The 71,353-nt window shown below is 40.1% G+C and overlaps 2 protein-coding genes across 3 annotated transcripts; one reads left to right on the top strand and one right to left on the bottom strand.

Moving 5' to 3' along the window:
- Window positions 1-14,965: 14,965 nt before the first annotated feature.
- LOC131502472 (coiled-coil domain-containing protein 169-like) lies at window positions 14,966-15,849 on the bottom strand. Its single transcript, XM_058713249.1, has one exon. The coding sequence runs from the start codon at window positions 15,750-15,752 to the stop codon at window positions 15,108-15,110; it is 645 nt and encodes a 214-aa protein (XP_058569232.1). The 5' UTR covers window positions 15,753-15,849; the 3' UTR covers window positions 14,966-15,107.
- Window positions 15,850-36,908: 21,059 nt separating this feature from the next.
- On the top strand, window positions 36,909-69,062 carry ZDHHC9 (zinc finger DHHC-type palmitoyltransferase 9). 2 transcript variants are annotated; one of them, XM_058712372.1, is made up of 11 exons: window positions 36,909-37,108; window positions 37,454-37,521; window positions 38,703-39,004; window positions 48,863-49,023; window positions 53,696-53,854; window positions 59,784-59,921; window positions 60,879-60,917; window positions 61,673-61,785; window positions 63,024-63,127; window positions 63,531-63,627; window positions 67,497-69,062. In XM_058712372.1, the coding sequence occupies exons 3-11, from the start codon at window positions 38,838-38,840 to the stop codon at window positions 67,611-67,613; spliced, it is 1,095 nt and encodes a 364-aa protein (XP_058568355.1). In that variant the 5' UTR covers window positions 36,909-37,108; window positions 37,454-37,521; window positions 38,703-38,837; the 3' UTR covers window positions 67,614-69,062. The 2 variants fall into 2 exon arrangements, with proteins under 2 accessions (XP_058568355.1, XP_058568356.1); XM_058712373.1 differs by lacking the exon at window positions 37,454-37,521.
- The last annotated feature ends 2,291 nt before the right edge of the window (window positions 69,063-71,353 follow it).

Below are 71,353 nucleotides of genomic sequence, written 5' to 3'. Positions count from 1 at the left end.
AGGAAGTGGGCTCTGTCATTCAGCCAGTCTGGCATCTCGATCTTGGACTCAGCCTCCAGAACTGTGAGAAATAAAATTTCTGTTGTTTATAAGCCATCCAGTCTATGGTATTTTGTTACAGCGGCCTGAATGGACTAAGAGCTTTGACATCCACTGTGCATTTTATTTAAACATTTTATTAAACTTTTTATTTTGAGATAATTGTAGATACACATACAGACTGTAAGAAAAAATACAGTGATGATGTAGATCTTTTACCTAGTTTATCCGAATGGTAACAACTTGCAAAACTCTAATCCAATATTACAACCAGGATATTGATTTTTTTATTAAAAAATTTATTTGATGTTTATTTATTTTTGAGAAGGGGGGAAGAGAGAGGGAGACAGCAGAAAGCCTGATTTGGGGCTTGAACTCAGGAACCACGAGGTCATGACCTGAGCTGAAGTTGGATGCCCAACCGACTGAGCCATCCAGTCGCCCCCAGGATATTGATATTGAGATACAGTCAAGATACAGAAAAATTCCAACAGGGTATCAGGGTGACAGGGTATCAGTCATGTTGCCCTTTTATAGTGCACCCACTCCCCACCAGTGTGCCCTTAACTCCTGGAAACAACAAATCTCTCTATTTCTGTAATTCTGTCATTTCAAGAATGTTCTATAAATAGAATAATACAGAATGCAACTTCTTGGGATTGGATTTTCTCACTGGAGATTCATTCAGACTATTGTGTATATCAATAGTTTCTTCTTTTTTGTTTTTTAAGTGTATAATTGATTTCAGTATATTCACACAGTTGTGCCACCACCACAATAAATTTTAGAAGGTCATCACCCCAAGAACAAACCGTGTACCCTCTTTAGTCATCATCCCCTGTGATATAATAGGAAGTATATTTAGTCTTTGTCCCTGGGTCCCAGCAAAAAGTTCCCAATACCCTTGGAATTTTCTGAGTGATTGGAGTGTCTTTCATCATTCTTAAGGAGCCCTTTTCATCACACCTGAGTTTATATTAATGAGGTGACTTCTTGAAAGCCTCTAACTACCCTAACGGTGGGGGCTAGTTGCCAGGGAACCAACCATGATTAATGGGTTGGAAGTCTCAGGCCCCTGGCCCCACCTCTAGGGAGGAGAGAGGGGCTGGAGATCTGAATTCATTGATTGGAAATCTTCTTTTCTAATAGGGACATTTAGTGCTATAAATCCCCTTCAAGTGCTGCTTTCTCAACATCTCACAAATTTTCATATACTGTTTTAAAATTTTCTTTCAGTTAAAACATTTTTAATAATTTTCCATTTGATTTCTTCTTTGATTTCATGGGTTATTTAGCAATGTGTTATTTGGTTTCCAAATAGTCTTTCTGTTATTGACTTCTAATTTAATTGTGATTAGAGAACATACTTTTTATAATGTAAATCCTTTACAGTACATTGATTTTGTTTTATGGCTCAAAATATGGTATATACAGGTAAATGTTCTATGTGTGTTTGAAATATATGTATATTCTGCCATTGTTGGTTGGAGTGTTCTATAAACGTCAATTTAGTTTAGTTGGTTGATAGGTCAAATTGGTATGGCCCTCAGTCATACAGCAACAAGGAAATAATCCCAAAGTCATAAAGACTTTTTTCTGTGTTTACTTCTGAAAATTTTTATAATTTTGGCTTTTACTTCAGCTCTGATCCATTTTGAGTTCATGTTTTAAAATTATTTATTTATTTGTTTGCTTGTTTATTTATTTGAGAGAGAGAGCTTGAGCAGGGGAGAGGGACAGAGGGAGAGAGAGACAGAGACAGAGACAGAGAGACAGAGAGAGACAGAGAGGGAGAGAGAGAAAATCTTAAGCAGGCTCCATGCTCAGCGTGGAGCTTGACATGGGGCTCTATCCCACAACCCTGGGATCATGACCTGAGCCCAAATCAAGAGTCAGACACTCAACTGACTGAGCCATGTGCCCCTCAAGTTCATTTTTTGTGTATGGTGTGAGATAAAGGTCTAAATTTATTTATTTTTTTCGCTTATGGATATCCAATTGCCCTAGCACTACTTACTGAAAGAACTGTCATCTCTACATTGAGTTGCCTTGGAACCTTGTCAGAAATCCATTGACCCTAATATAAGGTTTCATTTTGGACTCTCCATTCTGTTCCATTGATCTATATTTCTATCTTCATGTTAATATCACACTGTCTCAATAATTGACTTTATAGTAAGCTTTGAAATATGGAGGCAAAAACTCTATCGTCTCTCTTTCAAAATCATGTTTGTTATTCTGGGTCCTTTGCATTTCCGTATATATTTAGGATCAGTTTGTTAATTTCTGCAAAAAAAAAAAACCTGCTGGAATTTTTATAAGGATTTCATTTAGTTTATAGATCAATTTGGTGAGAATTGCCATCTTAACAATACCGAGTCTTTCAATTCATGATATGGACTTTCTCTCATTTATGTAGATCTTTAATTTCCCTCACAATGTTTTTATAGTTTTTGTGTGTATTTTACACTTTTTTGCTAAATTTGTTTTTAAGTATTTTATTCTTTGATGCTATTGTGAATAGAATTATCTTCATTTCATTTTCACATTTTTTCATTGCTAGTATATAGAAATACAACTTATTTTCCTATTTATCTTTTATCTCACATTCTTGCTAAACTCATTTATTAGTCTAGTAGCTTTTTTTGTGGGTTTCATTTGACTCTTTATATTGACAATTGTCATCTGTCACAAAAACCCCTTTTTCTTCCTCCTTTCCAATCTGGATGCTTTTTATTTCTTTTCCTTTCCTGATTGCACTGGCTTAGTAATCTCCAGTACAGTGTTTAGTTCAAGTGATAAGAGTGGACATCGTTGACCTGTTCCCAGTCAAAGTGGGAGAGCTTCACTCTTTCACCACTGATACTATGATGATGTGAGCTAGAGACTTTTCTCATGTCTGTTATCAGTTTGAGAAATTTACCTTTTATTCTGACTTTGCTTAGAATTTTTTTAATTGTAGTAAAATATACGTAACATATAATTTACCATTTTAAACTTTTAAGTTTACATTTCAGTGGTGTAAACTACATTTAAATTGTTGTTCGGGGTGCCTGGAAGCTTCCTTTCAGTTGAGCGTCCGACTTCGGCTCAGGTCATGATCTTGCAGTCAGTGAGTTCGGGTTCTGTATTGGGCTCTGTGCTGACAGCTCAGAGCCTGGAGCCTGCTTCAGATTCTGTGTCTCCCTCTCTTTCTGCTCCTCCCCCACTCATGCTCTCTCTCTCTCTCTCTGTCTCTCAAAGATGAATAAATGTTAAAAAAAATTAAAAACAATAAATTGTTGTTCAATCATTACCACCATCTATCTCCAGAGCCTTTTCATCTTCCCAAACTGAGACTCTGTACCCATTAAGCAGTAATCCCTGATTTCTTTCCTCCCAAGCACTGACAAACACTATTGTAGTTGCTGTCTCTATGATTTTTACTCCTCTAGGTACCTCATATAAGTGGAGCCATATATTTGTCCTTTCATGACTAGCTTGTTTCCACTTAGCATAATGTCTTCAAGGTTATTCCATATTGTGCATGTGTCAGAATTTTCTTCTTTATAAGACTGAATAATGTTCATATTGTGGCATGTGTCAGAATTTCCTTCTTTATAAGACTGAATAATGTTCATATTGTGGCATGTGTCAGAATTTCCTTCTTTATAAGACTGAATAATGTTCCATTGTGTGTGTGTGTGTGTGTGTGTGTGTATTATATATATATATATATAATACACACACACACACATATATATATATATATATATATATATATATATATATAATATTTTGTTTATCCACTCATCTGTCATTGGACTCTTGGGTTGCCTGCCACTTGTCTTAGTCCATTTGGGCTACCACAGACTAGGTAGCCTATAAACAGCAGAAATTTATTTTTTACATTTCTACAGGTTAGAAATCGAAAGTCAAGATGCCAGTATGGTCAAATGAAAGCCTTCTTCCTGGTTCATAATGAGTGCCTTTTCTCTGTTCTCACAGGGTGGAAGGGGTTAGGGAGCACTATGGGATCTCTTTTATAAAAACACTGATCCCATTCATGAGGGCTCCACCTTCATAAACTAATCATCTCCCAAAGACCCCACCTACTAACAGATAGATGGGGCGTATCACCTTTGGGAATTTGGATTTCCACATATGGATTTTGAGAGCATAAACATTCAGACCATGGCACCACCTTTTGGTTATTGTGAATAATGGTGCCGCAAAAAAAAAAAAAAAAAAAAAAATTGCTGCCGTGAACATGGCTGTACAAGTAAATATCTGTTGAAGTCTCTGCTTTCAATTCTTTTTGGCCTATACACAGAAGTGGAATTACTGGCTTATACGGTAATTCTGTGTTTAATTTTTAATATTGTCAGGAATTGTCATATAATTTTCTTTTTTAAAATGTTTGTTTTTTTGAGAGAGGGCGAGAGCACGCGAGCAAGGGAGGGACAGAGAGAGAGGGAGACAGAGGATCCTAAGTGGACTCTGTGCTGACAGCAGAGAGCCTGATGCAGGGCTCGAACTCATGAACCATGAGATCATGACCTGAGTCAAAGTTGAATGCTCATCCAACTGAGCCACCCAGGTGCCCCAGTATCATTTTCTACAGTAGCTGCACCAGCTTACATTCTCAGCAGAATGCATTCCAATTTCTTCACATCTTTTCTAATACTCCTTGTTCTTTCTTTCTTTCTTTCTTTCTTTCTTTCTTTCTTTCTTTCTTTCTTTCTTTCTTTCTTTCTTTCTATCTTACAATAGCCATCCTAATGGGTATGAAATTTTTCTGTCCCTGGGTCTTAATTTATAAAGGTGACCGAGTGGCAATATGGAGAGATCAATGCCATTGAAAGAAAAGTTTAATATTATTTACAGCTTCTCCAGAAACAAGAGGCAATATTCCTGTGCCTTAATCATCCCAGGGCCAGGTACCAGGCAACTAGAGAACGCCCTTGTAGTTTAGAGCCTGCCAAAAGTTTTCAAACTAGCTAATCCTAAACTGTTTACCCTGTCCTGTCTCACCTTTCTGACAGAAATCCCAATTAAGGCAATGGCCTAAACCTATCCTTCCTTTATCACACAGATACTTTTATAAATTAACACCTGGGCATACAATAATTGGCACAGTGACCCTGGTGACTCAGTGTTTAGTGGAGGGGGCTTGCTTCTAGACTGCTCTTGGCTTACTGATTGGCTTTACCAAACAGCGAGTGTTACCGGGGAAGGGTTGGCTGGCTGTTGGCATGCTGGCTTTCTGGTTGCCACTGCTTCATGATGTCTCTGCTGAATACTACCATGGTTTTCCAACTAAATCAAGGAGAACCTCAAAGGCATGAGCCTCCATGGCACTCCTCACTTAGTCTCAGATGCTAAAGTCTTGCTTGGAGGTTGCCACAATTCACTAGTTATCAACTTACCTTGGACAGCTTGGTCCACTGAGCCAAACTTGACTTCCCTGGTTTGACGCACCTAGGTTCTTAAAAAAAAGGGGGGGGGAGAGAGGTTAGTTACCTAGAAATACAGGCCATTTTAAAAGAAAAAAAAAAGCTTAATGGGGACAGGGATGAGAGGTTGCTTAGAGGCATGCAGTCCCTTTTCTCTCCCCTCTTTCCTTCTTAGCTGGAGACAAAAACTAAAGATTGTGGCTTCAGGTAGCTACAAGCCTAAAACAAAGGGAAAAAAAGAAAAAAAAAAGACTGCTGTTTTAGGCAGATACAAGCCCAATGGGAAAAAAAGGGATTTTTAAACTTTATGTACTGAGCAAATGCCAGGTGTAACAAAAATAATCCTAGCCCTAAATTACTTACTGATTTTAAAACAAATTTCTAGATACAGGGAGAGAAAATAAAACATAATTAAGTAATTATGCATACATATATAATATTTTAATGTAAATATATAATACATGAATTGTATATATATGCATATATGTGTGATATATATAAATTAAAACAAAACCACAAATTTGATACAGTTAGAAATCCAAAATTTATATACTAAAGAATTATATAATTAAATGACAAAAATACTACTGATTGGCTATTATGCCTCTACAACCTTTGTCCTAAATTAACTTTAACATTTGCTGAAATACATTAATTAATAACACCTTTATGGGCTTAATCAAGATGGGGTTCAAATTATAGTTGTTTGTGGGAATCCTAGTAAACTTAAGCATTGTGTCCCCTATAATTTTAAGAAGGTAACTAAATATAAAATGAAGAAAAAAAACTTGGCTTGCCTCACTCTAATTATAGCCTTGCCTAAATTTCCAGAATTATAATACTCATTGACCTAAAATATTCCGTTTGGACATACATGCTGTGACACAATAAGTGATAAATTAAAATTAAAGTAGGTCTTTGACACTTACAAATTGGCTTAATGAAATCGGACCCCATAGACCCCCAGATAAAATAGTTAATCTGGCCCAATATAAGTTAAAACAGGGTGATCAAGGATTAAAACTCACTCTATAGAACCTAATGAACAAATGGGTGATTATCTTCACTGCTTCACCATTTGACAGTCCAATTTTGCCTGCTCTTAAATCTAAAGAAAAGAAAAAAGTTGTGTGTGGGAAGGTATTCCTCATGGTAGATTACTACAATCTTTATGCTGTGGTCCCATCCATCAAGGCCCCCACAGCAGACATCCAATGTTATTAAAATTACTGATTCTATTCATGAAAAACTGGTAAATATTTTGCCTTTATAGATATGGCTATCATTTTCTGTTCAGAATCTATTTCAACAGCCTCTCAGCTGCAGTTTCCTTTTACCTCTGAAGGGACACAATACCTCCATCCTACCCATGGTGCACCTCAACAGATGTGATATTACACTGATAACCCTCCCCCAAGTAGATTCATTAGACACACTCATTAAGGACATATGAATCCAACATCTTTTAGTCCATCTTGGGTTCTGATGGCAACATATTCCTCATTTACAAAATAAAATTTTTTTTAATGTTTATTTATTTTTGAGAGAGAGAAACACAGAGTGCGAGTAGGGGACAGTCAGAGAGAGAGGGAGACACAGAATCTGAAGCAGGCTCCAGGCTCCAAGCTATCAGCAGAGAGCCTGATGCAGGGCTCGAACTCACAGTGAGATCAGACCTGAGTCGAAGTCAGACACTTAACTGACTGAGCCACTCAGGGGCCCCTCATTTACAAATTTTATTCCCCAATTAAAATTAACAGGCACTCTTGTTAGTGCCCCCCTGCCCCCACTGACACCAAGCTCCTTCACCAAAGACATTTTGGCAACCTCTTCTTATAAGTGCTGGAGTCTGACATGCTTCTGATGGCTATAAGTTGACCAAGGGCTTCAGGTGCAAAAAACTGCCCCCCTCATCTTATGCTATACACCATTAAAACAAACAAACAAACAAACAAACAAACAAACAAACAAACAAAACGACTGGCTACCTACTGGGCTTTCCTAGACTCTGAGCCTGTGACCCTCCATACTTTGCTGCCCAGTATGCTTTGAGTCATGGAAACAGCATCCCACAAACTTGACACAGCTATAGAGGCCTTTTTTTTTTAAGTTTATTTATTTATTTTGAGAGAGAGAGAGAGAGAGGCAGAGAGAGAGGGAGAGAGAGAATCCCAGGCAGAATCTGCTGTCAGCATGGAGCCGGACGCCGGGGTCGAACCCACAAACCGTGAGATCATGACATGAGCCGAGATGGAGAGCCAGATGCTCAACTGACTGAGCCACCCAGGCACCTCAAGGAAGCTTTCTTAAAGCAGGAAGCAACCATACCCAGGCTCTCTGACATATATTCTACTCGCAGGAGGGGTGGCTTTCCTTGTCCTCAGTCCCTTGCCAGATGCAAGGGTCCTAGAAGTCACCCCTCCCCCATACAGATACGTGGGAAACCCTCTGGGATTGAGTGAACACCAGAGTTCATAGACCACATGAATGACACTGCTAACCATTATACACGATGGAGCTCAGTGAAATGTTGGTGCTTTCCATCCTTTAGCAAGGGTATCCCTAATAAAGGATGGAACCCAAAAAACAACACACTTAGCCAAACTTCAGGCAGTCATCTTAACACTGGATGCCCTAGCCAACAAGTGGTACCATCTTTACATTAATTCAAAACTGATGGGCATTGTCTAAAATGGCTTCTTTCAGGTTAAAGAACTCTGGGAATCTCTTGCCTGGTAGATACCCAATATGTAAAAGGACATATGTCTCTCTCTGTATTAAGTTCACAATATAAATCCTTGCCAAGACTCTCATTACCTTCGGAGTTAGAAGTATTAATATTAACCACAGTACACATTTCATTTCTCAAAATTTACAATTCTGGGCTCTAGGAAGAGACACTCAATAGAACTTCTATGTCCCTAGAAGGTCCCAAATAACCTGTTTAAGAGACATAATGGTCTTCTCAAACAATTCCTTTTCAAATTCCAGTTTAAATAAACTCTTAAATGAGTATCTTACCTCAGGCCTTAACCAATCTCTACATTTTTTATCTTTCTCCATCCCATAAGGGCTGGAGGCCAGATCAAGGGTTCATATTCTCCTAGGATCTCTTAACCATAGATTGTCCCATGGGCAGGGGAGCTGCTCATCTGATATATGACCCATTTGAATTTAAACTTCCACCCAAAAAAAAAAAAACTTGTAAGTGCAGCTGCACGCCATGCTGGTGATTGTAGTCTTATTAACCACTGGTCTAGATACTTTCATTGGTTTATAATCGGGAGGCCCAATTTAGCAAATGCTAAGACCCACATCAACCTGAGTGGGTATCCCCCTAAAAAGGATACCTGAAGTCGCTAGACGATATTGCCCTGGCCCAGGATGTTACTGCTAGAGATGACATCACCTCAGACAACATCACCTCAACCCAAGACCTCGCCATTGCAGATGACTTTACTCCCTGTGCTGGAGACAACTTCACCCTAGATGCTAAGATCTCCACTCAAACAGTGTGCATGAACTGCCTTTCCTAAAGTACAAACGGGACACAGGACATTTTTGTTTTACTTCTTTTGATATTAGGGATCCTATTATGTTCCTGAGCTCACTGTCTGCAGAGGCCATGATCCTGCTATACTCCTTGCTCTTGACTAAAAAGTACATGCCTGTACTCCTATGCCTAAAGGGAAATCTGGTAGGGGTTACTACTATCTGTGTCATTCTAAAAAGTAATGGAGGGGCGCCTCGGTGGCTCAGTCAGTTAAGTGTCCAACTCTTGATTTTGGCTCAGGTCATGATCTCATGGTTCATGAGTTTGAGCCCCATGTCAGGCTCTGCCCTGGCAGTGTGCAGCCTGCTTGGGATTCTCTCTCTCCCTCTCTCTCTCTTTCCCTCCCCCACTCGCTCTCACTCTCTCCCTAAAACAAATAAATAAACTTAAAATATGAAAATTAAAAGTAATGGAGATTATTGCTTTCCCCAGGAGACATCTGCTTCATATCAGTCAATCCCTTGACCTCCTGGGGAGAGGACCACCCACTCCCTGGTGCCTTCTACTACACTCCTCCAGCTATCTACCACTATCTCCTGCCTTGCATCTCTGACCATGATAACCACAACCTCTCTTTTCACTTTAATTACTCACAAATACAACTAATCTTTACAGAGATTTATCAGTTCATACCCTCCAACAACATAACTGCCAGACCTGCCACCTTAACATGAGGCATATTTCTAACACACTTGACAATTCCACCAAGATATTGTTAGAGTCCCCCAAAGTTTAAAATGTACTTTGTTAGCTAATACCATATAAATAAGAAACCTATTTATGGGCTGACCTACAGGGATTCATACCTTCACTTGTGTTCCTCCTTTCTCACTCCCATAATAAAATGTCTATGCTGTTTGGGGCAACTTAAGCCCTACTACTGAAAACCTCTATTATCAGCCTTCTAAAATTTTCTTAATATGATTTCAAAACATCAAAGGACCAACTGTATTAGTCATGTTTAAAAATTTTTTTGATAATATAAAAACAGGGAAGGGAACAAAACATAAGAGACTCATAAATATGGAGAACAAACAGAGGGTTACTGGAGGGGGTGTGGGAGGGGGGTTGGGCTAAATGGATGAGGGGCACTAAGGAATCTACTGAAATCATTGTTGCACTATACGCTAACTAATTTGGATGTAAATTTAAAAAAATAAAATTAAAAAAACATTAAAATTTGTTTTTGTATATTATGATGTTTTGACACCTTAAAAAATTCTCCTGGCTGTGGAGAGACTGCCCCTCCCAGGGCTAGCTAATTCTTAGAGATAGCAAAGAACTCAGCCTTTGGTCTGCAAACCAACCAATCCAGAGCTGTGCCTCCTCCATCTGGCCAGTGCATCCCAAGAGGCAATATTCCTCTGCCTTAGTCCCATGGCCACTAAAGACCACCCCTTAAGATATTTGGATGTTAAACCAACTGTGCATTCCGTGGCGGGGGGGGGGGGAATCCTATTTAGCCATGGTGTATAATATTCTTTATATGTTGCTGGATTCAGTTGTTAATTTTTTTATTGCTTATTTATTTAAAAAGTTGTTACTATTGAAGTACAATTAACATTCTGTCTCTCTTTCTCTCTGCCCCTCCCCTGCTTGTGTATGCACCTGAACTCGGTTTCTCTCTCTCTCTCAAAATAAATAAATAAACTTAAAAAAAATTTAAAGTGTGCCTGGGGGTGCCTGGGCACACCTGGGTGGCTCAGTCGATTGGGCATTTGACTCTTGATTTTGGCTCAGATCATGGTCTCATGGTTCATGGGATCGAACGCTGCATTGGGCTCCAGCTGACACCATGGGGCTTGCTTGGAATTCTCTCTTTCCTCTCTCTCTACCCCTTCCCCCCTCAAAAATAAATAAATATTAAACAAAATTAAAGTGTGCCTGTTCTAGACAGAATACAGTTAGATCCCATTTTTTAAATGTTTATTTATTTTTGAGAGAAAGAGAGAGTGCATGAGCAGGGGAGGGGCAGAGAGAGAGAGGGAGACACAGAATCTGAAGCAGACTCCAGGGTCTGAGCTGTCAACACAGAGCCCGACGTGGGTCTTGAACCCACGAACCATGAGATCACGACCTGAGCCGAAGTTGGACGCCCAATCAACTAAGCCACCAAGGCGCCCCAAGTTAGATTTCATTTTTAAATCTAATCTGATAATCTGTTTTTATTTTAATGCTGATTTCATTTACATTTAATGTAATTATTGATTATAATATAAATTTAATTATTTATAACTGCCTTTTTGCTATTTTCTATGTCTTATGTATTTTTTGTCCTCTATGTCTTCTTTATTGCCTACTTTTGCACTAAATAGATATTTTCTAGTGTGCCATTTTAATTACCTTTATTTACTCTATTTGTTGAATTATTTTCTTAGTGGCAGATCTGGGGATTACAATGTACATCTTAACTGAAAACAATATACTTCACATTTATCCTAACTTCTTTCTGGTAGTGTTCAAAAACTGCTTTCATATAACTCCCTTTCCTCTTCCTTCCTTTGTGCTATTACCATATGCATCACAACTTTATATGTTCTAAATCTACCAATATTTTAATAATTATTGTTTTATGTAGATGTCTTTTAAATCAGTAGTGGGAAGGAAAGAAAAATATGTTTACATTGTATTTTATGTTTTCCTATATAATTACCTTTACTGGTGCTCTATTTCTCTGTGTGGATTCGAGTTACAATTTCTCTTCAGCCTGACAAACTTCCTTTTTCTATTTCTTATAAGGCAGGTGTGATAGCAATTAGTTCTCCTAAGCTTTTTTCCCCCCTGAGAATGTCTTTTTTTTTGTGGGACCTTCATTTTTTAAGAGTTATTTTTCTAGGTGTAAGATTATTTTTTAATAACAGCATTATTGAGATATAAATCATATAACATATGATTAACTCATTTAAAGTGTTCAGTGTTTTTTTTTTTGGTATATTCACAGAGTTATGCAACAATCACCACCATCAATTTTAGAACATTTTCATCATGCCCAAAATAAACCCTATACCTTTTGTAGTCACTCCCCATCACCCACCCTCCCCTCTGGCCCCACAAGCCCCAGGCAACTACTAATCTATGTCTCTTTGGATTTGCCTGTTCTGGACATTTTATATAAATGAAGTTATGCCATAGGTACTGTTTAGTGACTGCCTTCTTTCACTTATTATTTTCAAGATTCATCCATGTTGTAGCATGTATCAGTACTTCATTTCTTTTCATTGCTGAATATTATTCCTTGTTTGGATATACTATTCTTTGTTTATCCATTTATCAGCTGATGGGCATTTGGGTTGTTTCTACTTTTAAGCTATTATGAATAATGGTGTTACAACGAGTCACGCACAAGTTTTTATGTGGACATAGACTTTCATTTCTGTTGGGTGTATATGTAGGAGTGGAATTGCTGAGTCATATGATAACTATATGTATAACCTTTTGAGGAACTGCCAAACTGTTTTCCAAAGTGGCTGCACCATTGTGCATCCCCATAGGCAGTGTATGAGGGTTCCTATTTCTCCACATCCTTGCCAATACTTATTATATGTCCTTTTTATTATAGCAACATCCGAGTTTATAAATGGTATTTCTTGATATTTTGTAATAGATTTAGACATTAAAAAATTTGAAATATACTATTGTTTTACTGATTTTTTTGCTTTATGAATTTTGAACTTAAAAATACTGATAGTAATATATATTCCAGTATTAAACAAAGAAGGATCCCAAATTCTAATTTTTGCTCTGATTATTGCAATAAATAATTGCAGTTTCTTATAAGACCTCACATGACAAATTATCTTCAGAGCTTAGAACTAAGGAACTAGGTAAAAGTGGTTTACTACTTACATATTCTGTCTACAAAAATAATGAGAGTCGCATAACTCATTCCTTCTTTGTACTGGCTGTTGGAAAGCTTAAAGCTAGAGTTTTTCTTAGTCATGAACTCTTGCAAAACTGTTTAACTTTTATTTTCATCTTGTATGTTGTGGATGTTGCTTTTATACCTGTAAATTTAGTTGCACCCTTTCAGAAGGAAATAAGGTCTAAAAACAGTATATAGGTAAATATTTAGTTAAGTACCTTGATCTGCCCAGCAATCCCAAGGCAGTAGTTAGGGTGAATATTTCCAACCCTATACATAATGAAAGTGAGGCAATGAAAAGTGATTTACCTATAGTCAGAAGCTTAGAAGTGGCAGAGCTGATGTCAGAACACAGATCTTCGAAAGTCTCCCATTTAAGTTCTTCACACTACCCTGTCAACATTCTACCACTGTGGGGTTTTTTAATGTTTATTTATTTTTGAGAGAGAAAAAGAGTGTGAGAGGGGCAGGCAGAGAGGGGAACAAAGAATCTGAAGCGGCTCTGGGCTGACAGCCTGATGCAGGGCTGGAACTCATGAACTGAACTGTGAGATCATGACCTGAGCTGAAGTTATACGCCCAACCGACTGAGCCACCAAGGTGCCCCTCCTTCACTGTGTTTAAGACAGACATTTTCAGACATTTGGAAAGTATTCCAAAGACACTCCTGCAGAACTAACAACTAAATGTGATAGATCCCCGAGGTAAGATGTTCAACTAATATACCATCACAATGATTGAGATAATTTTAAATGTTCCTTAATTCAATCCCTACAATGGCCTTCCTCTGTATGATAGAAAAAACTTTTTTTTATCCTGCAGTGATGATCTGTGATTATATTTATTACTAAATTTAGATTATTAATTTGTTGCTAATGCTAAGTAAGATATTGTAAAACATAAAAATCTAGTATTTGTTTGATAATATGGGTCATGGTATCTGATATCTGTAGTTAGCTTTATTAAGAACAGGGGAAAATATTTCCAAACAGCTCCAATGTAGAGTAATTTATAGGAAGTTACTTTATATTTCATTGCATTATATTTTACAGTCATATAAAATAATTATTTGACTCTATGAAATTTATGCATTCTCAAGGAAAGAAAGTGAATAACTACAGAGTTATAGAAATGCATTTGGTATTCATTACTTGGTGATGCCGACTGGAATTTAGGTTTTAGCAACAGATTCAAGGTGAGAACACCATTAGCTAAAAACTATACTGATCATTGGGTGATTTCTGGGAATTTAAATTCACTTATTAAGTTGAGCAAATAAATTATATGTGTATTCCAGACCTATGTGACAGTTACAAAAACAGTCTAATCATGAATAGGAGAATATAATAAATTTTATAAATGCTTTAAAAGAATGCTCTCCTATCCTATCCTCATTCTATGTCCACTTCTAGGCTTGAATATTGTGGACACTTGCCATGTTTGGTCCAAAAAATAAGGTCATCACTATGAATTAATAAACATCACAAAAATGACTGAATTTGCCATGTGCTATATGGCGGGATCCTGTAGTTGAGTAAGTGTTGGTTTTCTAGAATGGTAAGAAAGCTTAGAAGTTGCAGAGTTTGCCTCAGTCATTTTACAGGTACAAGAAATAAAGATGAGGTAAAGGGATTTTCCCCAAATCTCATAAATTCATGCCAGAGTGGGGCTACAACAAGCTGATATTTGATTGAAGGCTATTTCCGCAATACCATGATACTTCAAGTCAAAGTTTAAAATGCATCTGATTTGCAGCTTTGTTTAAACTTTGGGCTAAAAAAATGAGCATTATATAACCTAAAATAGCAAAAAGTTTTGGGGAACTCATATTATCAGATTACAGCCGACTAGAAACCAAATACAATAGCAATGTTACCATCAAAGCATATCATGGATAGATTATTAAAAGCAAGTGTAATGATGACAATCTTCAGGTTCCCTAGGATTTTTTTTTAAGAATCACAAGTGCTGCTGTTAGATATATTAGGGTCACTAAAATTACTTTCCAGAGGAATTTTCAAAACTAAACTAAATTACTAAGAAAATTACTGTCATGCAGAGAAAGGAACGGACATCTGGAAGAGGAGCCAAAGAAGTTTAATGGCTCTTTTAAAAAAAAATTATTTCATTACCCCCAAAATGTGCTGAACATTAACTTCATGAGTTGAATATTACAGATGAAGAAAGGGAAGAGGTAGAAATCCACCCAGTTTTGAAATCACAGATTGAGTTTTGGAAAATGGTTTGATCTTGTAATCTTTTTTGCTTGTCCTTTCTTGGCATTTACTATCTTCTGATTAGTTGGATTACATCTTCCTGTTTTCACATGATTCTGTTTCATTCTATGAAGTTGATCCATCTGTTGCCTTTTAGAAACTTCGTGTGAGCTAGAGATCTGAGACATTTCAGCTAGGTACGTACGGCATTCATCACTGGTTTTGTGGTAAGCCTTTGACTCTTGTTCCAATCTAAGTGCACAGTTTTTCACTTGATTTTCAAGACTCCTTTTTTCTTTTTCTAACTGTTTAAGTAATGTATTTAAGGATTCCACTGACATTCGCTCATAGACACGAATAGAAGATAGTCTATCTGAAGGATCTCCACGGAGTTTTTCCATTTTCTCTTTGAGAGTAGCAATTTGCTTTACTAGATGATCATTCAGTCCAAGTTGGACTTCATAACGTGTTTTCCATTCACCACCTTTATTTTCAATATTGAGTTTGGCTTCCAGTTTCACTATCTCCTGTCTTAACTCAAGTATCGAAAGCTGTACTAAGTCTCTCATGTGGATTTCTTCCATTAACTCCAATTTAAGGCAGTCAATGTCCCTACTTTCAAAGTTATCACCTCTTCCATCCCCCATGGTGTGAGGTCAGAGACCTCCCACACCCTTCCCCTCAGCACAGCTTACAGCAGAAGACCTGAAGGGACACCCAGAAGCTGGGAAGAAGAAAGTGTTGTCATAAGCTGTTGCCGTGGTGAACTGACTCCTAGAATTCTTAGTTGGTAGTTTTCTCCCCCAGCACTTTGAATATGTCATAACACCACCTTCTTATCTCCATTGTTTCCGATGAGAAATCAGCTGTTAATGTCATTGTGGTTCCTTTGTATATCATATGTAATTTTCCTCTTGCTGTTTTCATATTTTTCTCTTTGGCTTTGACTTTCAACAGTTTGACAATGATCTTTCTAGCTATAAATATCTTTGGATTTGTACGACTCAGAATTCATTGAATGTGGATGTAGATTGGATGTAGGGAGTTAATTTGGGTGTGTAGATTGTTTTTCATCAAATTTGTGAACTTTTCACTCATGATTTCCTTATATACTTATGCCCCTTTTTTTTCTTTTTCTCTTCTGGAACTCCCATTATACATATGCGGTGTGTTTGATGGTGTCTCACAGGCCTTCAAGTTTCTTCAGTTTTCTTCATGCTTTTTACATTTTGTTCTTTTGACTGGATAGTGTCTATTGATCTACCTTTGAGTTTGCTGATTCCTTCTTCTATTGCTCAAATCTGCTGTTGAGCTCCTTGAGTGAATTTTTCATTTCAGTTGTTATGCTTTTTAACTCTAGAATTTTTATTCATTTCTTTTTTATAATTCATATCTCATTATTTAAAAAAAAGTTTATTTGTTGAGGGGAGCAGAGTGAGAGGGAGAGAGACAATCTCAAGCAGCTGACAGCGCAGAGCCCAATGCAGGGCTTGATCTCACAAACCGTGAGACCTGAGCTGAAATCAAGAGCTGGATGCTGAACTGACTGAGTCACCCAGACATCCCTCATATCTCCTTATTAATGTTCCGATGTGATGAGTTGTTGTCATCACACATTCCTTTAATTCTTTTTTTTTTTTTTTCAACGTTTTTTATTTTATTTTTGGGACAGAGAGAGACAGAGCATGAACGGGGGAGGGTCAGAGAGAGAGGGAGACACAGAATCGGAAACAGGCTCCAGGCTCCGAGCCATCAGCCCAGAGCCTGACGCGGGGCTCGAACTCACGGACCGCGAGATCGTGACCTGGCTGAAGTCGGACGCTTAACCGACTGCGCCACCCAGGCGCCCCTCCTTTAATTCTTTAAACATATCTTCTTTGAGTTCTTTGATAAACATATTAAAATAGCTTATTTGAAGTCTTTATGTACTAAATCTATCATAGAGGACCTCCTGCAGACAGTTTATATGAGCTGATTTTTTTTTCCTGTTGGGCTACACCTTGTTTCTTTGTTGCTTTATTTTTATTTTGTATAATGCACTATATTTCTTTGGTTTTGTTCAGTGATGTGCTTGGACTAATTACGTAGTGTCTATTTCTCCTGCAGTGTGTGACAACTGGAATCTTTGCTCAGTTTTTTTTCCTCTTAAAATTCTTGTTCTTATTTTTAAGCCTAGCCACCTAGGTTTCATCCTTTGGTCATCATAGCTTAGTGATCAGTCAATTGTTTGCCAAATATTTTCCTTAAACACTTTGAGCCTACAAGGTTTCCACCCTTTTCCTAGGGAATCTGTGCATGTGTTGGTACACTCATTCTAAGTTCAGGCAGTTTACAAGTCTTCTCTGATTTTTACTTTCTGCTTGTATAGGGCCAAAGGTCAGCCATCTCTGATCTCCCCTGAGCATGTATGCAACCCTTTGTATGTGCACGGCCTTCCAGATCCTCCAGAATGTAAAGTCAATTCTGTCTAATATTCATATAGCTATCCTGACATTTTTGTTATTGCTTGCATGATGTGTTGTTTTGCCATATGTTGTTTATTTTTAACCATTTTGTATCCTTACATTTAAAATATGTCTCTTGAAAGCAGCATATGGTTGATTTTTTTTATATAGCTGGACTATGTCTTTTTTTTTTTTTTAAAGTAAGCTCTACGCCCAATGTGGGGTTTAAACTCACAACCCAGAGATATAGAGTCTCACGCTCTACTGCCTGAGTCAGCCAGGCGCCCCTGGACTGTTTCTTCAATTGGAACATTAATCTAATAATATTTAATGTAATTATTGACATATTTAGGTTTATATCTGGCATCTTTCTGTTTGTTTCCTATTTGTTATACCTGCTCTTTGTTTTCTTTTTTTCCTTTTCTTGTCTATTTTTGGATTTATGAAGTTTAAGTTTAAGTAAAATTTTTATTTTGGAATACTTTTAATTTACATAAAAGTTGCAAAGATAACACAGAAAGTTCCTGTAAACCCCTCACCCAGATTCAATTTCCCCTAATTGCAATTTTCCCTAATATTATCTTTTGTTGTAATTAGTAAACCAACATTTCACATCATTATTAACTAAACTTCGGATTTTATTTGGATTTCAATAGTCCAAATAGTCTGCTTCAGGATCCAATCTACAATACCACATTGCATTTAGTTGTCATGTCTCTTTACTCTGTTCTGATTTGTGACAGCTTCTTAGTCTTTTTCATGACATTAACAATTTTGAGCAGATTTTGTCAGGTATTTTGTAGAATGTCCTTCAATTTGGGTTTGTCTGATGTTTTCTCATTATTAGATTAGGTTATTGGATTTTGAGAGAGTGTACCACAGAGATGAAGTGCCTTTCTCATCACATCATATCAGAGGGCATATGTCATCAACATGACTTATCACTGGTCATGTTAACCTTGATTAAGATGGTGTCTGCCAGTTTACTTCACCATGAAGTTACTATATTTTCCTTTTCCCATAATCTATCCTTTGGAAGTCAGCCACTAAGTATGATGTGTCCTTTTTATTCTATTTTTCATCTTCTAGTTTACTAGTAATACATTCTTTTATTATTCTTTTAGTTGTTAGTCTAAAAACATGTAGTTTTGACTAGAACTTACCTGCTATTACTACTTTAAATACTGCTTAATGTAAGGACCCTTCAATTCTTCAAATCAATTTATTCCCTTATAAATTGAGCTGTTGTTGTGTGCTGTTAATGTCATGAACTTTAATTCATCATGTTTTTTAAAACCTAATAGGACATTAAAGTATTTTGAAATAAACCTACAGATAAGTTTTAGGTATAGTACAAAGAACTTTTTTGCCTGAACCTTTTATGAGTAACTGACATGATGCTCTATCATTTCAAAATATTTACATGTGTATTGCCTAAAAAACAGAGGTCATTTTCTGAAAAGCTGCAATATAAACATAAAATAAGAAAATTAGCATTGATATATTGTTATTATTCAATACTCAGATACCCATTCAAGTTTTGCCAACTTGCCAATAATGTCCTTTATAGTCAAATAATCTATTTCAGAATGAAGCATTGCATTTAGTTGTCATGTCTATTTAGTGTCCTTCAATCTACAATAGGTACTCTGTCTTTCCTTGACTTCCTTACCTTGACAGTTAAAGATTACAGCCCAGTTATTTAGTGAAATGTCCCATGACTTGTGTTTATCTGATGTTTCCTTGTGGTTATGTTTGGTTTATAAGTTTTTGGCAGGAATATCACAGAAGTGGTGCTTTGTTCCTTCATTGCATTAAGTTGGTGTCTTCCAGGCTTCTACAATATAGGGTGATTCTTTTTCCCTTTGCAAATAATAAGTGTTTTGTGGGTAGGTACTTTGAAACTGTATATCTATATATCTATATCTATCCTTAGTTCCTCATAAAACATTTCATTCATTCGTTCATGCATTCATATCAGTATGGACTCATAACTTCATACTTTATTCAATGGGTTTTAATATATTACTATCATTATTTACTATGATGCTCAAATTTAGCCAATGGGAACCCTTTTAGGTTGGCTTTTGTGTCCTTTTAATATTTCTCCCATTATTCTTTGAGCACTTCTTTACTTTTAGGAACAAAAAGAAGGCTCAAGCTTGTCTTATGCTTTCTGTGCCATATTCCTAGGACTAATCATTTCTCCAAGGATCTCCAGTCCCTTTTAGTGGGGAATGGTGTTTAAAAACCAAGATCTGTGCACTAGATATGCACATTGTTATTAGGGCTGTTATGGACTGAATGTTTGTGTCACCACAAAATTCATATGTTGAAGCCCCAACTCCCAATGTGATGGTATTTCGAGATGAGGCCTTTAGGAGATAATTAGGTTTAGATGAGGTCATGAGGATAGAAGATCAGTGCCCTTACAAGAAGAAGGGACCAGCGCTCTCTCCACCATATGAATGTACCATGAGAAGGTGGTCATCTGCAAACCAGGAAAAGGGTTCTCACCAGAACCTGGTCGTGCTGGCACCCTGATCTCAGACTCCTAGCTTACAGAACTTTGAGAAGTAAATTTCTGTTGTTTAAGCCCCCCAGTGTATCACATTTTGTTATAGTAATCTGAGCTAAGACAAGAGTGCTGCTGCTCCCAGGCCATCTCACTAGATTGAAAGGGGGAAACCTGTTTCCTATTTTTCTTAATATAATTCTTCTATATGTAATTAATCTTCTATAGCTGTAGTTCTCCATTATGTCATTTAATTTTATTGATATATTAACTACAATTATTTTAAAATCTATGCCTGAGAACTCTAATATTTGGATCTTCTGTGGCTCTGTATCTATTGTCTATTTTTCTCTTGATTTTGTCAGTGGTTATCTTTTTGCACACTTTATGGTTGATCATTGAATGTTGGGCACCACATAAAGAGTTAAAAAGATAATTTGAGGTGCTGATTCATGCTATCTTTCTCCAGAGGGGATTTATTTTTTACTCTGGCAAGCACTCAGGGTAGGGATAGATCACTTTAATCTGATCACTGACTGAGACTGGGCTTCCATATTAATGAAGGCTGATCTTTTTCCCATTCTCTCTTACTCTTGGGTTGTGACTCTTTGGGAGATTCAACTGAAATTCTGTGGTATTTACCAGGATTCTCCTTCATGGGCACTCAACTCCACTTTCCTTCTCTCAGTTTCTTGAGACTTCTGAAAGTTCTTCTCAGCTTCTCAGACTCTCGGGAACTATTCTCTGTATTGTTTTTTTGCTAAGGTTCTTAGCTTCTCAATCCACAACTTTTTACATTGCCAAATGCCTTAAAAGCAAAAATGCAGCCAGATGTCTGGCTTATATCTTTCCTCCCTCCCCCTCTCTCTCTCTTCTCCAGAATCTCGGCTTCTCTCAATTTCTCGCTGCCTTGATGGCCCTTCAATGTGACAAAAAATGGTTTTGTGTGTTCAGCTTTTATAGTTGTTCTCAATGGGATGGTTAGTCTGAAACAAGTTAGTCTGCCATTGACAAAAGCAGACATTGATTTACACTAAAAAAAGTCACTCTGGTTGTTGTGTGAAGAGTTAAGAGGGGGTGAGAATGGAAATAGGGAGACCAAATAGGAGGTTTGACAAGATGATGGCTTGGATAAGTGTGAAAATAGAGATGTGGAAAAACAGACGTAGGTTGGGAGAGGGAAATATAGAACACTAATATCTTCATCTTACAAAGTGGGAAGTTAAGAGAAACTACCTATGGTTGATCAAACAAGAAATGTAAGTTTATGCATATTATTTAAAGTGGAAAAAGATAACCATTAGGGGAAATAATAATAATGTTGAAACTATATTGGAAAGGATGGATGAGAGGTGGGGTTGTGGGAGTGAGCTTAATCCTTATCTCTCATAGCATTACTTAATAGACAATGTCAACAAATATAGAGGAGGGGTGGGGCGCCTGGGTGGCTCACTTGGTTGAGTGTCTGACTCTTGACTTTGACTCAGATCATGATCTCGTGGTTGATGGGTTTGAACCTTGAGTCAGGCTCTGTGCTGACAGCGCAGAGCTTGTTTGGGGTTCTCTCTCTCTCCCTCTCTCTCTGCCCTTCCCCTGCTTTTGTGCTCCCTCTGTCTCTTAAAATAAATAAATAAACTTACAAAAAGAAATATAGAGAAGGGGACAAATTTGAAGAATTTTTAGGAGGTAAAATTTGTAGGGCTTGGTGATGATCCAATTTAATGAATAAGGGAGAAGGAGGAGGCAAAGCTGATTTGTAGATTTTCTAGCTTGAGTATTGAGTAGATGTGGTATTACAACTGAAGCAAAGAATACAGAGGAGGGGCGTCTGGGTGGCTCAGTTGACTGAGTGTCAGACTCTTGATTTCAGCTCAGGTCATGGTCCCAGGGTCGGGGGTTCAAACCCCATGTCAGGCTCTGCGCTGAGCTTAAGATTCTCTCTCTCCCTCTGCCCCTCTCCCCCACTTGTGCTCTCTTTCTCTTAAAAACAAACAAACAAAAAACCCAAAAATGAATAAAGAGGAGCATCTAGCTCAAGAGAGATTATAAATTCAGTTTTAGTTGTATGCAGTACATTGTGGTTGAGATGTATAGTAGGTACACACACGTGGGCAAAGGTTCTTACCACAATAAAATAAAAAAAAGAGAAATTAACAATAAAACTTCAGCAAAAAAATCTGGTCACTTTTAAATTTAAAATGACTACTCTAAAAACTCTTGAGTCAAAGTGGAAATGAAACAAATAAATTGTTTATGAATAAATGCTAGTTACAGCAAAAAAAAAAAAAAAAAAAGAACCCATACTGATGTCGTTATATATGTGTCTTTACTTAGCAAACATAAATGTCTGTACTTAGTACTCTGCTATAGATGGAGTGTTTTTGTCCCCTACAAATTCGTATGTTGAAACCTAACCCCCACAGTGAAGGTGGGACCTTTGGGAGGTTCTTAGGTCATGAGGGTGAAGTTCCCATGAATAAGACTACTACTTTTATTAAAGGGACCTCAGAGAGCTCCCTTGCCCCTTCTGCCATGTTGGCCATGTGAGGACACAGTGAGAAGACTTAGGCTGTCTAGGAAGCAGTTTCTCACCAGACATCAAATATGCTGGTGCTGTGATCTTGAATTTCCCAGGCTTCAGAACTGTGAGAAATAGATGTTTGTTGCTTGTAAGTCCTCTTACCCCAGGTTATGGTATTTTGTTATAGAAGCATGAACAGAGTAAGACAGTTTCATTGATAACTACTGTCAGGATTCTGGTACACAAAGTGGGCAGATGAGATGAGCCTTACCCATTTTGTGGTGCTAAGTGAGGCCTGTGTTTGCATGGCAGTGCCATACATTTCATTTTGTCTTGTATTCATTTATAACTCTGAGTGAGAACTCTCTCTCCCAATACAATATAAATTGGCTTCATATTCTAATAGAATTTAGGAATGTTGATACACTCAAACTATGGTATCCCAATGTTTCCATAGTAACTAATGCACACCGGCGGGGGGGGGGGAGATTGAGAATAAATGAGAATAGCATTTTTACAAAATAAGTGAGGGGCAAAGAAGCTTTAGACATGTGATTACCTCTTGTTTAGGAATATGAAGATATTCATCTCTTAAATAATGGGGTTATAAAAGTTGTAACAATGAAACTTGTCAGTAGCCATTTATATTCCATTTTCCTCCATAATCATCACCATCTAAAGCATTTAAATGCTTTTTTGCCTAGCAATACTGCAGAGATTGAGTTAAAGGGACATAGTTGCTATTCTCCTGTGAGCTTGAAATCAGGAAGGGACAGGTTAAGCAATGTTCATATCCTAGCCTGCCTGGCAGAGCTTTGCCTTAGTGAATATTAGGAGGAGTGGAGATTCAAAGCATCCTATTCAATCCTGTGGAATTTGTTTGCTTTGATGCAAGACTTTACTAAAATCTTAACGTTCTCCTGGTTAGAGAATGCCAGTACAGAGGGCTGCTGTTCCTCTTTTCCTATCCCACCAACTGATTTTTCCTATTTCTCCCTAACACCCTTTTTCCTCCTGCCCTTAAGCGCATTCTATGCACCATCCCCACTAATTCCAAAACAACTGGTTTGTTTTGCCTCTTGGCCGTTTCTAGATGTTTGTATATATGCGGGTAGATACACGTTTCTGCATGTATCTTAGATAATGTGCTAATTTACTAAAATATAAAACAGTCTGTTTTACTGTTAATTCAGTTGTTATGGACTGAATACCACATTACCCCATTCATATGTTGAAGCCTTAACCCCCAATGTGACTGTATTGGAGATAGAGCCTATAAGGAGGTAATAAAGGTTAAGTGGGGTCATAAGAGCGGAAGAGAGCCCTTACCAGGAGCTGAACTGGTTGGCAACTTGATCTGGGACTTCTAGCCTCCAAAACTGTGAGAAAATCAATTTCTGTGTTTAAGCTATTCAGTCTACGTATTTTGTTATGGCGGCTTTAGCAGACAAATATATCAGTGTACATGCACAAACAGTGAAGCTGTTACCAGATAGAAACAGACTTTGCAAGGGTGGAGAGATGCCTCTTTTTATCTTAGAATAATAGAGATTAAATTTCTACAGGTAAATATAATAACCGATGGGATGTCTATTCAACCCAGAACAGAAACACACAGTGTACAAGGACAGAGGTGTGCTGAATATCTCCAGATAGATAGATAGCCTGGTTTAGATGATTCAGCTTAGCTTGCCTGATTCCTCCTTCATTTAGAAGAGGCGTTAAGAACCACATTTTTTAAAACACACTCATGTCACCTTTTGAAAATCAGTCTTCAGCTTAGTTGCCGTGCAGATTAATTCAGAGATTAGAAGCAAAATGTGATGGGAGGTACCAGGAGGGTGAGGTTCATCAATGGGAATTCAAGTCAGTTCTTTGGAGTGGCCAGGGGAAGGTACACCAGAATGATGACCATTTACCTTGGATGGCCAGAGATGTGCTAGACATGCTTAAATTCGGAAGGGTCTTACAGGTCAGATTAAAAAAAAAAAGAGTATATCTTCATACTAGAGGCTCAGTCTGGACAAGGGACATTTCCATGTTTTTGTTTTGTTTTAAATGTGTGACATTTGATATTATAGTCACTGGGGAAATGAGGAGAATTTGAGGAAATGGAGTTCTCGATAAAGCATTTTTTATTTCCAAAGGATTTGGGATTATTACATCCAAACTAAAGGCAGAAAACAATTTATTCCTGGATAAAATGGTCTTCTCTTGTCATCAAGAATACAAAGTACTTAAAACTTCTGGTCAATCAATTATATATTACATTAAAATGTAAATAAAATTTTGTCACTGCATTTTCTTCAGACCTCCAATTATTTTTAAATGTGTTGCTTTAGGGAGGTATAGGAACACTATAGTTAGGTCAATTTTCTTCTGCCTATTTCCATGTAATTTAAAGACAATCATATCAATAAGGAACATATCATTGCAGACAATTTCTTTTTAGTCTTTTTCTCAGTGTGGGATTCAGAGTTTAACAGATTGCCAGAATATATCCTTAATGCCCCAGTTTTGAATATAAAAAACATGATACTTTCGCATCCATTTGTAGCTGGGTAGAAGTTTGGCTTAAGATACAAATACTGTAGTTTTGTACAATATACTGATATGAAAATTAATATTTTTGTATAGCTAGTATATGCACATGGAGCAAAATTCCAAAGTTACGAAAGGTTATATACTGAAAATTATGTCTCTCTCCCACCTTTATCTCTAAGTTCTCCAGTTTCCATCTCTAAAGGCAACCACTGTTACCAGTCTCTTGTGTTTCCTTCTACCGATATTCCACAGTGCACTGATTCTGGACTTTTCCCCTTCCATAGCAGGCTCCCAGTACCTGGCAGCACGAAAGTGTTCCTCTTTGAGGTCAAAACCAATGTTCTGAACAATAGCGTGGAACAGTGACTGCCCTTGATTCTTTTCACACTTCTTAGAAATAATATTCCCAAAGCAGATGACCAGACATTTGTCTACACCACCTCTAACTGGACATAACACTAGCACAGACATTTTTTATCATGAATACACAGCAATCAAAACACCAAACAGATCCATACATTAAATAGTCACTTAGTTGTGTGTGTGAAAAGGTAGGTGCTTTTGGTAGGTTTTTGAGCAAGGAAGGAATTCTGTTTTATGCAAGATGGAACCAGTGAGAAATTATTCACTCTTTTCCAAAGAATGGAGAAGATTTCATGAGAGAGGTAAAAGAAGAAAGAAATCTTGGCTGAAAGGTGCAGAAAAGGCATACCAGCATGAGTTGTGGTCTGGGAGAAATCTTGGAATTCAGGTTTGGGATAAAAGAAAGGAGTGTTGAGTGTTGATTAGTGGAGAGTGGAGGAGATGAGTTAGATTGCAGGAAGAGGCAGTACAGTGAGAGTGAGGTAATACAGGATGAATGGCCATTTGCATTTGTATATATTGACGGTTTGTATGAGGATCTATGGACAGAAGTCAGTCAGTCCTTCTAGTTTACTGTGCCTCCCATGTTCCTAGCACTGCCACCAGAACTACCATTCAGTCCAGAATTTTTCTCTAACAAAGGCATCAAACAATAGATTATGGCATGGTATGGTAGTTTTCCTATATTATGTTCTTGTCAGAGGTTAATTCGAATAGCCATAACTTTCCTTAATGACTTGTTATGGCTCTATCATCCACACAATTATGTAATCTCGCCACTATTGAGATTTTGTGGGTTGCTGTACTGTGCACTGTAAGATATTTAGCAGTGTCCCAGGCCTTGATCCACTTGACGCCGATAGCACTCTCCCCAGATTTGAGAACCAAAAATGTCTAGATATTGCCAAATGTCCCTTGTAGGGCAAAATTGTCCTGGATTTAGAACAAGTAATATAAAGCTTCATAAACCTATATATTTTTTGTTCTGTAAAACTGCTTTTTAAGAATTAACATTTTGGGTGCCTGGGTGGCTTGGTTAAGTGTCTGACTCTTGATTTCGACTCAGGTCATGATCTCACAGTTTGTGAGATCAAGCCCCATGTCAGGCTCTGTGCTAAGAGAGTCTGCTTGGGATTCTGTCTCTCCCTCTCTCTCTGCTCCTCCCCTGCCCTCTCTCTCTCTCTCTCAAAATAAAGAAATAAACTTAAAAAAATGAATCAATATTTAAGAATGTTTACCAAAATCATTATGCTAAGTGAAATAAGTCAGACAGAGAAAGATAACATATGATTTCACTCATATGTGGAATTTGAGAAACTTAACAGATAACCTCAGGGGAAGGGAAAGAAAAATAAGATACAAACAGAGAGGGAGGCAAACCATAAGAGACTCTTAAATACAGAAAACAAACTGAGGGTTGATGGGGTTGGGGTTGGGGGGTGGGGAATATGGGTGAGGGACATTGAGGAGGGCAGTTGTTGGGATAAGCCCTGGGTGTTGTATGTAAGTGATGAATCATGGGAATCTACTCCTGAAGCCAAGACTACACTGTATGTGAGCTAACTTGACAATAAATAGAATAATAAATAAAAAAAGTCGAGGACAGAGATGAAATACAGTAAAGTATACGAACAGTGCTCCAGAGACTGGAAGGGTGACCATCCCATCTAAGAGCTATGATAGATCTACCTAGGGAAAAAGTCAAATTCCTATTGAAATGACCACACATTTTACCTTTGGATGAAGAATTTTGGGGAGTAATATGCTGAAATTGTCTTGTTTACATAGAAGAAGCTTTGGAACATGGCAGAGAAGTAGGGGTATCCATACTTCCTGTGTCTCTCACTCAAACAAAGAAGTGCTGAAGCCAAAGGACTTTGAACACCAGAGTCTGGGAGGAAAAGAGACTGAGTCTACCAGGAAGAAAATGCGTCAACTGGAGAAAAGATAGGTGGGTGATTACAAACTGGGGAAGATAAAACAAGCCATAGAAGAAGCTATGGTCTGATAACAGGGAAAGAGATATTATCCTTGTATGCCTGAGGTTTAGCTAACTTTTATTGATTTTTAAAAAATAAACATTTTTTAAAATAAAAAAAGACTGTTTACCAGTAATATATTCACGTAGATACAAGTTAAATAATACCAAAGGACCTACTTATAATAGAAAGCAACTATCTCCTGCCCAGCTCCTCTTCACCTGTATTCCCATCCCTGAGGTCTACCACTTTTAAACTGTTTCTGGTTTGGGTTTTGCTAATGTTCCTGCCATATCCATCCACCTGTTTATCCTTTCATTCAAACCACATATTCATTGAGCACTCAGTTTGCTATGGCTGCCATAACAAAATAGCACAGACTGGGAGGCTTAAACAGCAGAAATTTATTCTTTCACAGTTCTGGAGGCTAGAGGTCCAAGATGAAGATTCTGGCAGGCTTGGTTTCCTCTGAGGGCCATCTGGGAAGGATCCAATCCAGACCTTTCTCCTTGACTTGCAGATGGCCACTTTCTTGGTGCCTCTTCATGTGACTGTCCCTGTGTATTTGTACCCCTAGTGTCTCTTCCTCTTCTTATAAGGATACCAGTCATACTGGATCAGAGCCCCATCCTAATGGCCTCATTTTAACTCAATCACCTCTTTATAGACCTTATCTCCAAATACAGTTACATTCTGAGGTACTGGGACTTCAACATATGAATTTTGGGGGGATGCAATTTAGCTCTTAATAAGCACCTACTATGTGCCAATCACTTTCCTCAGCACTGGGGATAAAGGTGGTAAAAACACGAAAATCCCTGCTTTTATTTACATTCTAGTGGGTGAGGGCAACAATACACTAGATAAATAATTAAAATGTATAGTATGTGAAAAGACACTAAGTACTATGGGAGAAAAATAAATCAGAGAAAGAACATAGGGAGATTTGGGGAGGGAGTGCAATTTCAAATAGTGTGGCCAAGGAAAGCCTCTTTGAGAAAGGGACATTTAAGTAAGTACCTGAAGGAGGTGATAGAGCATGCCATGAAAATATTTGGGGAAAGATCATTCTAGGCAGAAAGTACAGCCAGTGCAAAGGTCCTGGGTAGAACATGTCCAGTTTGTTCACGTATCAGCAAGAAGTCCACGGGGGCTGGCACAGAATGAACAAGGAGTAGCAGGAGGTGCAGGGTTTGGGAGATGGTGAGGTAGATGATTGTGTAAGGTCTCGTAAGCCCTTGTGATGACCTTGGCTTCTGTTCTGAGTGAGATGGTGTGTTAGAAAAGTCTCATTCTCCCTTCCTGTGTGTGTCTCCTTTACTCTCATACTACTGTCACATTTGCAACACTTCTGACATCAGATGTGCGGGGGTTTTCCTCAACAACACAGAATCCTCTGTGATACCAGCTGGGTGTCCTACAGTTGAATTCAATTCTGACACTATCTACCTGGAGATAGCGTCAGATCCCATAGCTTAAGGGCTCAGTCCCCCCTCCCACTGCAGATGCCAATGACAAGTCTAGGTTGTCACTTGCGCTTCTGACTGACAAGTTATAAATCTGAGGTTCCCATGGCCCCCTCCTGGGGTTTTGTTAACTTGCTACAGCAGCTCACAGAACTCAGGGGAACACTTATTTAGGTTTATTAGGTTTTTAAAGGATATGATAAAGATCACAGATGAACAGCCAGATGGAGATGGTGTATCTACATAGGGCAAGATCTGGGAGGGTTCCTAGTGTTGGAGCTCCTGTCCCTGTGGAGTTGGGATGTGTCAGTTTCCTGGTATATGGATGCATTCGCCAACGAGGAAGCTTTCCAAATCCCATACTCCCGGAATTTTTTTGGAGACTTCATCACATAGGCATAATCAATCATTAACTCCATTTACAGCTCTTTTCCCTTTTCCTCTTGATGGAGGTGGGGCTGAAAATTCCTAGCTTTTAATCATGGCTTGATCTTTCTAGTGACCATCCCTCATCCAGGAGCCATCCAAGAGCCCACCAGAGTTGCCTCATTAGAACAAAAGATGCTTCGATCATCCAGGAAATTACAAGGGTTTCAGAAGCCCTGTGTCAGGAACCAGGGTCAAAGACCAAACATTAGAACAAAAGATGCTGGTAGTGCTCTTACCACTTAGGAATTTAGAAGGGCTTTAGCTCTGTGCCATGAACTGGGGGGCAGAGACCAATATGTATTTTTTTCTGTTATTTCATACATGGGAAGCCATTCGACAAGCTGTGGGTGGCAAGATCTGAGTTAACATTGAAAAGAATCTCTCTAGCTGCTATGTTAACAATAGAACAAAAGGGGGCAAGAGTGGATGCAAGGAGACCAGTAAGGGGAGTATTGCAATAATCCCTTTTCTCTAAACGATATGGGTATACTGTCTGAGCTTGGCTTACTGGCTGTAAACATCTAGTGACTTGCTGCTCTGATAGGTGGGATTTCGCTCACTTACATGGCAGCACCACTCCTCTCTTCCTCCAAATGCATCACTCTTATTAGTTCCTCTATTTAGTACATCTCTCCAGAGACAACCATTCTAATGTGTATCTTTCTATTTGTATGTCTTCTTGGTTACCTTTGTGCCTTTATATAAGAAACACAAGTCTCTATTTCTTGTTTCATCATCTATAGATAGTATCTCTTGATTCTGCACTTTCTAAAATTAGAATATTAGTGCCTCCACACAATTTTCCACCTCACCTAATTTTGTCTACTTTCCAATTTCTGTATGCTATGCTTTTACATTAAGTTTGTTAATATTTACTTTATACTTTGTAATCATAATTAAGTTTTATGTGATTTGTCTGTAGTTTGGCTTCCAAAAGTTGAAAACCAATAGATACTTTTTACCTTATTATGATTATATAGATATATTTCTGTGAAAAGCCAAGGAATGGCCTTGATTACATTTTCTTCTTTATATTTCCAATGTTACAACCTCCACTGATTGCTCTACATCATTCCACATTCTAGTTGCTTTAATTATTGGAAAATGGCATTTTTTAGTTTATTTATTTATTTTGAGAGAGAGAGAGAGAGAGAGAGCACGTGAGCATGCACGAGTAGGGGAGGAGAAGAGAGAGAGGGAGAGAAAGAATCCCAAGCAGGCTCTGCTCTGTTAGTGTGGACCCCAATGTGGGGCTTGGTCTCATGAACCTCGAGATCATGACCTGAGCTGAAATGAAGAGTCAAACACTTGACTAACTGAGCCACCCAGGTGCCCCAATAATTTTTTTAACCTTAATTAAAAAAAATTGTAATGCTTACTTATTTTTGAAGGACAGAGAGACAGAGCATGAATGGGGGAAGTGTAGAGAGGGAGACACAGAATCTGAAGGGGCTCCAGGCTCTGAGCTGTCAGCACAGAGCCTGATGTGGGGCTCAAACCCACGAAGTGTGAGATCATGACCTGAGCTGAAGTTGGCCACTTAACTGACTGAGCCACCCAGGTGCCCCTTAAATCTTAATTTTTAAAATTTTATTTAATATTTGAGAGAGAGAGAGCGCGCAAGCAAGGGAGGGCAGAGAGCTAGGGAGACACAGAATCTGAAGCAGGCTCCAAGCTCCTAGCTGTCAGCACAGAGCCCAACTCGGGGCTGGAACTCATGAAATGTGAGATCATGATCTGAGCTGAAGTTGGATGCTTAACCAACTGAGCCACCCAGGTGCCCCTAAATCTTAATTAAAAAAAATTTAAGTTTATTTATTTATTTTGAGAGAGAGGGACAGCACAAGTTGGGGCGGGGCAGAGGGGTGGGATGGGTGGGGGTGGGGAGAGATAGAATCCCAAGCAGGCTCCAAACAGTCAGTGCAGAGCCCGATGCAGGGCTTGAATTCAGGGATAGCAAGATCATGACCTGAGCTGAAGTTGGATACTTAACAGACTGAGCCACCCAGGTGCCTCTAAATCTTAATTTATTATTTATTTTTTATTTTTTTATTTTTTTAATTTTTTTTTCAACGTTTTTTTTTTTTTATTTATTTTTGGGACAGAGAGAGACAGAGCATGAACGGGGGAGGGGCAGAGAGAGAGGGAGACACAGAACTGGAAACAGGCTCCAGGCTCCGAGCCATCAGCCCAGAGCCTGACGCGGGGCTCGAACTCACGGACCGCGAGATCGTGACCTGGCTGAAGTCGGACGCCTAACCAACTGCGCCACCCAGGCGCCCCAAATCTTAATTTATTAAGTCCTAAAATTAATAATGTTCTTTGTAACTAGTCAGACATTAAAGAAATGTATTAAATAAGACTTAAAAGTTTGTTCAGCACCCTCACGCCTCAGAGGTAACTACTGTTTGCTATATATCCTTCCAGACTTTTAAAATACACGCATATAAAATCATACATATATACACCTACACAAAATAAGTTTTTTTGTTAAATTTTATTTTTTAAAAAAATTTCAATTTTTGTTTATTTTTGAAAGAGACACACAGCATGAGCGGGAGAGGGGCAGAGACAGGGAGACAAAGAACCAAGGCAGGCTCCAGGCTGAGCTGTCAGCACAGAGCCTGAAGCGGGGCTAGAACCCAGGAGCTGTGCAGTCATGACCTGAGCTGAAGTCGTACACTCAACCGACTGAGCCACCCAGGTGCCCCAAGGTTTTTAAAATTTTTTTTCAACGTTTTTTATTTATTTTTGGGACAGAGAGAGACAGAGCATGAACGGGGGAGGGGCAGAGAGAGAGGGAGACACAGAATCGGAAACAGGCTCCAGGCTCTGAGCAGTCAGCAGAGCCCCACGCGGGGCTCGAACTCACGGACCGCGAGATCGTGACCTGAGCCGAAGTTGGACGCTTAACCGACTGAGCCACCCAGGCGCCCCAAGGAAAGCTCTTCTTAAAAGTTTGGAGGCTCCGGGTACCTGGGTGGCTCAGTCGGTTGAGCATCAGACTTAGCTCAGGTCATGATCTCACAGTTTGTGATTTCAAGCCCCACATCAGGCTTGCTGCTGTCAGCCTGTCAGCACAGAGCCTGCTTCAGATCCTCTGTCCCTTTCTCTCTGCCCCTCTTCCACTTGCGCTCTCCCCAAAATAAATTAACATTAAAAAAAAGGTTGGAGACTCTACTGTGCATAGTTGAGAACTGGACTCTGCGCTGTTTTTTATTTATATTTAATGACTTCACATGAGCTGGTCTTTTCTGTCTTTGAATATTTCAGGTTCTTTAGAGGCTGGGATCATGTCATATACTTGTTTGGTATTTCCTATACTGCTTAGTATAGGCTGGGCAAACTGTGGGTGCTCAATACATACCTAATGATTAAATGATAAACCAGTTTATATATTGGGCAACACAATCCCTTGAGGTCAGCACCTGGAATGAGAGGCTTGGGTAGTGTCAGAGACTAGGGCTGTGCCGGGTCAGTATCAGATGCTCTCACTTGGATATCAAGTTTAGACCACAATCTAGGAACCTCATTTATATAAAGCACCTACCATAATCCCTGGCTCAGAAGAGGTCCTCAGTAAATGGTCTTTATTGGTGAGTGAGTAGTCTTAGGGCAAGTGTTGAGGGCTTAACCACAACACCTAAAACCATTCAGGATGGAGTCACAAATCCACAGACTAGAGATGAAACAAAATTGAGAACTGGCAGGAGCAGACAGGTATCAGAGACTGAAACAAAGGCTCGGTATGAGCAGTTCACTTGCATTGTAACATCACCTTCCTTGCCGCCCCAGGCATTTTTATTGGGTTTTCTGTATGTTCGGCTTTCACACAGTGGCATCTTAAAGGTGTTTTTCAGTCTCTGACAGGAGCCAACAATGCCAGCACAGTGTTATGAATACGGGAGGTGTGTAATGAAAGAGATTCCACTGATCTCTCACCTGTTGCAACAGATAATGTGGCAGCAATGTTGAGGATTCACTTAACAGGTGAGGATGATGGTGCTAGAGAACAGCCATTTGACCAGAACAAGATTACTGCCTAAGCTTTTCCTAGTCAGAGAGTGGGGTGCCCTTGGGATTGGGGAACCAAGAGGTCAGTCAGGTAAGGATTAACTTCAGTGACAAATTTAGAGGTTATGAAGACATGGAGGCACATGGATGACATGGGTTCAACAAAGTAAAGAATAGGTTTCCTTCCTTTTACCTTTCTATCCCCTAGTCAGTAGTGTAGACAAAGGAATGAGGTGAGAGAGGGTAGTTACGTACTGATGTCATCATAACATACAGCATTGATTGTGTTTCTCCTATATGCCAGACATTTAGTACACATTATCTCTAATCTCCTTTATAACTCTATGAAATAGGCATTAACTCTATTTTACAGGAGTTTATTTTTTAATGTTTATTTTTGAGGGAGGGAGAGAGGGAGAGGCAGGGAGACAGAGGAAGAGAGAGAATCCCAAGCAGGCTCCACGCTGTCAGCACAGAGCCCGACGCGGGGCTCAATCCCACAAACCATGAGATCATGAGCCTGAGCCGAAATCAAGAGTCAATCGCCCAACTGACTGAGCCACCGAGGCACCTCTATTTTACAGAAGTTTATACACGCTACTAAGAGTCAGGATTTGAACCCAGGTCTATCTGGCAATAAAGCTTTTGTGCCTTCTGTTAGGTACACCATTCTGCTTCTTCTATGTTAGTGGTAGTAGCCCAGGCTTTAGGGAAATAGCTGTTGGCTAAGAACTAGTTGGTTACGTGTGGGCAGGGCATCCTGTGGCTCTTTCTTTTGCTCATCAATTCATTCTACAAATATATATTTATTTATAGCCAGAAAGTCTGGAGAGGATTGCAGGTCAGGTAGGTGGGGTGGGATGGGACACGTGTGTGGGGAGGAGGGCAAGGGGACATAGCGGGGTTGAAACTTGAGAAAATAGAGAAAAAGGGTCATCATGAGCTTGAATGCAGGATGGGGGCTGACTTGGGGGGTCTGTTCTTGCATGAAGTACTAAAGGGGTCTTTGGGTGTTTGCTGAAGAAATACCTGGAGGAACACTAACAGGCAAGCTGCAACCCACTGGCAGCTCTCAGGACCGCACTTTATACCTACACATCCATACACACTAATGCAGGATCCATAAATATGGAGACAGATTTTTTTAAATGTTAATTTATTTTTGAGAGAGAGAGAGAGAGAGCATGAGTGGGGAAGGGGCAGAAAGAGAGGGAGACACAGAATTGGAAGCAGGCTCCAGGCCCTGAGCTGTCAAGCACAGAGCCTGACGTGGGGCTCAAACTCATGGACCGAAAATTCACAGACGGCGAGATCATGACCTGAGCCAAAGTTGGATGCTTAATCGACTGAGCCACCCACGTGCTCCATGGAGACAGATATTTTTAAACAAGCACACCAAAATGTATACCACACAATGGAAGCTGATGCCTTTATTCCAGTGGTGTTTCTAGTGCCCATCACATGGCTGTAACTCCCCTTCAAAGGAACCAACCCTCATTTGGATACATAAAGTCTGGGAGGTTTGTTGAGAAGAGAAAAGAAACAATCTCATTTTGTAGTCACAATTTAGTTGTGTGTGTGCATTAAGACTTTCAGGATTATATAAAATGATGTAATTACATAGAAGGAAGTGCTACAGAATGTTTGTCCATATAAATCTTCCTTATTTTTCTTTTAGTGGTAAACACAAGTAATAACAGATTGTAATAAAAGAAGCCTGACCTACACAGCCACTTAATCCCAGAGGGATGTGACCCACAGCAGGGAGGGGCAGAGCCCAGGAATGCACTGCTGTAACACATCGATTACAGGACTCCCTGAGCTTTACCTGCACCTGAGATATGGACAAAGTATGTTTGGAAGCTGCAGAGATTTATTTTTGACTGCTCCACAGTCAGGGGGATGGCAGCTGGGATACACATGCTATCCCTAAGGGCATCTAGTGGGTACAGGCTTGGGAATCCAGGGGTCCGATGGGGCCGAGGGAAGTTCCTCTCCCTTTGATAGCCAAGTGTGGGCAATACCAGCACCTTCCAGGAATCAAAGGGGAGAACTGGAGGCAATTATAGTGATCATACAGTTTATAGGGAATAAAGCAGTGATTATAATCAGCATGAGTGCTAAGGAACAATAGAAGCTTTATAAAGATATACTTTACCCTACAAATTAATTATAACACATCTCTCTCATAAGAGAATTACCTAGTGATTTTTTAATCCTTTTAAATTTTTGATTGAAGGGTGGTGCCATGAAAGTGTCCAATGTAATTATCATTAGATGGCTTTTTTTTTTCGTTCATATGATGTGGGACCCAAATACTGTAAAGGAGAATTAGTTCCTGACCATGTACATGGTCCTTCAACTAACACACCAAAACTCTGCCTTGGGAAGAGCTTTGGCAGTCTCCTGTGTACTAATTACAAATACTCTCACCGTAGAGAAACTTTATTCAAGCTCAGGAAAATGGGTAGCAATCTAGGCATTGTCCCCAACAGTGTGACAGGTAAGGAGAGGCCACCTTCAGCCCTTTGTCATATTTCCTCTTATATTTGGAAGCCAAGAGCCATACTAGTGAAAACAGACTTAATGCCTTTTAAAGTCCTCTGTATAAGATTAATTCCCTGGTTCTCAACTGTTTTCCCCACTCCAATCTCGAACTTCTAAAGGATGCGACTCACTCAGATCAGTAGCAGTGGCTCACTGTGGCAGTAACTGCAGAGGGGAGAGTGGCAGAAGGAAAAAAATCAATGTGGTTGGTGGGTGGGGATTCTGCCTTGGATCCCCGCCCTCCTCAATTATCATAAGCTTTCCAAAACGAACAGTAATTGACAACCTTCTTGACAATGTTACTTCATTACCTACCTGGAAGAATTTAAGTCCTGTCAGTAGAGTTTTTCTAACTTCGTCGATTATTTGTTTTCGGTACTGCAAAATGATTCTATGTTCCTGGGGACAGGTGTCCCTTTCAAGTTCCTTTTTATGTGTGTTTTCTTCCAAAAGCCAGGTGGCTGGGACAGAGGTGAAGTCCCTAACTACTGAATGGGACTTGGGAGGCAGAGGACTTGTCTTTATGCCAAAAACGAGTAAAATCCCGGGTCGCGGTTGATTTCATGCAAATAGGGCCGAAGAGGCCCAGGGCGGACCTAGTATGAGCCCTGGGTGAGCCCAAGTGAGCACCCGGATCTGTGAGCCAGTGTTGCTTCAGCGTCTCGCCGTGTGTGTAAGAGGCTGGTACCCCTCCCTGTCTCTCCTTGTCCCATCAGCAATACCTTTCACCTCCGTGTCTGCGTAACTATATCAGTAGAAAGCGACGCTTCTCACATTGGCTCTCGGACCCCAAAGGGAGGCTGGCAGTGGCTTGGCAGGTGGGCACGAAGCCGGGAGATGGGTGGGGGAACGGGGCGGAGACAGCGTCGAGTGGCGTTCGGGGTAGCCAATGGTAGTTCGGGGCAGGGGTGGCAGGGGCGGAGGCGCCGAGGCCGAGCAGCCAATGGGGGGCGAGCAACTACTGGAACGACCTGGTGACGTGAGGAGCGTTCCATTCGGCCAGCGGTGGGCGGTTGCCACAGCTGGTTTAGGGCCCCGACCGTTGGGGCCCCTTGTCAGGAGGAGGCAGCCTCCGGGCTGGGGAGGAGAAGTCGCTGCCACCTCTGGCGGCTGACGCGGTCCCCTGGGACAGTCCACTTCCTGCCCTCAGTTCCCCGCCGAGTTCGGTCTCCAGGGTTCAGGTAACGAGGGGTGGGGGTTGGGGTCTCCTGGGCTCGGCCGCATGGTGGGCTAACAGCCCCTCCGCTGTACCCAGCCGCGCGGACGTTGGCACTGGCCTTCTCAGCTGGGCAGCCGCCTAGCCCCTGACCGCGGCTGACTACACGTGGCGGGGCGTGTGTGAGTGTGTATGAACGTGGGGAGGTGGCGCGCGTCCCAACCTGCCTCGGGCGGTGGTCCGCTGCGTGGCGGAGGCAGAGCTGGCCTCCCGAGGCCGCGCCCGCCGCCCGCCCGGGCCTCGGGCCTCGGGCCCCAGGCTGGTGGGCCGGTCGCTGGCTCTCGACGGATTTTGATCTTTGTTCTCCCAGGCCCGGCTCCCCTTCCTGGTCTCCCTTCTCCCGCTGGGCCGGTTTATCTGGAGGAGATTGTTTTCCAGGTTAGTTTTACACAAAGGAAGTGTTCTCTGCCCCTCTGGTGCTCCCTCCCCTTTGCCAAGGCTTCTTGCTTTCTCATTTCCCTGCTCATCTCCTAGTCTCTATTTGGACCCTTGCCCTCTCCAGCCCGTAATGATTTCGGGTTGGTTGTTTCTCATCAGTCAGGCAGGCTGCAGGTTTCCACCTCATTCTTGCCAGCGTGGGGCATGTGGTGTCAGTAAATAGAGGCCACAGCACCACACCTGAGAAGAGAAGGGTGGCAGTGGCTAAGAAAGCCTGGGCCTGGGGGTTCAGGATGCCAAGTGGTGATGGTACTTATGGAATGTCCCAGAAAGCAAGCACCTTTATGACTTTTCTTAGCTGCTGACATGTCCACCCACCCCCACCCCCAACCATTCCAGAACTCTCCTGCTTAAGTCAGCCTTTCACCTACAGGTCTGTGATGTGGTTTCATTAAGATTCCCACAAATGTTAGGCTAGACTAGCAAGATTGGTTCATTTCCCAGACTCAGGAAGTTACAGAGGGTTTGATTAGGGGAAATCTGTTTTGAGTAAATACAACCTGGATATATGTACAGAGTGTCCAGAACCTCCTAGCCCTGCCAGAGGGTGACTTGTTCCCTGGTGTGATTCATATTTGAGTGGCTAATTAAAGAAAGAAGGTGAATGGAGGAGGGGAGGGAATGGCTCCTGAAGGAGGGAAACTCTACCATTATTTTGAGTCTTCTTACTGATGATTATAGAACACTGTGGTACAGTGGAAAGTGCCCTGGCCTGAAAGTCAGCAGACGTGTTTTCTTGGCTTAGCTTTGCGGCTGTGTGACCCTGGACAAGTGATTTCCTCTCTTTGGTCTTTACTTATTTCCAAAACAAAGTAATTGGGGCTATCACCCTAAAAATCCTTTCTAGTTCCAAGGTTCTATGATGATAAAATCATCAGTATTATATTGGAAATATAGGGATTATTAAATCCATAGTAAGAAAACATGGTAACCCCCTTCTTTTTTGAGAACCTTTAGCCTTTTCTCCTTTTAGAGGATACACACAGATTGGAAATAAACTTTTCCCACTTCCCTACCACTACCCCTTTAGGCAGTGCTCATTTTTCCACCTCTGGTAAAGGAGGGTTGAACTGCATTTTCTTGTTCCTGCCTCATATTTTTATTTTTGTGCTTTCTCTTAGGGCTACAAATTGGACTTTTGATGATGTTTGACCCTGCGGCAGCAATAGCAGGCATCGTGATTTCAAAGCTGGGCTCAGCTTCTGTTTCTTCCCTCTTGTAATCACAAAGCCCATTGTGGACCAGGAATTCCAATCATGTCTGTGATGGTGGTGAGAAAGAAGGTGACACGGAAATGGGAGAAACTCCCAGGCAGGAACACCTTCTGCTGTGATGGTCGAGTCATGATGGCCCGGCAAAAGGGCATCTTCTATTTGACCCTCTTCCTCATCTTGGGGACATGTACACTCTTCTTCGCCTTCGAGTGAGTTTCTATTGAGTAGACTTGCCTGATTATAGTCACTTTGAGTCCAGGGGAAGAACCTTCTTTCTGGAGAGTTTGTGGATGGTCCTTGGATACCACTATCCTCTTGAGTAATGTCTATAGATTATGCTAACTGAGTTCATTTCCTTGTGGTTGTAACAGGGTATGTGCTTCATTAAAAACCCAAGACCTTTGATACCAATTTTGTAGCACAGATTTGGGGCTACCCCTGGCACACTTGGGAAATAAAGGCATTTGTCTTTGTTACTCACCTCTCCTTTTCAGTGGTCTCCTTAGGAGTTTAGTGACAGACTCCATCTTCCCCATCCCTCTTGGGCCTAGGGGCAGCCCTCATGGTCATAACTCTGTACCACAAAACTCACCTATTCTGTTATTCTGGGTCACCTCTCCTAGCTATTAAATTGAAAAGCCAACTGAACTGGGAACTTGCAGATTGGTTCCAGCCTCAGCTGCATGTGTGGCACATATGTGCTTTTTAAATGTGAGTTTCACTCTAGATCACTCAGCATAAACAACTCTGTATTCTGTGTGTGTCTGATACCAGCTTTGGAGTTGTTTTTTTCTTTGATATAATAGCTAGTACTAGAGTCACCATTTGAAGCCTGTATAGGTCACTGCTCTAGGGAGGTGACCAGTTGGATTCTAGGGTACTGTGGCTTGACTACTGGGTATGCTGAGAATGCTGTACGCTCTAGGGATGGGAACAATGCTAATTGCTTTGGGATTATTATGAGGAGGGCCTTGAGGAGCCAAGAGGTGTGTGTGTAGACTGTGAGCCACCCCTGATATGAGCCTGCTATAGTTCATGCACTACCATGACCCCGGGAGCTCCCAGGCTGGGGTGTGGCTGTGGCAGGGAGGAGGGGGCCCCCTTGGCTAGCCTTTGTGGGTAATCAAAATGAGCTCTGATCTCTTGGAGCTCATTTTTGTCCTTCTGTAAGGGCTCCAGGCTTTCCCAGTGCATCAAGAGTGATTTTTCAGGCTGTTTTGCCAGACTTTTTGATGGTTGCAGCTGGCTTGAGCAACAGTGGCAGGGGTGGGGGGAAGTTTATAACAGGGCTAGAAAAGGAAGGTCAGAGAAGCTCTTTCTCAAAGGCTCTTTTGCTTCTGACTTTGTGAAGTATTTGGCGAAGTCAGGTTGGAGATGGCTTCTTAGTTGCTTTCCCAGTGTTAGGTTTACGGTGGTGTGTGTATATGTGTGTACTTGTGTGTGGTACAAGTGAGCATGTGCAATCAGGCAGGCATACGTGTAACACTAATAAAATGCTGTCCCCTCTCACCCTTCTCTCCAAAAAAAAATATTTTTTTGCTTTATTCTTTCCTTGCTTCTTTTTGGAAGTGCAGAGCTGAACTCTGCTTTCTATCATTCTCCCTGTCTTTCCGTCCTTACCCTGCTGAATCACTAGCTCTTTTTGCCGCCACTCCCCTCCATCTTAGAGTTAAATTTGTGAGGTTGGAACTATTTAAAATAGAGATGAGATTTGTTTCTATGGTGTGAGTGAGCTGGTAATTCTGGGTCCAGAAAACCTCTGGTTTGACTGTCCAGGGGAATTGGGAATTTGGAGCTATTGGCGTTTGGCCTTTTTTGTATCTGGGAGCCAGACAGAATCTGATTTGGATCTGTCCCACTTAGGCCCCAAAGGCCTTTGAACAAAACCGCCTGTGGGATGAAGCTTATAATTAGCTAAGTTACTGTTTGACAGAGGCAGGTTAAGTTTTCTACCAAGACGACTTTTTTCCCCCAAGTTATTTCTTGTGCTTTGCCCTCAGATATGAAGGGTGAGGTTGTTTATAAACTGCCTTGAGTTACAGCTGTCTGTGTGATAGAGTAAATATTTTTTAGTGTAAGGCTGGGGGAGGGAGAAGTGGGGGAAGGGAGAAGGAAGTAAACGTGTTAGCTAAGGAGTGGAATGGGGAAGCATAAGTCTGACCGAAGGGGAGAGGACCCTGGCAATGAATCATTTTTACTGAGAGTGGTTGAATCTGTTTGCGTGCATATGTGTGTGTGTGTGTCTGTCCATGTGTGTCTGTCACATATAGACATACACACTCTAGGTGGTGGTTGCTTTATGCCTAGCTGTTGACAGGCTGTACAAAGGACACCAGCATGCCTCTGAAGAATGAAATCTTTTTCTGGTTGACTGTTTCCTTTGGAGTATATAATTCACTACTAACCACACAGTGGGGGTTGGGATTTGGGGGACAGGATACGGGCCCCTTAGTTAGTATTAGAACATAGGGAGACCTCAGGAAATCAGCTGATACAGTCCCCTGCCTTCAGGCTGGTGAGGGTGTCTGAACCACCAGTGAAGAGGGCTGTCTATTTTCGTCCCTAAATTGTCTAGGAACATAGATTCCACATCCTCTTACTGTTGCATTTTTGCCTTGGGGAAGTCTAGATCTTGCCGCACATCTGGACCTGCATTTTAGTAGTGGGGTCTCGCTTGCAGCAGGTGCTTAGGAACAAGTGCAAGTTGATTTATAGCTGCCCATGGCACAGCCCTGGGTCGGCCAGATGGCTTGAGAAATCTGGTCAGGCATGTGGGCACCCCTTGATGAAAAACATGCAGCATTAGTGGTGCCAGTGGATATCTTTTTATTTTTGGATTTTGCCTTTATATGTTTAGACTTCTCAAAGGAGGGGCCTGTAATTTTCATTGGACAGACAGTAGGCTGAATACATAAAATGAATAAAGGTTGTCCATCTAGGAGCTAGTTAGCTCTGTGTTGTTATAAGTGTTTCCAAAGATACTGGGTGGCCACCTCTAAGGGCTGCTGTCACAAAGTGGATTCCTGCCTGGAATGGGAAATTGGACTACATTATCACTGAGCCTCTTGCAACTCTGAGAGTCTGAAATTCTGCATAACTGTTGTGTTTGTCTGGAAGATTCAAATACACACAAAAAGGAAAGGATAGATTACCAGTAGGTAGCTGTATTTAAATACATTTACATATTTAAATGTAATTGTATCTATGGTAAAAGTATTGACTTTAAAAGCAGAGTGAAAATTGTGCAGTGCTTAAGAAAAGGATTTCTTAATTTATCTTTAGGGGGAGGCATTTAGGAAATGTGCGTGTATATGCCAGTTTCAGCTTTGACCACATGAGCCATTCTCAGTCTTTTCTGGCCAAACCCTGTCCAGCTTGTGTAAACATGTAGCCACCAGCTTGGCTGGTAATGTCAGGACATTATAGCAGAATGACACTGACAACTGTGAGGTGTCCAGCCACTCAAAGACTATTGTAGTAGGTAGTCAAATTCAACTTCCTGATAAAGCTAGGGGGAAGGACCAAGTGCACTGTTTTGTGGAATTGGCTTTCTCGCTATCTCTTTTAACTTTGTGACCAGATCACTGGTGGGGTCAATGTACCCAGACTTCTCTTGTGGCAAGAATGACTATGTGACTTTTGACACCTGAAGTAGAAGCAGTTTGCTGCTATGATCAGTGCTTATGCCTCATTGTGCTGTATGTAGAGGAAATTGTATCAAGGCACTATCAAACCCTGTTGGACTGACACACATAGTTGCTTCTGACGTACAGAGGAGTCATTGAATTGGATGAACTGAAAAAAGCTTTGTAACGCTGCTCAGTAATTGACCCACTTCTAGCCTATCCAAATTCTACCGCTCTTTCAAGTCCCTTCTTGAGTCTTCCTTCATGAAACCTTTCTAATAATTCCTGCATTTGTAGGACTAATCATACATACTGCTCATTTAACACATAATCTTATGACATTTCTTAGATTTCTAAATTCTATGATTATTGCACTTTGAGCTCTTTCAATGTCAGGGACTATCTCCTATGTCTATGTAGCCCCCACAGTGCCCTCTGCCAGGCCTTACATAGCATAGATGGTCAGTAAATGTTACCGAATTAATAACACATTCTGGATACACTTTAAATGTCTTGACTCACATAATCATAGAATGGTAGAACTGGAAGGGGCCTTGGAGACTATCTCCATCCTTTTGCAGGTGAGGAAACCAGGTCCACAGAAGAGGTTACTTTACCAAGATTAGCTGGACAACCAATACCTCTGTATGACACACTACCTTTCATCTCATTGTAACCTTTTGAATATGGAATCCAGAAGACATTCAGGTTTACTAAAGTGTGCATATGCCAAGAATATGCTAGACCAGCATATTCTGGGTTCTTGCTAGCTAGTGATTATGTTACCTAGTGGCATCTAGGTTATTTGGGCCTCCCCAGCTATGCTCCTAGGAAATGAAGGTATCTTTGTAGAAAACTGGTAGCATCCTGGCATGGCATTCTGGTAGCCTTGCAGGAACAGGGAAACCCATCTCTAAGTGTGAACCTAGAAAGTAAGCTTTGTGAGTTATGAGGGGTCATCACCTCAGTGACCACTCAGAGTCCTTGCTGCCTGAATGAGGGTGGCTTGGAGAAAAATTAAGCAATATGTGCTCCCTACCTCATTACCATGTGGGTGATCCTGATGAAAGGGGCATCATGTCCCTGCAGACAGAGGAAAGAGAAATGGTCATCTGACAACACAAAGTTGCCAGGTTTGAGGAGACACAGAGCTATGTAGACAAAAGCCAAACTGACCTGGCAGAATATTTGTGCCTATAGTGACAAGATCCAGGTTCCTGAAGTTACTTAGATGAGATTGGAAAGGGGGAAAAGTGACTTTATCATGATCTCTAACCAAGAGAACATTCTCCAGAAAATTTTTCTTTGCAGGTTCTATCTTGTGCTTTACCTAGCCCAAGATTATGTCTATGATTTGGCCAACCAAATGATAGTTTTAGAACATCATAGTTGTCTCTCTGATACCAATCTGTTATAGTACTTGGCTAAGTTCAACTTCCTGATAAAGCATGCTCCCTGCAGAAGGGTTGAGTTATGTCTTCTGAACAGTATGCTTTCCTTTCTTTGCAGTTAAATCATTCAGAATTTATCTGTGTATATTCAGTCTCTACTACTTTTTGTGATAATGAGTTTCACACTGTCAGTCTCTATCGAATGCATCTCCCATATTTTGAGAATGAGTTTTAACTGAGTATAGTGATTTTATATTTTGGGAAAAGCAAGCACAAAGAACAGGGATGTCCCCCAGCATGCCGACATCAGTTGAGATGTTTATTGAAGGAGAGAAGAGACCTTCTAAATGTTCCTCAGAGATGCCTGCTAGTATTGTGTTTAAGAACAAAGGAAGCACCTTATTCATTTTGCAATAGCAAGAAGCTAGTGAATTCAGTGTAATTAGGGGTATGTTTCTGGGATGGAGCAATGAGAAGACAAGAATCTTATGATGATGATTAGGTAAGGCCAGTTTAACTAATGGAGGGCCTTGGAATACTGGCCTGTGGGGTTTGGGGATTAATAAGCAGTGGGGAATTGTTCTAAATTTTTAGGCAGGAGTATATTATAATTGAAATATTTTATTTGTTATATTTGAAATTTGTTACTTTTGGTATAACTGAAATGTGAAATTTGCTATTATAACAGATTTAGCAACTACTTAGCGGGCTTGCCTGGCTACAGATTTTGGCCCTCTTCAGTGAGAGGATGGTTTATTGCCTCAAAATTGAAAATGTCCCTGTTTGGTTAATTTTCCCCATTGCTACTGGAACAAGACAGGGTTATACATCTTCCCTTGACCTTCACATAGCAGTCAGGGGCTGACTTTCAATTATGTTTTTAGTGTCTAAGGAAACTTTTTCCCTATCAGCAGACTCTGAAGTGTCATCAGAAGACCCTTGAGTCAGTCTTATAGGTGGTTCTATATGTTTACTATGCTTTAGAGGTAAGTAGTATGTAAAAGGACAGACAACGATCCATATCAGTGAGAACTTATAGCAAAGGCTTATTGCCATTATGTGGGGCTAAGGGCCATCATGGGGCTCTAATCCTTGGGCCCTTTCTGCTGTTCCAAGCTGTGCTTAAATCCACCCTTAATGGCTGCTATGGGAGCAGTTTCAAACAGCCACCAGCTTCCCAAGAGAGCTCTTCTCTGACCACTTATAGTCCTTAGGGTATGAATCACCATCCTAACCCTTAATTACTGGTCTTATCTTATTCTGTAGCTGTTTCATATGTTAGTTATGTTTTCCATAACAATATTAACTCCCATTTTCTCTTGTTCTTCATTTGTTAGGCCCATAAATACTTGTTGGCACTGAGCTTTTGGGGAGACTTAGAGGTAGAGTATTGTATAGAACACCAATCCACACTCCCAGTCTATGAGGCAGAGCCCTGCTATGGAATCTGTCTGGTTTCTTACAGGTTCCACTTATGAATCTCTTTTGAGTTTTTTCACATCAGTTGAAGTCTGTGTCATTATCATTGTCCCTCCAATGAACTACCGTGCTAGGGATGGGGGATGGGACATGACACACCAGCCCAGCCTGGCACTGCTGGTTACTGCTAGACAGTACCACCATGTGGCCCATGGGACATGTGGAAGTCCAGTCATTTAGCCTAGCTATGGAAGCCTGAGGCCAATCAAGAAGTTGGTAGAAGATGGCTTAAAATAATGATATCTCTTCAGGTCGAATAAATGAAGACTTAGTGGGACATGGTAGCATTTATAAAATTTACAAGGGAGAAAAGCAACCACTAAACCCTCTAGAAGGGGGAAAGTCTCTTGGCACTTTGAAGACAAAAGAGAGTTCTGTTTCAAGAAGTGTATGGATATTAGTATTCCAAGAAGTGATATGAATGGAAAGTACTAGGGGGTTTCAAAAACAGCCTATATTTGTGGATGACAGATCCCATCTTTCACTAAGACAGATTACTGATTTAGGATACTCCTGACTTTTCAGATCAATATTGGGAATTACCACCAAATCTTCACATACCCTATTCCTATCAGAGACAGACCCCTAGCTTACTGCAATTATGGTATTAACCTATGTGGATATTTTTGATCATAACTGCTAAAGACAGACATGACATGTTATAGTTTACAGTAGTCTTAGCCACTGGCTCTCTTAGTTTCCTCTTACTTGGAGTGGAAAGGCCTGTTGGTTCCACATCTGCCTTCTCAGCCACACCCACTCACTAGTGACAACTGGCTGCCAGTAGCCTCATCTCTGGAGAACAATACAATGGGCCTATTGTGTACTTGTTGACACACAGAGTGGATTGTTTTAGCAGGTGCAGAAGATAGTCCATGTGGAGATTACAGAGACCTTTATCCTTGATGGCGTAGCATAATTCAAATCTAAGTTGTTCTTTGTCTGGTTGACAAGCAGGTGTTGGAATGGGACTTAGTTAATCTCAGGTCCTTTGTGCATGGGGTTAACATTGTGTGTGTGTGTGTGTGTGTGTGTGTGTGTGTGTGAGAGAGAGAGAGAGAGAGAGAGAGAGATGTATATATATTTTCTATCTTTTTTTATTTGGTTTTTTTTTTTAATTTGAGAGAAGGAGAGACAGAAAGAGAAAGGGAGAGTGTGGTGGAGAGGTGCAGACAGAGAGAGAGGATCTCAAGCAGACTTCACACTCAGTGCAGAGCCCAACACAGGGCTTGGTCCCATGACCCTGGGATCATGACCTGAATCAAAATCAAGAGTTAGACACTCAACCAACTGAGCTACCCAGGCGCCCCTTTTTCCTCTCTATTTTTTTTTCCTGTAATAAGACAATTTAAAAGCCCTTTGGTGGCTGATTGGTTGGCTCTGATTTTTCTAAGTCTATTTATTGGATGCTGTACACCCAGAGCAGTTCGAGTTCTAGAGACATTACTTGTTTTCAAGAGTGATCTTAGAAATGGGCAGTGATTAGAAAGATGGCTGTTTTCTGTTAGTGTGGTAATTTTACTTGGCTTGCTTGTGAAACAGTCTTGTATTTCTCTTGTGTCCTTTGGGTCCCTGGTAGGTGGAGGTGACTTTTGTTTCTGAATTCACTTCTTGATTATCTGTATACTGAAGGTGGAACAATGGAAAAGAGGGTAATCCACAAGGTAGTGATATGCAGGGGCTTTAATTACTCTGTACTAAGTCAGATCCTTCAGTTCTTCAAATTTTGTCCCCTACCCTTAGCTTTTAGAAAGAAGTAAGTCATACAAAAGCAGACTAAGACCAAGGATTTTGTTAAAAAACAAATAAGCAGGCAAACAAAAAGCCACAAACATCATTTTGCATGTTTGCTACATATGTTCACCTTTATGACAAACCGCTCAGCCTAATATTATAGTTGACTTGCACCCTTCATGCAGTTGTGTGTGTGGCGGGGAGGCAAGGGGAGGATCTCATGGGGACTGTTCCAAAACTACAGCGAATGTATAACCCCGGGGTTAAATGTTTGCTCTGAATGGACAGCAGCTTGCTTAATCCCCATGCCGATGAGGTAAGCCTTTTTCCTTAGCGTACTTTTTCTGCTCTCCCTCTGGTCCTTGCTCATCCACTTATAGTCTGCCTCTAAGAGAAGATCTCTGTGTTGAATGAAAAAATGTCTCCCAGGAGGAAGAGAATAAAAATAGGTCAGTGATAACTCTCATTGCATATTCCTATTTATTTGGTTTGAAATTCAGTTGAATGTGACAAGTATTTGTTGGTAGCTTCTTTGTTCCCGTACTTGCATTAAGCTCTGGGACATAAAGAAGCATGATGGTAATTGTTAACAGCTGGCATTTACTTAAAGTTTACTATGTGTCAGGTACAGTTCTAAGTACTTTATTTATATTCATGCATTTGATACACAAAATGACCCTATGTAGTGCTATTATTATCCTCATTTCACAGATAAGGAGACTGAAGTTAATTAAGTCACCCAGCTAGGAGCTGGTAGAACCACAATTCAACCCCAAATGTTCCCACTCCAAAAAAGACAAGGTTCTTGCTCTTATGAAGTCCAGCTGGGGGAGATGAGGTCAACATAGTGAAAAACAGCTAGGAAACAATACAAGGCTCTGGCAATGAGGATGACAGCGGTAGAGAAGGGAGAGATTAGTGCAGCTTAGGATAGGCCTTTCAGAGGAGGCAAGACCTCTCTAAGACCTCTCTCTATCAAATCTACCTTGTGGATTTAGTGTGAGAATTGAATGAGATGGTGCATATAAAGGGCTTAGTGCAATGCCTGGCATATGGTGAATGCTCAGTAAATTGTGATGATGACAATGATGGCATTGATGTCTCTGGGACCTGAAAGATGAGTAGAGCTGGGATATCCAGAGAGGAAGAGGGGTAGTCTTCCAGATGAATTATGAGGAAAGGGGGAGGGAACATTATGTTGAGAAGGGGTGCTAGGAGATTTTCCTTGCCTAACGTCAGTAGGCACCTACTAGCAGAGCTCATTGAGGAGAGAAAAGAATGGATGTTTCAAAGTCAGTCAGCAGCCCAGAAACTTTTCATTGGCTTTGAAGCATGCCAGACCTACCCTCTGTCTGACACTGGGACCCTGCTTCATAAATGGTCCTCATCTTTTCTTCCTCCTCCTTGAGCTCAGGCCTAATGCTAGATGAGTGTTTTTGAAAAGCTCTACACATTCCCAGAGTAAGAGCAACCTATGGTAATAACAAGTCCAGGCTCAGTTGCTTCCCTGACCTTAATAGGTGTGAGCCTTTCATGAGGCACAGAGGAAATGGGGTTTTCAGCAGGCCAAAAGGAGGGACTGGACTTGGTGATAGGAGAAGTCCCTTGAGACTGTCTTCTCTAGGTTATAGGTCCACCAATCAAATAATTGTTGATTTCCTATTATGTGCAGAACCATATATAAGGAGTTATGGGTAATTCAAGAGAAGAAAAAACATGGTCCCTTCCCTCAAGGTACTGCCGATTTTCTTGTGGAGACCCGATCGACATGCTGGTAACAATTTGAGGTCAATACAGGGTAGGTATAACTAAATGTTCAATTGGCTGCTTTCTTCAGATGCCGCTACCTGGCTGTCCAGCTGTCTCCTGCCATCCCTGTGTTTGCTGCCATGCTCTTCCTTTTCTCCATGGCTACACTGTTGAGGACCAGCTTCAGTGACCCTGGAGTGATCCCGCGGGCCCTACCAGACGAAGCAGCTTTCATAGAAATGGAGATAGGTGAGTTTTCTAACCAGCTGGCAAGATGCTGTGCAGTGGGTGACTTTAATCACTAAGGGAATAGAATCATGTAGTTGCAGATTAAGAATCATTTCTAGCCTTTTCCCTGTAAGAAATTGAATCTGAGATCATGACCACCCTATGAATTTGGTAAGGCAGGTTTAGCAAGATTTGAAAGCCATATGCTTCATACTTTCTTGTGTTGGGTTGCATTTCAGTAGGGGTTTGTTACCAAGGTCCTGCTGCAGTGTTCCCAAGAGGATGGCCTTTTTTACTTTTGAAGGGTCATCAACGCATTCGATTTTTTTGATGAAAGCTATAAGCCTTCTTTTCATAAAAAATATTCTTATATGTTTACATATACATATAATTGTGGCTGTAATTTCAGGGACTTGTGGATCTTTTGAAGCACATTCATGGGCCCCACCAAGAATTCCTGATTTAAGGGAATACACAAGATGAGAGGAGACAGCCATGGTGCCAAGAACCATTGAGAATTCTAGGAAGGTAAAGGAAGGAAATGGAAGCAGTTATAGGCTGATTACAGTGTAGTTTTCAGGTCTCTTTGGGACAGAGATAAAGTGATACAACAGCCACGGGCCAGGGTGACTCCACAAATTAAAGCTGAAGATCCCAGGGCTAGAGGGAATATCCTAGGAGCTCATACTGGGAAAGAAGGCTGTGATACCAGTACTAGCAGGGACTGGGAACCCAGCAGACCCAACATCAGTGCCTCCCTAAATTGTTTGCAAGTCCAGTACCCAAGTAGCTTGAGTCAGCATCCAAGCCAGACAGAGTAGAAGAAAGGGACCCGGAAGTTGTAAGACTAAAAGCTATGCCCATGGAGCACCAATATGCTTCTAGATTTTTAGACTGTTTGTTTTTTTATTTTAATATTATTTTATTTAATTAAAAACACACAAATCTATCAGGGTTATAATAGGTATTACATTACATTTATATTTTTTGAGAGAATCTACATTTATATAATATTATCTGCCTATCTAAGAAAATGTTGTGTTTTTATTTTCAGATTGAGTTTTATGCCCTTGGATAAAATGTTTATAGTTTTAAAGCCTAGTTTCTGTATTTCTCATATTGAGTTTATTCCTGATGTTTATATGCATGCTATTATTAACAAAATATTTTCTCCCATTTCCATTTGATGTTTTTTCTTCCAGTTTTATTGAGATATAATTGACACAACATTGTGCAAGCTTAAGGTGTAAAGTATGATGGTTTGATACTCTTAGAGTGGTTTGAAAGCTTTTGTATTTCTTTTGTTTATTTTAGCTGCATTTACCTCTGGCTTCTTGCTGAATTTCTTTCTTTTTAAATTTTTTTAATGTTTATTTATTTTTGAGAGCACGCAAGAGAGACAGAGCATGAGCAGGGGAGAGGCAGAGAGACAGGGAGACACATGTCTGAAGCAGGCTCCAGGCTCTGACTGTCAGCACAGGGTCTGATGTGGGGCTTGAACTCACAGACTGTGAGATCATGACCTGAGCCGAAGCCCGGTGCTTAACTGACTGAGCCACCTAGGCGCCCCTGAATTTCTTTTTTAAAAATTCCATCCTGTTTTAGTTGGGCCAAGGGGACATAGGCTTGTGCACGTCTGAACTACTTAGGGATGGGGAGAGGGTGGGTATGGTGGGGAGAAAGAAGAGGCCAGGTGTGTTGGTGCAGCCGGAGTTCAGGGGAGACCTGGTAAAGCTGGGGTAGTTAGGAGGAAGATAGGAGGGAGAGTTGTGTGTGCCATTTTTTCTCCATCTGGATTATTCTTTTATCATCCCATTTCCATTCACATATGTAGAAACTGAAGGTCAAGGCAGTGCCTTGACTTGTCTTTTGCATCTCACAGCAGGTATTAGCAAGGTTAGTTCTGTTTTGCCAGATCATTGGGCCTAGAGCCCAGGTTTGAGCTGTCACATTCTGACCTCCCCTTTTAGCATGTTCTCTGTGTAGAAGATTGCATTCTTGAGTTCATACATATGTTTATGTTAGCAAGTTTTTGTCAACACTACATTCAGCCCTATGCTGGGTATGCTGTGCATGAGGGCTGGGGGATGGGCAGCAGGCAACACTGTGATTTCCTTGTATCATAGTGCCTCATGGGGAGGACAAACCATGAACTGTATCTCACAGGTGCCCTCATGTAAAGCACATGCAAAGGAATATTAAGGTGGCATGCTGGTACTTTTATCATTCTCTAATGAATAGCTATCATCCTTTTAAGACTTGTGACACACTGTTATTGTTTGATTTCACAGCATCTACCCCACTCTTCAAAAAAAGGAAAAAAATTCCATATGGTAGATATTTTTAAAATCAAAGTGAATTGAAAAATTATTCTGTTTTTAGAATTATCCTGCACATCTAGGGGGCAACAAGACAGGCATTCTCATACGCTACAGATGGATGGGCATGCAAATTGATACAATCTGCCTGGGAAGCATTTTGGCAATAAGCAGTATGGGTTTTAAGGGTTCATACCCTTTGACTTGGTAATTCCACTTCGCTTAGAGTTTAGCTAAAGGAAATAATCAGAGAGTTATACAAATTAGTACAGAAGGATTTTTAGCTCAGCATTTTTTCCTTTGTCCTTTTCTTTTTTAAAAATGTATTTTCAGAGAAAAAGAGAGCGAGAGAGCATACATGCAGAGAAGGGGCAGAGAGTGGGGGGGGGCGGGAAGAGAAATCCTAAGCAGGTTCTGCGCTGTCAGCACAGTCAGACATGGGGCTCAATCTTACAACTGTGAGACCATGACCTGAGCCGAAATTTTAAGCCCAAACTTTTTTTCTTTTTAATATGGGCCTAGCTATTTTAATGCCAGCAACTTCATATTTACTACTCAGATTTCAACATGCTTTTCTTTTTTATCTTTCTGTTTTAGAAATTAATTTTAACACACGTATATATTCTTGGGGAAGGGAGGTGGGAACTGGGATTGGAGTGGTGATCAAAGAGGATTTAAGCTTTATCTGTGATATTTTAGGTGTTTGCATGCAACATCACTTAAATAGTAAAAACTCAGAGGCCACTTAAATGCGCCACTATATGGAATGGTCAAATAAATTACAGGATGTGCATATGATGGAATATTATTATATTGCCAATATTCATCTTTTTGGAAGAGAATTTAACAACCATGGAAAAACATTCACCATATAATGTTAAGTGAAAAATATAGGGTACAAAATCATATCTATATCTCAAATTTTTAAAAATCATGAATGTTTATTTATCTGTTAAGGAAATATACCAAAATGCATGGGTATCCTTGAGTTGAGAGACTGTCAGTGATTTTTATTTTTTCTTATATGTATTTTCTGTTTTTTCCAAGCCTTTTACAATAAGCACACATTACTCTTATTTTTAAAAGGTTGTTTTTCTGATTCTAAGTATTACCACTCTCTTTTCATGCATATATTTTATTTTTGCAAGATAATATATTTTTATGCATGTTGCTTTTTAGCTTACATTTTCATTTTGCAATACATTGTGAATATTGTCCTGTGTCTTCATTCACTTGTCTACATCATTTTAGATGGTTGCATAATGTTCCATCCTGTGCATGTATCATAATTTACTTAACCAACCTCCTATTGTGACACTGAGGTTATTTTCACGTTTTCACTATTAAAAGGGACTCTGTGACAAATAATCCTTCCACCAACATCTTTTGTATATCTCTTTGTAATTTTGTTAAGTTCCTAGAAATAGAATTGATGGATCAAAAAATATAGACCTTTAAAGTTTTGGGAGCCACTGCTTTATTGCTTACCAGTAATATATAAAAATACCTTCTCCCCATCCTTGTCAACATTGGGTATTCTTATTCTTTTTAATATTTGTTAATATAGTAGGTAGAAACAGTATCTGTGTTGGTTTTTTTTTATGTCTTTGATTGTTAGTGAATTTGGGTATTTTCATTATATGTATATATTAATGTTTATTATATATAATATATAATATATATATTATATATAATATATATGGAATATATAATATATATATTATATATAATATATATGGAATATATAATATATATATTATATATAATATATATGGAATATATAATATATATATTATATATAATGTATATGGAATATATAATATATATATTATATATATATTAATGTTTATTTTTGAGACCGAGAGAGAGCGCGAGCAGGAGAGGGGCGCTCTGGAGAGAGAACAAGCAGGAGAGAGAGAGGGAGAGGGAGACACAGAATCCAAAGCAGGTCCAGGCTCTGAGCTGTCAGCACAGAGCCTGACGTGGGGCTTGAACTCATGAACCATGAGATCAAGACCTGAGCCGAAGTCAGATACTTAACCAACTGAGCCACCCAGGTGCCCCTCATTTCATATATTTTTTAGCCATTTCTATTTCTTTTATGAATGCTTTTCTTTGTAATCTGCAAAAAACAAAACAAAACAAAACTTGAAGAAACCCTTTTTCACATATGCACAAAAGAATTGCATGGCATTCAGTGGAATTTGGGGGGACACTGTGATGTTGAAAGTGTCCTCTGGAATGCTAGTCTGTAGAAAACAGTGGGCCCTAGGGCACTATTGAGTACTCCCATTGCTTTTTGAGAAGTGGTGGGACTTTTGGACTCAAATAATGGCTAGCTAGCAGTGATAGTAACTGTCTTTACTGATCTTCAGAGGCTACCAATGGTGCAGTGCCCCAGGGCCAGCGACCACCTCCTCGTATCAAGAATTTTCAGATAAACAACCAGATTGTGAAGCTGAAATACTGTTATACGTGCAAGATCTTCCGGCCACCCCGGGCCTCCCATTGCAGCATCTGTGACAACTGTGTGGGTGAGTAAAACCAAAGGGGCTTTGTCTGAGGAAAAGGCTGAGTTGGAGAGGGTCAGGGTTATTTTTCTAGGGAAAAATCAATAGGGGTGGGAAGACAGATTTACATAGGAAATAAGCTAGATTTAGTTAGGAAACTTTAGATAGGAAGCAAGCTTCTGAACAAGTGAAAAAGCAACTGTACTTGTGTAGATCAAATCTTATTTTAAATATCCTCTGGTCTAAAATTTACTAAAAAAAACCTTTTTGGTAAATGGGGAAGTAAACTTTACCTGTTTTTAAGATCTGCATTTTTCTTGACTGGATTTGTTTCAAGTGGAACCCATCTTATGTAGGGGGAAGAAAACCCTAGTCCACTGGAGGGCAACTTCGGGGAAAGAAGGGATATATAAGTACTGTTCCCAAGAAGAAGAAAGTTGCTAAGATTTATTGAGATACTACTATATAGGAGGCACTGTGCTAAGCGCTTTCCCTTTCTCTCATTTAAGACTTGTAAAACCCCATGAGGTATTATCCCCTTTTCACAGATGAGGAAATAGGTGAAGCACCTTTGTGCAGGTTCATGTAATTAATGTGAGATGAAACTGGAACAGGTCTGATCCTAAAACTCATTTTAACTTTCTCTGCTAATGCTGCAAGGGTGGCAGGTGTGCATAATACATGGGTCTGTGCTTCTATCTGCATATATGTGGCTTAGTTGTAAGCATTGCCTCATGTGTGCTGTACCCTGAGAAAGATCAGAAACAGGCAGTAAACATATCCATCAATAGACATATATGTGCAACTCTTTATATATATATATATACATACTTCTTATATGTATACTTCATATATATATATATATGTAATAAGCGTACTTCTAGCATTCTTTATATATGCCATGGAACATGCCTGACTGAGTACATTGCTTTCTTCTTATTAGCCAATTCTTTAGGCAAAGGTTGGGAAGATATATCTTACTTTATATGGTAAAAATCTGTGTGTAGATAGGATTTTTATAAATTAAAACTCATTTTAAATTAGCCAGGAAACTTGATATTTCAAGAAGGTCAGATGTGAGGGTTTTGATAAATAATTCCCTCTCCTTATTAATATTCTTAAATATAAAGAACTCATACAAATTGCTTTAAAAAAAAGAAGCAGTAACATTCCAGTAGAAATATGGACAGTTTATGAAACAGGAAATGCAATTAACTAGTTAACAAGAAAAAAATTCATCCATACTAAAAATCAAAAAAATAAAAATTAAAACAGGATCTTTTTTTTTTTTAATGTTTTTATTTATTTTTGAGACAGAGAGAGGCAGAGCATGAGCAGGGGAGGGGCAGAGAGAGAGGGAGACACAGAATCTGAAGCAGGCTCCAGGCTCTGCGCTGTCAGCACAGAGCCCGACGCGGGGCTCGAACTCACAGACTGTGAGATCATGACCTGAGCCGAAGCCGGACGCTTAACCGACTGAGCCACCCAGGCGCCCCATAAAACAGGATCTTTTAAAATCTAGAATATTAGCAAGGAAAACCTGATAATGCTTAGTCCTACCCTGGTAAGAGTGTAAATTGGAACAAAGTTTTTGGAAGACAACCTAGTGAGATTCTTAAAAGCCTTATTAAAACATGTATACCCTTTGATGCTAGTGATTCCTTTTCTAGAGACCTGTCCTAAGAAAATAATCAGGGATGTGGTAAAAGGTTTAGGTATGGAAATATTTATCTCAGGATTATTATAATGATTAAAAATTCAATAAATGTAATTGTCCACCAGTAGATAAGCAGTCAAATAAATTGTGGGACATTTATGCAATAGACTTATGGAAAAAGCTCATATCAGAAAGCTAAATGAAATAAAACAAGAAATAAGCTACATTTATAGTATGATCTCAGTTGCACATTTGAAAAAATATAAGTATATGTAAAGATATATGCAAGGTGGGGCGCCTGGGTGGCGCAGTCGGTTAAGCGTCCGACTTCAGCCAGGTCACGATCTCGCGGTCCGTGAGTTCGAGCCCCGCGTCAGGCTCTGGGCTGATGGCTCGGAGCCTGGAGCCTGTTTCCGATTCTGTGTCTCCCTCTCTCTCTGCCCCTCCCCCGTTCATGCTCTGTCTCTCTCTGTCCCAAAAATAAAATAAAAAATGTTGAAAAAAAAATTAAAAAAAAAAAAAAAAAAGATATATGCAAGGAAATACACCAGAATGCTTAGGCTTATAGTTTATTATCTATAGGTTGTGGAATTTTGAGTGATGCTGTTTTCCTTCATTTTCTTTTTTATTTTTTTCAAGTTTTCTATGATGAGAGTATATTAATTATATTATCAGAAAAAGTATAATTTAAAATGTAGTGAAAATAAATCTGTATAAATCTACAGTTTCCAATATTTTTATGGCAAGTTTGATTAAAGTGAGGCTATATCTGTAATTCTTGATTCAGGTATTACCCTAACCACTTGGGTGTGTCTTCTCTACATCTTCTTTTTCTCTTCTGAAAAGATACATTGTAGCCCTTTAGTCAGGAGATGTACCATTCTTACTACTTGTGTGTGTCTTCTCTACATCTTTTTCTTTTCTGAAAAGATATATTGTAGCCCTTTAATCAGGAGGTGTACCATTCTTTTTAATTTTTATTTATTTATTTACTTTTTTTAACATTTATTTATTATTGAGAGACAGAGAGACACAGAGCATGAGCGGGGGAGGGATAGAGAGAGGGGGAGGGGTAGAGAGAGGGAGAGACACAGAATCTGAACTAGGCTACAGGCTCTGAGCTGTTAGCACAGAGCCCGACACGGGGCTCAAACTCATAAACTGTGAGATCATGACCGAGCCAAAGTCAGTTGCTTAACCAACTGAGCCACCCAGGTGCCCCAGGAGGTGTACCATTCTTGAAGTCTTTATTTTGACCCGTGCATAGCTTATTGCTTTTTAAAAATGACGTATTTTATTCTTTGTGTGTTTTTCATTAAAATAATCCATGTTCATTGTACAAAATATGGGGAGTACAGAAAGTATAAATAAAATTTAATCCCAAATTTAGTCTCCATTTTGCTGTATCTCCTTCCAGTACCACTTATTTAGATCTTATATAGATCACACATGATAGAGTTTTTAATCCTGCCTTTGTCACTTAACATTATATCCTGAGTATTTTTCCAGATCTTTAATAAATGTGTTTTGAATATATTATTTTAATGACTGCATAATCCATCATATGGCTACATTCTAGTTTATTTTAAAATTTTTCAATATTCTAGTTTATTTAAGCAGTTTCCTATAATTAAATATTATTTACTATTCCATTTTATTCATTATTATTGCACTGCAATCAAAATGATTAAATTTCAGGATGTGGAGAAATTAGAACCTTCATACAATGCTGGTGGGAATATGAAATGACATAGCCACTGTGAAAAACAGCTTGGCAGTTCCTCAAAAAGTTAAACATAGAATTAAAATTATCATATGACCCAACAATTCCACCCCTTGTGTGTGTGTGTGTGTGTGTGTGTGTGTGTGTGTGTGTGTGTACATATATATACATACCTAAATTAGCCTGCTCAGGCTACCATAGCAAAATACAACAGACTGGGTAGCTTAAACAACAGAAATTTATTTTTTCACAGGCAGGATTGATTTCTGGTGAGGTCTCTCTGTCTGGCTTGCAGGTGGGCCACCTTCTTGCTGTGTTCATGTGACCTTTTTCTATATTCATGCACTCCTGGTGTCTCATCTTCTTATAAGGATACCAATCTTACAGGATTAGGGCCCTACGCTTATGACATTTAACCTTAGTTACCTCCTTAGAAGCCGTGTTTCTAAATACAGTCACATTGGGGGTTAGGGCTTCAACATATGAATTTTGGGGAGACACAATTCTGTCCATATCAATACCAAAAAGAGTTGAAAATAGAGACTCAAACATTTTTGTACATCAGTGAGCATGACAGCATTGTTTACAGAAGCCAGAGGTTGGAAACAACCCAAGTGTCCATCAATAGATGAATGGATAAACAAAATGTGGTATATCCATACAATGGAATATTATTCAGCCATAATGAGGAAGGAAGTGCTGATACATACTACAGTGTGGGTGAATCTTGAAAACATGCTAAGTGAAAGAAGCTAGACAGAGAAAGCCAAATATTGTATGATTCCACTAATATGAAATATGTAGAATAGACATAGAGATAGAAAGATTAGAAGTTACCAGGGACTGGGGGAAGGGGAAAACAGAGAATTACTCTTTAATGCGTACAGAGTTTCTTTTTGGGGGTGATGAAAATATTTGGAAATAGGTAGTGGTGATGGTTGCACAACATCGTGAATGTAGTAATTGCCACTAAGTTGTACACTTAGAATGAATAAATTGGCAAAATGCATGCTTTATATTTTACCACAATAAAAAACACTAGTAAAAAATTGCTAAACTTAAATTTCTGTGCATATCTCTATTTCCCTAAGAGAAATTACTAAAAATGAATTTATTTTGCCAAAGCGGTGTTAGCCTTATTAAGGCTGTTGACACATACTGCCAAATTGCTTTTCAGAAAGTTTCAATTTATACTCCCACAAAGAGTATATTAGTGTCCATTCCATGCTATTCTCACCAGCACTGGATGTTATTTTTATATTCTTATTTCAATAGGCAAAAATTGTCTTATTGTTGTATTAGTATTGCACTGAATCATTAGTGAATCTGAAAACATTTAAATATATGTTTATGTGGTATTTGTTAACTGTCTCTTTTTGCCCTTTGACTATTTTCTTAAAGGAGTATTTGTATTTTGTTATTGATTTGTAAGGACTTCTCATATACTAACGTACAAATTTACATACATTCCCATTGGTTTTTTTTCCTGTTTAAAGATTCTTTATAGTATTTTTAACATATATAAAATGCATATTAAGGTTTATGGAGTCAAATATATTTTTCTTTATCATCTGTGTTTTCTTCCATTACTTTTATGCTAAAAACGTCCTGCTCTACAGGGGATAAATGTTCATCTATTCTTTATAGTTATTTTATGGTTGTACTCTGTTTTTACATGTAATTCTAATTCATCTGGAATTAATTTTGATTAATTGTATGAGGAGAAAAAAAATCTAACTTTATTTTCCACCAAGTAGCCAATTGTGTCAGTTATTTATAGAATAATACTTCCTTTCACCACTGTTTCTGTAGAACTGCCTTTATTAGACAGTAAATTCTTAAATATTGTAGAGACTTTCTGGGTACTTTCCATTCCATTGAGCTATGCCACATCATTTTAAGTGTTGTAGTTTTATCATTTTTAAATTTTTTTAATGTTTATTTACTTTTGAGAGAGAGAGACAGACGGACAGACAGAAGAATGCGAGCGGGGAGGGAAAGAGAGAGAGGGAGACACAGAATTCGAAGCAGGCTCCAAGCTCTGAGCTGTCAGCACATAGACCGACGTGGGGCTTGAACTCATGAGCTGTGAGATCGTGACCTGAGCCAAAGTCGGATGCTTAACTGACTGAGCCACCTAGTTTTATCATTTAAAAAAAAAATAACTAGAGGTTAAGAAAAACCACACTACTCATTTTTTAAAACTTTCCTTGGGTATTTTCACTTACTTATTCTTCCTGAACTTAGTAAGTCCACCAAAGGCTTTTCTTTGGAAAAGCAAAGTCTCTTGTCAACTAGCAGTGAGGCATTGAGGCACTGATCCCTCAGTGCGTTAGTTTCTCCAACTGTAAAATGAGGAAAAGAATATCTTATTTTGCTCAACTTCCAGGGTGATTGTGGGGATCAAATGAGATGACTATGAAAACATAGTGAAAAAGTGAAAAATAGAAACCAGTGTTTTTTATAGTTGAAATCAGCAGTGACACTAGGGGTCTCTAAATTAGGTATTATGTAGATGTCGTGTGTGCTTTGTTTGGGCGGCTTTGGCACTGGACTCTCTCTTTCTCCCACAGAGCGCTTCGACCATCACTGCCCCTGGGTGGGGAATTGTGTTGGAAAGAGGAACTACCGCTACTTCTACCTCTTTATCCTGTCTCTCTCCCTCCTCACGATCTATGTCTTCGCCTTCAACATCGTCTATGTGGCTCTCAGTGAGTATGCAAGGCAGTGTGTGTTGTTGGAATAGGGGTGAGGAGTGGGAGAAGACTTAAGGACAGCTGAGGGAAGTTGGGTTTCCTGGTGGGACTTTACTATTGCAAAGGCACCCTAGGACCTGGTAGAAATGAGCACTGCTCCTGAGCGGAGCTCCAAAACTCAGCTCACATCCATCTGTATTTACTGAGTGTGTTGGCCTTCTCATTGGCCCTCTGCTGAAGGTTGAGGCTGTGATTATGGCCTGTACCCAGACTAGTGGACATTTCTGAGGCTGTCTCAAAGACTGAGGATGTATGTTGGCTCTGCATCCTTTCTTCTTCTGCCTTGTAAGACCTGCCCTGTGCCAGGTGATAGAAGGGATTATACCAGCAAAATACCTTTTAGTTGCTCATGGTCTACTTTGGGAGATAGAAAATACATACCCACATGTCTGCGCATGCGCGCACACACACACACACACACACACACACACACACACACGCACACACACACACACAACTACCAAGTAACCCTAAAGGCAGATGGGATGTGGAGTTAAAGGGGGCATCTCTTGATCAAGAGATGAGTTCTCAGCTAGATTTTGAATAAGGGAGAGATACGGGTTAATCAGGAGAGAGGATTTTTCTTGGATATTTCTGATTTCTTTCAGCTATGAATGAATATTCCCCATCTGTGCTCATAGTTGGAGGCTAGGGAAAAGGGAGAGGAGTGGGAAGCTTGGCTTCTATCAGACTCTCTAGTCCAGTGCCAGGTCCTGCATTGAAAATGTAAACTCTTTAGTGAGGAGACTACCAGTTTGTAGGTGAGAGTCCCTTGTCTGAGTGAGGGCTTAATCTCTTGTCAGCTTGTAACAAGGGATAGGGAGGGAGGAAAATGAGTGGGTACTAGTGTAAGTGTGCATTTTTTACTAAAGTTATTGATTTTTCTTTCCACTTGTCCTCCCAATTTAACAGAATCCTTGAAAATTGGCTTCCTGGAGACGTTGAAAGAAACTCCTGGAACATATCCTCCCCTGGCAGTATGTCCCTGTGACGCCCTCTTAAACTAGTTTCAAGTAGGCTTTCTCTCTGCAGTTCTCCCACCATCTCGTTTTTCAGATGTCAGAGAGTGCCAAAGTCTAAAATAAAAAAAAAATGTAGTCTTAGTGGTAGCAACCAGAATGGAAGATGGCCAGGGCTTAAAAGGAGGTCCTTCTCTCACCCCTTTCTCCACTGCCTCCCTCCTAAGTCCTTCTGATCATAGTCTCAGCCCTGCCTCCTCTAGTGGGCTGTCTTTGCTTCAGTATACCTCTTATGTCACTTGATGGAAGTCCTACCTTTTTGTTACAGCTAAGGCTTATTTTGTATAGCAGTTGCATTTCTGAAAAGGAGATTCAGATGGGATTTCTAGAAGTCACATTCTGTTTTTCCCACCAATTTTTCATTACAAAGTTTATTTTTTGATGGATTTTCCGTTGGCAGTGATGGCCAACATTGTTTAGCTTTGATGAAATGTCCTCTTCAAAGAGCTAATGATAAATAAATGAACACTTAAATACACAAGAATTGTTAGAGAGCTACTTGTAGTGAATACACAGGGGTCCTTTGCCTTTCATATATCCACTGAGTTTAGAATTCATCTGTTATTATATACAGATACTTGGCCATTTGTGATATATGTTCTGAGAGGTAAAGATGGTGTGATTGGTGCCATGAATATGGGCTGAGGCATTGAGTCCCCTGGTGTAGCTGCTTCAACATTCCTTAACATCACCTCACTGTTCTAGAAGTGCTCATTTGCTTCTTCACACTCTGGTCCGTCGTGGGACTGACTGGATTTCACACTTTCCTCGTGGCTCTCAACCAGACAACCAATGAAGATGTGAGTCAACTTTCCCTTGTCCTTATCACATATTCTCCTCTCCAAAGCCTATTCTGTCATTACCTGCTATACCTGCCAGAGAACTGAGTCTCCAGGGCTTGGGAGGTTGAGGCAAATGGCAACCTGGTGTGGGAGACTGTTAAATTCACTGTGTGGAGGAGAAAGCAGACTGCTTTGGCTGGCACTGAGTACCTATGTAGAATTGGGAAGAAGAGGTTCAGTGGTTGAGCAGGTACACTGTCTTCAGCTGTTCATAGATCCTTAAAGGCTAGTTAGTGCCTCTGGATTTGGAATGGAGAGGCACAGTTGCACTGACTAAATCCCTGCTTTTTAAAAATTACCAATTAATCCATGTTTATTATAGAAAATCGGAAAATACAGATGAGTAAACAATAGCAAATAGGTTACAACTTTACCTCCTAGATGTCACCATTAGTTTCTTTTCAGTTTTTATTTAAATTCACCATTGTTAATGGTATGATTTGTAGTCTTTCAGACCTGTTCCTGTGTTTGTTTATATGAATATATATATTGTATTTTTTAATTTAATTGTTTATTTGGGGTGGGGGAAGAGAGAGAGGGACAGAGGATCCAAAGTGGGCTCTGTGTTGACAATGAAGAGCCTGATGTGGGGCTTGAACTCACTAACTGATATCACGATCTGAGCTGAAGTTGGATGCTTAACCTACTGAGCCACCAGGCACCCCTATATTTTGTATTTAAAAATTTTTTTAATGTTTTTTAAAAAAATTATTTCTGAAAGAGAGAGAGAGAGCACAAGTGGGGGAAGCGCAGAGAAAGAGAGGGAGACACAGAATCCGAAGCAGGCTCTAGGCTTTGAGCTGTCAGCACAGAATCCGATGTGGGCCTCGAACCCATGAACCGTGAGATCATGACCTGAGCCAAAGTCAGTTGCTCAACAAACTGAGCCACCCTGCCGCCCTTATATTTTGTATTTTTAGTGGAAAATAATACATATTATTCAGCTTCTGATTTTTCACTCTATTGTGAACATTTTTCTATGGCTATGCAGGTATTTGTTTTTCTTGTTGTGGCAAAATGTATGTAATACAAAATGTACTATCTTAGCCATTTTTAAATGTAGAATTTAATAGTATCAAGTACATTCACGTTGTTGTGCCACCATCACCACCATCCATCCCCAGAACGTTTTCATCCTTTCATGCTGCATTTCTTCAACGTAAATTTTAATACAAGCCTTGGCTTTTATCTTGCAGATCAAAGGCTCATGGACAGGGAAGAATCGTGTCCAGAATCCCTATAGCCATGGCAACATTGTGAAGAACTGCTGTGAAGTGCTGTGTGGCCCCTTGCCCCCCAGGTACTTAGAGGACTAGAAAATCCTGGGACTCTTGGGACAAGCAATTCAACCTGATCCTATTACCTGGTCTGATGCATTCTTCTGAATGTGGCCTTTTCATGTCAGATAGGTCTTCCCAGGGATTATCCTTCGGTGCTATATCTACATGGACCACAGACCACAGGCTAGTTGTTTTGAAGGGACGACCTTTCATTCTTATTTCATCTGTTTGTTCCTTGGTTAATGTGGTGTTCCCTGGTTTGTGGAATGAAAAAAGAACGGAAGACAGGAGGCATGTGCTAGGATAATGCTAGATTGCTAAAGGACAGGTTTATGTTTTCCAGTATACACAGCAAGGTTCAGTGGGGTGGGTGGGTGGAGGGGGGAATACAAAGTGCTTTATTAACTGTCCTCTCTCCTTCAGTGTGCTGGATCGAAGGGGTATTTTGCCACTGGAGGAAAGTGGAAGTCGACCTCCCAGTACTCAAGAGACCAGTAGCAGCCTTTTGCCACAGAGCCCAGTAAGTATTCCTGACTTAACGGCTGAGTCAGCGATAGAAGGTGTAGGCTAAATTTACACCTTTGAGATACAATTAGGCAATTCCATGTCCAGTGGCTCCAGCTTCTGTCTCTGCTTCTCCACTGACATTGTCTTCAAATCTTTGTGCCCTCAAGGTGGATTTAGTTTCTTTGACATTCTGTGCCAGTCACTGTGCTGGGTGCTAGGGATATGCCAGTGAACAAGGCAAAGATGTCTCTGCTCTCAAGGAGCTCATTGTCTAGTAGAGATGAGAGACAAGAAAACAGGCCATTGCTCAATGTTGTGAAAAGTGCCTTGAGGAAGGAAGCATAAAATGCTATCAGAGCAAAGATAGGGGTCAGGGCAGCGGGTTAGAGTTAATGGAGTGGTTAACTTGGTAGAAGGGGCTTCCTCCCTAGAATATGTCGATGTTGTGGAAAACCTCCCAGCTGTCTTGTTTAGGATATACATTATAAAATATGTTCCCAAAAAGGTATTATTTGAACTTTCTTTTTGTATAATTGCTTTATTGAGCTATAATTCACATACTGTAAAATCTCTATTTAAAATGTATAGTTCACTGGTTTGTAGTATATTCACAGAGTTGTGCAATCATCCCAGCAATCAATTTTAAAACATTTCCTTACTCCTCACCAAACGTCTACACCCATCAGCAGTCACTCTCTCTTTCCTCCTAGTTCCCCCAGCCCCATCCCTAGGCAACTATTAATCTACTTTCATTGCTATATATTTGCTTCTTCTGTATATTCCATATAAATGGAATCATATAATGTGTGGCTTCTTTCATTTGACATATTTTCAAGATTCATCCATGTCATAGCATGTAGCAATACTTCATTATGTTATATGGCTGAATAATATTCCATTATATGGATAATACCACATTTTATTTATACATTCATTGATAGCCATTTGGGTTGTTTCCACCTTTTGGTTATCATGAATAATGCAATGATGAACATTCATGTACAAGTTTTTGCATAGACACATGTGTATTTATTTTGGCTATATATCCAGGAGTGAAATCACTGGGTCATATAACTCTATGTTTAACCTTTTGAGTACCTGCTGGACTGTTTTCCAAACTGGCAGCACCATTTTACATCCCCACCAGTAGTGTATGAGGGTTCCAGTTTTTCCACATTCTTGGCAACACTTGTCATTATTATCTGGCATTCTGGTTCTAGCCATCGTAGTAGGTGTGAAGTGGTATCTCACTGTAGTTATGATTTGCATTTCCCTAATGCTGCCGAGCATCTTTTCATGAGCTTATTGGCCATTTGTTATTTTCTTTGGAGAAGTATCTATTCAGATTCTTTGTCAATTTTTAAATTGGGCAATTTGAATTTTTTTTGTTGTTGTTGAGTTCTAAGAGTTCTTTATTCTCTATGTTAGTCCCTTATCAGACATATGATTTCCAAATATTTTCTCCCATTCTGTGGGCTGTCTTTTTACCTACTTGATGATGTCCTTTGAAGCACAAAAAGTTTAAATTTTGATGTAGTCCATTTTATCTTTTTTTTGTTTGTTTGTTTCTTGGGCTTTTGGTGTCAGTAGATATGTAAGAAACCATTGTCTAATCCAGGGTCATGAAGGCTTATGCCTGTTTTTCCTAAAAGTTTTATAGTTTTAGCTCTTATTTAGATCTTTGATCCATTTTAAGTTAACTTACAAATTCTTTCTTTTGCATGTGGATATCTCTGCACCCTTTTTAAAACATTTTTTAAATTTTTATTATTTATTTTTTTAGAGAGAGAGAGAGAATGAGCAGCAGAGGGGCAGAGCAGGGAGGGATCTTAAGCAGGCTCCGCGCTCAGCGCAGAGCCTGATGTAGGGCTTGATCCCATGACCCTGAGATCATGACCTGAACCAAAATCAAGAGTTGGATGATCAACTGACTGAGCCACCCAGACACCCCTCAGCACCCTTTGTTGAAAAGACTGCTTTTTCTCCATTGAATTCTCTTGGCACCCTTGTGAAAAATCAATTGACTGTAAATGTAAGAGTTTGTTTCTAGACTCTCAATCCTATTTCATCGATCAATATATCTGTTCTTATGTCAGTATCACACTGTCTTGGGTACTGTAGTGTTGTAGTAAGTTTTGAATTTAGGAAGTGTGAGTCATTCAATTTATTCTTTATTCAATTGGTTTGGCTGTTCTGGGTCCCTTGAATTTCCATATACATCTTAGGATCAGCTTGTCAGTTTGCAAAAAGCCACCTTCTTTAAAAAGAAGTTTTAATGTTTATTTATTTATTCTGAAAGAGAGATAGAGAGAACAGGGGAGGGGCAGAGAGAGAGGGAGACAGAATCCCAAGCAGGCTTTGAACAGAGCCCGATGAAGGGCTCAAATTCACAAACTGAGAGATCATGACCTGAGCCAAAATCAAGAGTCAGATGGATGCTTAACTGACTGAGCCACCCAGGTACCTCTAGAAGCCAGGTGGAATTTTGATGGGGATTGCATTGAATCTATAGATCAATTTTTGGAATATTGTCTTCCTAACAAGATAAAGTCTTCCAAACTGTTAACATGGATGTCTTCATTTGTTTAGATCTTCTTTAATTTCTTTCAACAATATTTTGTAGTTTTCAGAGTAGAAGGTTTTTTTAAAAAAAGTTTATTTATTTATTTTGAGAACAAGAGAGGGAGAGTGCAAACTTATGAGCGGGGGAGGGGCAGAGAGAGACTCCCAAGCAGGCTCTGCACTGTCAGCCCTGAACCCAAATCACTCACTTGTGAACTCATGAAACTGTGAGATCATGACCTGAGCCAAAAATCAAGAGTCGGACACTTAACCAATTGAGCCACCCAGGGACCCCTAAGGTTTTTCTTTAAGTTTTATTTAAGTAATTTCTACACCCAACATGGGGCTCGAACTCATGATGCTAAGATCAGGAGTCACATGCTCCTCTGACTGAGCCAGCCAGGCACCTCCAGAATATAAGTTTTATACTTCTTTTGTTACATTTATTCATAAGTATTTTATTCTTTTTGATGTTATTGTAGGTGAAATTATTTTCCTAATTTCATTTTTGGAATGTACATTGGCACTCTATAGAAATTCAGTTGATTTTTGTATATTGATCTTGTGTCTTGAAACCTTGCTGGACTTGTTTATTGTAATAGATTTTTAGTAGATTTGAACTTTCTTTTCAAATAGAATCCTACTTTTAAGTGAATGATTTTTTGTAAAGTAGATCATTGTTCTCTACTTTGCCTTTCCTAAATTTTGAATTTTCTTTTTTTGAAAATACAGCAAACTCTTGTTTATAAATTGTTATCATCATTTTGAATATCATTTTTCTGATGAATATGATCTTAAATCGTAACAATCTAGGTTAGTAGCTCTAAGTTGAATGAAGGGAAGGGTAGTATTTTAGAATCACTCAAGGGGCATTTTCCTACCACATATACCATCTGAAGATTTTGCCACCCCACCCTATTTGGTTTAGAATCACTGTTCTATTGAGCTGTATGTTAGGGCGAAGAAAAAAAAAAGATTGAGAACCACTGAATCAGGCCTATGTTAGACAAGTATGTTATAGCATTCTGTTATGAAGGGGGGGTGTCTGCATAATTATTTGTGGTCCCTTTTATTATTATCATGAATAATAATGGAAACATCTATCCTCTACAGACAGTGAAGACTAGAACTTAACTTCAGATGCATTTTGCTGAGAAGACAATAGTTTAGTCTTGGTTCTGAGTTTGGTGTGGGTGGCTGCATATCTGTAGCATCAGTGTGGTTGATGGGTTGAGAGGAAGAGTTCAGTGTCTATGGATTATCTCCATTTGGATGTTGAGGGCGAGCCTTGTATTGAATTTGATATGTTTTTCTTCTCAGGCCCCAACAGAACATCTGAGCCCAAATGAGATGCCGGAGGACACCAGCACTCCTGAAGAGATGCCACCCCCAGAGCCCCCAGAGCCACCACAGGAGGTGACTGAAGCTGAGAAGTAGCCTATCTATGGAAGAGACTTTTGTTTGTGTTTAATTAGGGCTGTGAGAGATTTAAGGGGAGAAGATATAAACCTGAGACAGAGAGCAAGTGAGCTGTCCCTGTTACTATTTTTCTTTGGTCTTTATTCACACAATTGCACACTGGCATTTTCTTGCTGCAAGCTTTTTTTTTTTTTTAATTTCTGGACTCAAGACAGTTGCAGAAGATGTCAGTCACCTCTGGTAACTGGACAAATGGGTCTCTTGGACCCCAGCACTGGCTTTCCATGGCCTCAGCCATGGAGTCTCCTTGGACTCCCTTCTCTTTCCTCCAGGTCCCAGCTCTCCTGCTTGGGGTCAGTGGTCCAATTCTGGGGATAAAGGGTCTTGAGACTGGCTCAAATCCTCTCAAACTGCTGCATGCCATGAGTCCAGAGGCAGTCATAGAGAACTCTGGCCAGGGAATCCTAAAGGGATTCTTGGGGCTTTCAGAAGTGAAGAGGGTGGAGGGTGGGGTTGGAGGATTCTCCTGGCTACAAAGTGCCAACATTGCCAGCAAATCCTTTCAGGAATGGGGCAGGTACCTTCCACTTGTATTTATTCATGTAGTTTCTCCTTTGTCCCCTGCCCACTTTCTAACACCCAAACCCCACCCGTTTCCAGTTAGATATATGTAAGTAGTTGCAGTAGAGACAACGATTCACATTTCTTGTAGACTACCGGAACCTTTTTAATACCTGTGCCATTCTTAGTAAGAATTTATGAGATGCCAATGGCATGGCCCCTCGCACTCTTTGTCTCATCTCTCCTCCTTTCTCATTAGCTCCTTTTGTTTTCCTTTTAACTCTTGCTCCCACTAGGAGCAGGAATGGCAGTAATAAAAGTGTGCACTTTGGTGGTTCCTTTTCCTCAGAGGAAGCCTGAGTGCTCACTTAAACACTACCCCCTCAGACTCCTTGTGTGAGGCCTGTAGAGGCCCTGAATGCACAAATGGGGAAACCAAGGCACAGAGAGGCTCTCCTCTCCTCTCCTCTCCCCTATGTCCCCTCAAAAAAGAAAAAAAAAAAAAGAATAACCAGTACTTCCATTAGGCCTCGGCTGAGTGAGGAGGGAAAGCCCAGCACTGCTGCCCTCCCGGGTAAACCCACTCCAAGGCCTTGGCCCACCTCGGGCTTGGTAACCACACGGGGGCTTCCTCCAAGCCCCACTCTTCCAGCACTTCCACCGGCAGAGTCCCAGAGCCGCTTCACCCTGGGGGTGGGCTGTGGCCCCCAGTCAGCTCTGCTCAGGATCTGCTCTATTTCAGGGAAGAAGATTTATGTATTATATGTGGCTATATTTCCTAGAGCACCTGTGTTTTTCTCTTTCTAAGCCAGGGTCCTGTCTGGATGACTTACGGGGAGGGGTGGGGGGAGTGTAAACCAGAACTTTTAATCTATTTGAAGGTGATTAAACTGTGTCTAATGCAAACTGCCTGCCTCCTCTTTCCCCTTTCCATTTCAAGAACTACCATGAGGGTGTGAATGTCTTTGGGGGTGGGGGTTGGGGGTGGGGGTTGAAGGGGTTGCTTGTTACTACCCATACTTCCATTTTCTACGGGGTCCTTGGGTTAGAGAGATAGCTCCCAAACTCTCCACTGATCTATACTACATTCTGGGCCGATGTTTACCTTATTCTGGGCTATGAAGAAAGGGCTTTCAAGGCAATATACAGTGTTAGCAAGATTGGGAGGGTTGGAGGGGATTGTATTTACTCAAGAGAACACATTCTTTATTAAAATATTGTTTTTATGCAGAGGGATGCTGTTAATTGCAAATGAGTCTTAGTTATTAAAGCAGGCTCATCAGGGCCCCCTCTTGGAAATATTTTGTTAGTGATCTTTTACAAGCGATGGTATATATTTCTTTTTAAATGGTCTAAAGTCAAGACTCCTTACCAATACCTATCTCACCCTTCCCAGTTAATCACAATTAATTAAGTTTGGCTGCTTGCAGATTTTTCGTATGTCTTCCTATTTTTCTTGTAGCAAGGTTTGAGTTTAGCAATCTTTAGGGAGAGTGGGGAGACTGGCTCTGACTGTCTCAGATTCCTCTCCTTTCTGCCTCTACTTTCCCATTCTTTTTCTGGATCTCTCAGTTTTATTCTTGTAGTTAGATTTGAGTTAGTTCAATATAAGGCCAAGCCTGGAGAGTTTGGAAGTTACTAGATTTTTTCAGTTAACCTGACACTCAGATGAACCCCTTTTTAGTCAGTTCTCAGCCTACTCTGTCTCAGCCCATGTCTTCTCTTGGGTTTGGACAGATTTCTCTCCTCGCCCAACTTACCTCAATGACTTTTCTGCTGTCCCTGAGATCTGTCAGAGAAAATTTCTCTTTCTGAGGTGAATGGTAAACACGGAAATCCCTTATCTCTAGTGTGAAATGAGTTTTTTTTAAGTTTCTGCATTTTCATACTCCCTGCCCTCTTTCTTTTCCTTTATAAATCTTCTGTATTTAAGACCTTGGCCTGAAGATCTGTCCCATTCATACCATGCACCAGCTGTGATTGTCCCTAGTCTGAGTTCCGATCAGAAAAGAGATTGAAGAATTGGTCCTTCCCAGGGGAATAGGCCTTAAATTGTTCACTCTTTTCAATGGCTGACATTCTTTCCACCTCTCCCCTTCCTCTCCATCCCTTAAGTTTCCTATGCACCCCACTTCCCCAGAAGGATGGCTGGCACAGATCCAAAACCTTCTGGGGGTTGGTGGAATTTGGCTATTTGGGAACACTTCTCCATGTCCATTTGGCTCTGGGGCCCTCTTAGCCCTAACAGAGAACATCATCTCTCCCCTTGCTTTTTTTCCTCAGTGGTAGATGTGGGTTCCAATTCTATAGCAGCTAAATTCCATTCTTCCTGCCCCGACCTTCCTGCCTTTACCCCTACGGCCCCTTTTCCTACTGACCAAATCTCTTTACATTGTTGGGGGAAAAAAGTATTTTGTTTTTAAATCTATTTTCTAACTTAAATGCAATTTAATATGTAAATCTCTGCACTTTTGTGTGAGCCTACAAATGTGTATGTGTGGTAGGTTTTTCTCTTTCTGGTATTTCTTAATAAAGAAATCTTTCTTTTTGGGGTGAAGCCAATCAATGAAGGAGACTTGAATGGTTTTAGAAATACAGGGATGTCTGTTTCTTTACTTGTTGTGCCTAGTGTGAGTGACCAGCCCCTCCCCCACCTTTTGTGCCCCCCCTTCCTTTGAGAGGGCCCTCAGCTGAGTGGGGCAGGGAGAGGGACCTGTCCTCTGTGTCTGGTACTCCTCTGGGACTGCTCTGAATGGCTCAAGCAGTAACCTAGCAACCTAGTCCCCCTCCCCCCTCCATGGCCTAGTCCTGTTAGTCCTTTTCTTCCAGCTCTGTTCATTTTATACTCCTGAGGCTGGGGCCAGGCTAGGGAAAATCACCAAGGGATCACAGTAAATGGTTTTTAAAAAGTGGTAATTTGCTCTTGTGCTTTGGTGCTACTAAAGAAGAACAGTGCTTTCAATAATTCCAAACACATTTGTGTCAGTTTTAAGAATACATTCTAGGAATCACTTGCTATTCTTAGGCAATAGGCTTTAGAAATAGTACCAAAGGCTAAAACTGTGAATATCATTAGTTTTAAAGAATGCAAGCCCAACTCACAAAAAAGGAAGTCATTGTGAATTTCATGTTTTGGGTAAATACGAAATGGGAATGGGAACTAGAAATCTGCATCTGTAAACTTTTGAACGTCCTCG

Source organism: Neofelis nebulosa, chromosome X (assembly GCF_028018385.1).
Source record: "Neofelis nebulosa isolate mNeoNeb1 chromosome X, mNeoNeb1.pri, whole genome shotgun sequence".
Classification (NCBI taxonomy): Eukaryota; Metazoa; Chordata; class Mammalia; order Carnivora; family Felidae; genus Neofelis; species Neofelis nebulosa.
Note: the sequence above shows the minus strand (reverse complement) of the source record. Positions and strands in the feature narration are given on the sequence as shown.

Excerpts from the sequence above, each read along its gene's own strand:
- LOC131502472 (XM_058713249.1), bottom strand. The coding sequence starts at position 15,752 with ATGGGGGATGGAAGAGGTGATAACTTTGAAAGTAGGGACATTGACTGC.
- ZDHHC9 (XM_058712373.1), top strand. The coding sequence starts at position 38,838 with ATGTCTGTGATGGTGGTGAGAAAGAAGGTGACACGGAAATGGGAGAAA. Across the intron at positions 61,786-63,023 it reads ACCAGACAACCAATGAAGAT|ATCAAAGGCTCATGGACAGG; the intron begins GTGAGTCAACTT and ends TTTATCTTGCAG. Across the intron at positions 63,128-63,530 it reads TGTGGCCCCTTGCCCCCCAG|TGTGCTGGATCGAAGGGGTA; the intron begins GTACTTAGAGGA and ends TCTCTCCTTCAG.